We start from the raw sequence: 72,089 nt of genomic DNA on the forward strand, positions 1-72,089 counted from the left end.
CCCCTAAGCCGGAGGTTCCCGCGTCTAGACCTGTTCTCATAGTCCTCTAATTTTAGGAGGGCTGCATCCAGCTCCCTGCGGATGTCCTGCAAGTCCTGCTCATGGTGATCAATGACCGTTGCTGCAGCCTCCATTCTATCTTCCAGCGCATTTGTACAGTTACCCAGCTAACGGATTTCCTTTGTGAGATGTGTGGCCAGTTTGGAGGTGGCTGCTGACAGTTCCCCCTGCAGCATGGTTTTAAAGTGAGACAGCAGGTCTGCATCCCGCAATGAAGGCACTACATAGGGTTGCTGGACTCCTGGTATGCTTTCTGCATCTGAGCAGGCTTCGGGCTCACCAGTGAGCAACGGAGGGGTAAAGTCCATGTCTGAGGCCTGTGAGTTCAGCAGGCCGTCCGGTGGAAAGGCCTCAAGGCTAGCTCGCACAGCCTGTCTCTTTGTGGTGCTCCGCGCTGTGCCTGATTTGCGCCCCATAATGTCAGTCTCGATGCCGGGATATAGCGAGCCCAGATTAATGTGCAGGAGCGGTTATATCACAGCTGGTGTGGTCGGTGGTGGAGAAGCGCCATTAGCTTGCGGCCATCCTGGCTCTTAGCTCACAAGCGCCCTTGGTATATAGTAATTTCCGATAAAGCCAAGTAATTACATTCTCCCCTCACACCAGCAGGCTGTAGTAAGAAGAGTTTTTTTGGGTGTTGGGTGTAGCAAGATGGCCGCCGTCATCCAGTGTAGGCCGGAGCCAGGGCCTTTCCTGGGAAGAAGGGCTGCAGCAGGCTGGTATTGGTGTAAATTCAGGGGCAGTTAACAGGGCCACCTCTAGCCTCGGCCTCCTCACTGCCCAGGGAGACAGCACCCACCCAATAGGGAGAGAGTAGCAGGGAAGGCTAAGAGTAACCTCCCAGGGGATTCACCAGGCCAAGGGAAGTCTGTTTCTGATGGCCGAGAGGCAGCTCCGGTCTGGGAGGTTCAACGAGTAGAGGGACCTCTCCCGATGGCCGTCCGCCGCCGATGCAGTGGTTCCCGGCCGTCCCGGCAGGCGAGCAAGGTGGTTCTGGAGGCCAAGTAGGCCGCAAGATGGCGGCCGGCGGCCCACCGATGGGATCTGCAGCGGGCCGGATCGCGCCGTCCGCGGGCTATGGAAGGCGGCCAAAGTCGTTCCGAGCTGTAGAGGAGAGCCCCGCAGAGCGGATGGGTGATTTCTGCGGCCGTGTAAGCAATCCACAGCTGAGGATGGCTGTGGATTGTCGGGAGGCCTCAGGTCTTCAAGATGGCGGCGGCCGTGGGTGTCTGAAGGCTGCACCACTATACGTTTTTAATTAACTACACTGGTCTTGGTCTACACATTTTGAGAAATTATCGACCCCCGAAATAAAATGTGCTAATTCTTACATTATTTGATTAGATGAATTAGAAAACAGGTGATAAAGGTTCTGGTTGGCTAAAGTTTTCACGATATTTCACAATAATGATTTATACACATGGGGAGTATATTTGCCTACAAGGGAGGGGGGTGTCTGATAACCATGATGTCTCGTAACTTCTCCACAAAGTACGGTAGATCAATGGAAATGGCACCACAGGGAATTATATAAATGTATCTTCACTTTGAGACCAAATATTATTACCTAACTAATTTATTATTTTTTTTATTGCAAGGTGCATTTGTTTTGGTCAGATCTACGCATCATACAGTTACTTCTGGTGGCTTGTTGTGTGATGTTTTTTCTCAGAAGTCACAATGCCTCAAAACTGCGTTAACAACGCAGATAACTTCCACTACATTTGTGGTGATGTTACATTAGCATCTCAAAAATGCAGTATGATGGCAGTGAAAAATAGGGGATCAGGACAAGAGTTGGGCCCCTCATTATTGTTGCATTACATATCTTATCTGTGTCATTGGCTAAATAAGAAGAAAAAGTCCATGCCTTTCACAGTCCCAATGGTGAGGAGGGAACATGAAAATGTTATGTAGCGGGGTCTCTTTAAGAACTATAAAACTACTGTTCCCAGAACCCCGCTGGTTCCCAGGATGCTTTGAGTTATGCCCCAGGGACTTATGGGGGAGGAAATATAAGGAGGGGGAGAGGCCTAGTTCGCTCTCTTTGGACACCCCCCTCTCTCCTAGCAAGAGGAGGTCTGTGCTGAACTGCTGAAAGCACAAGGCCTGAAGCCTGGGCCTTGTGCTCTTTTCCAAAGAGCTCTCTGCCAGCTTAGTTGCACCTGAGAGACATTTTCTCATCTTTGCTGCAGTACACCAGAAGGATTGAAGACTGGGAGGTCGGTGGATTCCTGTTCCTAGACGAAAAGGCAGAGAAACCGGACTTGGACTTGTCCGAGTGGTGAGAGCTGTTTAAAGACAGATGCTTTATCTTTATTATTCGTTTGGATTACAAAGTTGTTCTTCAAGTGCACCACCGAAAGATTGCTAGCGAATATTGTTTTACTGGACTTCCATTTAGATCAGTCAGGCCTGACTGCATAGGTAGATAGTGCTGTATGTTAGTTTACCCATGCGGGGAAGTAGCTGAAAAAGGGCAGCGTTAGAGTTGCATAGCAATACTTTATTATGCTGATTACTCTGTTCTTCTTTATTACTGGTTACTGCAGGGACCTGCTTATGTGTTGCAATCCAAATGTTTGATTCATGTTATTCCTTTTATAAAACACACCAAGTAAAGTCAGTTATATACTTTCAAAGATTGTCTATGAGCTTGAGTTATCCACCCACGCACACACACATATTTAGAGTATAAGTGATTTAATGTGTATTGCTAGTTACTAACTGTGCCAAAGTGGGTAGTGCAGATTGCCGGGGGGTTGGCGGAGCTGTGCTCAGGACCCAAACCAAACTTGCGGCCCTCTTAAGTGAGGGTATCGCTATAGTTACATAAAAAAAACAATAAATTAATGGAAAGTTATGTTATTGGCATAAAAAAAAAACATTTATAATGATTGGTGTGGCACCTTTCTCATTGCTACTGCATATATATATATATATATATATATATATATATATATATATATATATATATATATATATATATATATATATATATATATAAAATGTTTTCTTTTTTTCTTAAAAAAATGTTTTTAAATACTTTTTATTATTAGCCAACAAAATCCTAATTAACAAGAATTCAACTACAGGAGAGCTGAATTATTAATTAAACAGGTGTCAAGTAGGGATGAGCCAAACACCCCCCGGTTCGGTTTGCACCAGAGCCTGTGAACGGACAGAAAATTTGCGAAAATTTTAGAACCCCGTTAAAGTCTATGGGACTCGAACGTTCAAAATCAAAAGTGCTAATTTTAAAGGCTAATATGCAAGTTATTGTCCTAAAAAAGGGTTTGGGGACCCGGCTCCTGCCCCAGGGGACATGTATCAATGCAAAAAAAAGTTTTAAAAACGGCTGTTTTTCCGGGAGCAGTGATTAAAATGATGCTTAAAGTGACAAAAAAGTGAAATATTCCTTTAAATATCATGCCTGGGGGTGTCTATAGTATGCCTGTGAAATGCCACGTGTTTCCCATGTTTCCCATGTCCCATGCCCGGATTTTAATGTAATGTCTGGTCCCGGCAATATGGATGAAAATCATTTAGAAAAATGCCATGGGTACCCCCCCCCCCCAGCCCATTACCAGCCCCTTTGGGTCTTGTGCGGATATTAAGGGGAACCCCATACCCAAATTTAAAAAAGGAAAGGCGTGGGGCCCCCAGGCCCTATATGCTCAGAACAGCAGCCTACAGGCGGTACAAACAAGACAGGGACTGTGTAGGTTTGTTGTTAAGAAGAATCTTTTTGTAATTTTGAACTGGTACATTTTTAAAGTGTAGCTCCAGTCAAAAAATCTATTTTTAAGCTTTTTGGAAAACATGGAGAAGGCTTAACACCCCTGTAACATTTGTTTTGCTGTCTGTGCACCTCTTCAGAAGATTTCACCTCACTTTCTGTCGCAATGACAAATGTTTTTTGAAAATGTGGGTTTTTTAGTAAAACAAAGATTGGGATAAAGCATCAGTGGAGAGGAGACACGTTTTTCCCATATCAACTCTTAGCACCTGTACACGCGGTCGGAAATTCCGACAGAAAAGGTCCTCTCACTTCCTGTTGTCTCCTTGCGTTTGCAAGTAGGAGATGTTTGTAAGTTGGATGTTTGAAAGTAGGGGCCTGCCCTATATGCTCTGCAGAAATTTGGGCCTAAGGTGTTGGTGTTGCCACAACAAGGTAAGCCCTCAAATTGACTCTTAGTGAGCGCTGGAACGCCCTGCTGTGAACTATATATATTATAACAAGAATTGCAATTACATTCCATTGTTGAAGAACGATAGAAAAATTGGGCTTTTGGTGGTGGTGCAGGTGCCATAACACGGTAAGTCCTCACAGTTACTCTTGGTGGGCACTTGAACGGGCCCTCCTGTGAAATATTATATCAAGAATTGTAATTACATGCACCTGTTGAACAGGGGCATAAAAATTGGGCCTTAGGCACTGGTGCCACAACACTGCAACACCTCAAACAAACTCTAGTTGGAAAGCAGGAATGAGCCCTGCTGCAAAGTATTGGATCAAAAATTGTAATTAAATGCCCCTGTTTAACAGGGGCTGAAAAATCGGGCCTTAGGCACTGGTGCTGGTTCCACAACACTGCAACCACTCACAAATATTGTAGTTGAGTGCAGCAACGAACCCTCCTGCAAAATATTGCATTACAAATTGTAATTACACAACCCTGTTAAAAAGGGGTTGAAAAATTGGGTCTTAGGCACTGGTGCTGGTGCCATGACACTGCAACCCTCACAGATACTCTAGTTGGAGAGCAGGAATGAGCCCTGCTGCAAAGTATTGCATCAAAAATTGTAATTACATGCCCCTGTTAAATAGGGGCTGAAAAATTGGGCCTTAGGCACTGGTGCTGGTGCCACAACACTGCAACCACTCACAAATATTATAGTTGAGCGCAGCAACAAACCCTCCTGCAAAATATTGCATCAAAAATATTAATTACACGCCCGTGTTAAACAGGGACTGAAAAATTGGGCCTTAGCCACTGGTGGCGGCTCCCAGAACCAAAAATGTTCTTACAAGCTATCAGCATGATCATTGAGGAGGAAGAGGATAGTCACTCAGCATAACAGGATAGTCACTCAGCATCAGCATAGGCAGTCTTGAAGGGATCTGACATTTCAAAAAAAATTATTCGGTTACATCAGCATCAGGTGCTTGGTAGCTGGTGGTGATCCAAGACTGATTCATTTTTGTGAAGGTCAGTCGATCAACCGAGTTGGTGGACAGGCGCACCCTGTGGTTACAAAGCCTCCAGCAACATTGAATGTGCGCTCCGAAAGAACGCTGGATGCAGGAGAGGCCAGTAGCTCAATTGCATACTGTGCAAGCTCTGGCCAGTGATCCATCCTCAAGACCCAGTAACCCAGAGGATTTTCGGTGGGAAAGGTGTCCAAGTCTGATCTTGTCCTTAGGTACTCCTGCACCATGTAAATCAGACGCTGGCGATGGTTGCTGGAACCTATCATACCTTGAGGCTGCGGACCAAAAAATTGTCTGAACGCATCGGCCAGACAGACACCTTCGCCACCGCTCCTTCTGTGACTGACTGAAGCCTCAGCAACATGTTGTCCAGGACCAGGAATTTGTAACCTCCCAGTCTCTGGAAACGCGTTGGACAGACCTTTCTGCATAGCCTCCCGAAGAGGTCTTTGCTCCCTCTGCTATGGCAAGATAAGGTTACCCTTGTAACGTGGATCAAGGAGAGTTGCCAGCCAGTAATGATCCCTCTCCTTGATCCGATGAATACAAGGATCCTTCTGCAGGCTTTGGAGGATCAGGGAGGCCATGCAGCGTAGGTTAGCTGAGGCATTCGGTCCGGAGTCCTTTGGGTCACTAAGGACAACATGATCCGCAGCCACCTCCTCCCATCCACGTACAAGTCCACGGGTTTCTTGGGACTGTAAATCATCCCTAAAAGACTGCTGCTGATGCTGAGTGTCAGGCTCCACCTCCATGCTGACACAATCCTCCTCCTCCGCCTCTTCCTGTGTGATTGGCGGGACAGCAGGAACACTGTCTGGCTTAAATGGGCCTTGAGAGGCAAGGAAGTCCTCCTCCTCTGTTCTGCCTCAAGTGCCCTGTCCATTATTCCATGCAGCGCGGGCTCCAACAGGTGGACAAGAGGGACAGTGTCACTGATGCATGCACTGTCACTGCTCACCATCCTCGTGGTCTCAAATGGTAACAGGATCGTGCATGCATCCCTGATCTTGTCCCACTGGCGTGGGGAAAAAAAACAAGCTCCCCTGACCCTGTCCTGGTGCCGTGGTTGCACAGGGACTCATTGATGGCCCGCTGCTTTGTGTGCAGCCTCTGCAGCATGGCCAATGTTCAGTTCCACCTGGTGGGCATGTCACAGATCAGTCGGTTCTTGGGCAGATTCAATTCCATTTGGAGGGCAGCCAGCCAAGCACTGGCATTATATGACCGTTGGAAATGCACACAGACTTTCCTGGCCTGCCTCAGGACACCCTGTAATCCCGGGTACCTGCCCAAGAACCATTGCACCACTAAGTTAAGGACGTGAGCCAGACAGGGCACATGGGTCAGTTGTCCCTGTCAGAGGGCGGAGAGGAGGTTGGTGCCATTGTCGAAAACCACCATTCCTGACTTAAGCTGGCATGGCGTCAACCACATCTCAACCTGCCCCTGCAGAGCTGACAGAATCTCTGCCCCAGTGTGGCTCCTGTCCCCCAAGCACCCCAGCGCAAGCACGGCATGGCATATTTTTGCCTGCATACTTGCATAGCCCCTTAAACATCTACGGAGCACCTCTGGTTCTGAGGACAAAGCACAGGAAGAGGCCATGGTGGAAGAAGAAGAGGGGTAGAGGACAGAGGTGTGTCAGAATCACCAGTAGTAGCATTTTGGAGGCGTGGTGGTGGAACAACCTCCAACACTACTGCACCTTGTCCTGCATCCTTCCCAGCTGCCAGCAGAGTCACCCAATGCGCTGTGAAAGATAGGTAACGTCCCTGTCCATGCCTGCTGGACCATGAGTCAGCGGTAATATGCACCTTACCGCTGACTGCCCTGTCCATCGATGCCAAGACATTGCCTTCCCCATGCTGGTAGAGAGCCGAAAAACGCCTTCCGTGAGAAAAAGTGGTGGTGGGAACCTGCCACTGAGGAACTGCACATTCCACAAACTCACGGAAAGGGGGCAGAGTCTACCAACTGAAAAGGCAGCAGTTGAAGGGCTATCAATTTAGCCAAGCTAGCATTCAACCGCTGGGCATGTGGATGGCTGGGAGTGAACTTCTTTCGGGGCAGGGAAATTTGCTTGGTACAATCGGACATCGGTGTACCGATAGCACTTGGCTGTGACACACCTAATTCTACACCTTCATTCCTCTCAGTGCAGGTTTCAGAGGGGACTGAAGGTATAGAGGGGTTGGAAATCCCAGCTAATGAGGAGCAAGGAGAGGTCCGCATTGTTCTTTGGTGTGGGTCTTTTAGGTACGCTTGCCAATGAACTGCATGGCAGGTCGGCATATGTCTGGTCAAGCATGTGGTGCCAAAGAGGCTGATGTTTTGGCCACGCGAGATACGCTTGAGACATATGTTGCAAATAGCAGCAGTGCGATCTAATATACTCGTCTCAAAAAAGGCCCACCTCCTCCTCCTCCTCTCTCCTATCAGGCACCCACATGGAGTGCGTGACCTCATCATCCCCTCCCTCCTTATCACTGGAGCAAACCTGGCAGTATGCTGCAGCTGGGGGAACATGACTGCCAGATTGCTGTCCTTGGGCCTCCCCTCTCTCGGGGGCTCACGTTACTGCCTTCCTCTAGTTGGCTATCATCATCGGAGCCTTCAAAACGCTGGGCATCCTCCTGGAGCATGTACCCAATGCTGTGCTCAAACAGTTCGGGGGACTCCTCAGGAGGACATGGTGGGGCTAGGGAAGGAGTGACTGATGCCATTGAGACAAGGAAAGAGGCCGTGTTTGTAGCTGCTTTGCCAGTAAACTGAGCTTGGGTTAGAGAGGATGAGGAGGGCTTCGTCATCCACTCTACCAAGTCTTCGGCATGTTGTGGCTCAACACATCCAGCTGCTGAAAATAAAAATAAAATGTCCCATGGCCACGTGCTGATGAGGATGCACCGTGTCCACGACCAACATTGTTGCCTCAAGACACAGAGTCTGCTTGCCCTCTTTTATTGGCTTGTGACTGTCTGCCTCTCCTTGTTGGCCTTCCAGACATACTAATGGCCTGCAAGGAGATGTAGCTGCACAAAGCTGGGATGTATATACTGATTCTACTGCAGCTAGCAGAATCAACTGTCTGTCTGTAGTATTATTACTATGAGAACACCAGCAATTGGGGTAGCTTTGGGCATACACTGTGCAGATGGCACAATACACCGACTGTAATTGCTGAAGCTGCCTGCGGATAGGATCAGCAGAACACCAGCAGTTGGGGTAGCTTTAAGTGCACACTGTGCAGATGACACAGTACACTGACTGTAATTGCTGCAGCTGCCTGCCTGCGGTATAAAATCAGCAGAACACCAGCAATTGGGGTATCTTTGGGTGCACACTGTGCAGATGGCACAATACACTGACTGTAATTACTGCAGTTGCCTGCCTGTGGAATAGGATCAGCAAAACACCAGCAATTGGGGTATCTTTAGGTGCACACTGTGCAGATTACACAATACACCGACTGTAATTAATGCAGCTTCCTGCGGTATAGGATCAGCAGAACACCAGCAAATTGGGGTAGCTTTAACCACTTGCCTACTGGTCACTTAAACACCCCTCCTGCCCAGACCAATTTTCAGCTTTCGGTGCTCTCACACAATGGTGCAATTGAATGACAATTACTCAGTCATGCAACACTGTACCCAAATACATTTTTTGTCCTTTTTTTCCCCAGCTTTCTTTTGGTGGTATTTGATCACCTTTGGGTTTTTGATTTTTTGCGCTATAAATGAAAAAATAACGAAAATTTTGAAAAAAAACACATTTTTCTTTGTTTCTATGACAAAATTATGCAAATTATTAATTTTTCTTCATAAATTTTGGCCACAATTTATACTGCTACATATCTTTGGTAAAAATAACCCAAATTAGTGGATATTATTTGGTCTTTGTGAAAGTTAGAGAGTCTACAAGCTGTGGTGCGAATCGCACAAAATTGATCACATCTGATGTACTGGTGGCCTATCTCATTTCTTGTGACCCAAACAAGCCAGGAAAGTACAAATACCCCCCAATGACCCCTTTTTTGACAGTAGACATTCCAAGGTATTTAGTAAGAGGAATGGTGAGCTTTTTGATGTTGTCATTTTTTGCCACAATTCTTTGCAAAATGAAGATTTTTTATTTTATTTTAATTTTTTCCACAAAATTATCATTGTAATAGGTTATTTCTCTCACGTGGCATGTGTATACCACAAATAATGCCCCAAAATAAATTCTGCTACTCCTCCTGAGTGGGACTTTTCCACAGCCTGGCCACATAGAGAGGCGCAACATGCAGGGAGCGCCATCAGGTGTTCTAGGAGCATAAATTACACATCTAACTTCTTGACTACCTATTACACTTTTGAAGGCTTTGGAGTGAATTATGGTCCATGACGCGCCACTCGGATTTGGCGGGAACGGCCCATAGTGCTTGGAATTCACCAAACGGGCGAACAGACAATGTTCGAAACATGAAGCTCATCCCTACTCCCGAATCCCAAGTCCCAGCGGGTCTCCTTCACTTCAGTTTATTCCATTGTCGGCACTCACTGCAGGGCGGAAGCCAGGAGGTGGGGCACCAGGGGGGCAGAGCAGGGAGGAGAAAGTTACATCCTCCTCCTCTACCAGGGACGGTCCTGGCAACCAATGGTTTTCTCTGTGGCAGGCAAAGGGCAGTGGTGGGCTGCGGAAGCCCTGCGGTGGCGGCGGCAGGACTTGATGACAAAATCAGTGTGGTTATTCCAGCCCTGATGTTACTTCTATAGTTCCGGCTACAGCATCCCTGAAAGCAGGCAGCGGAGTGATATTCAGCTGTCAGGGATGCTGTAGCCGGAACTATAGAAGTAGCAGCGGAAAATGCGACCACTTGCCTACTCAATCCACGATCAGTGGCTGCACTCACATGAGTTACACAGCCAACTAAATATTAGTCCCACTAATAGCAGAGTAGCAGTACTGCCATTGTTCATTACCAGAGGCGCCAAAATAGAGATCCTGCACATTCTGCTGGCAAAAAAGTCCTGGGGTGTGTTGGATGTGCCTGTGCATTAGGGTGTGCCCAAGCACACCCAGCACACCCTGTGCGCACACCTATGGTAACACACAAAGTACAGGACTCAGGACTTCATAGCACACAGGGCTCAGGAGTGTGTATTGTGCAGTTGTGAGCTGTACATATCACACAGAGCACAAAAAATAAATAAATCAGCAAACAAGATAGTCCTTCCATTTAATGCAAAGCGTCCCTTGTTCTCAGAAATATGGAGCATAAAGCCCTGTGTACAGAGTGCAGGGGTCGGGAATATGTAACTTAGAGCCCAGCACACAGAGAGCAGTGGTAAAGTGTATGTAATATGCAGCATACAGAGTGCAGGGCTCAGGAGTATGTAATGCAAAACCCACTGTGCAGAGTACAGCATTAATGAGGAGTACCATCCAGAGGCCTTTAATATGTAACATGCAGCACAGAGTATAGCAGTTCTGAGTATGTAATGTACAAGGTGTTACAAAATTCCCACCACTGGACCCCGCACACTGCGCCATACCTTACGTACTCTTGGTGACTAACTCTGTATCCTTTACTGTCCCCCCAGCAAATTTCCCCCTCAAGTATCCCCTCAAAAGTAACCACCAAATCCTCACTTCTGCTTATCTCTTTGTTTACCTCTGTGGCCCCCATCCATACCTGACCTCTGCAACCCTCATTCACAGCTCACCTCTTTCCCCTGTCCACAGCTCACCTCTTTCCCCTGTCCACAGCTCACCTCTTTCCCCTGTCCACAACTCACCTCTTCTATCCCCTATCCACAACTCACATTTTGCCCTCCCCCCATCAACATCTCACCTCTGCACCTCTCTAGCTACAGAATACACCCCCAGTCCACACCTCACCTCTGCAACCCTCATCTACAGCTCACCTCTTCTTTCCCCTGTCCACAGCTCCACTCTGCACCCCTAACCACAACTCACCTTTTGCCCCCCCATCAACATCTCACCTCTGCACCTCTCTAGCTACAGAATACACCCCCAGTCTTCACCTCACCTCTGCACCCCCCTCCAAATTATCTCTGCTACCCTTCTGCACACCCATCAAAAGCTCAGCCTAATCCACAGCTCTCAGCTTTGCCACCCCTCCGCCCATGTTTCACCTCTACATCCCCAACTTCCCCTACAGCTCTCACCTCTGCCCCCCCCCCACCCCAAACAGCTCTCACTTTGCATAACTTGCCTTTTGCCAGGGGTCAAGTCCTGGGGAAAAAAGTGTGGGAACTCCCACCCAAAATCCCCTCCCCCACCAAAAAAAATAAAAATGATACGTTCATATGCAGGAACGCTTCAAAAGTGGTATTTTTCATCCAATTTTTGTATTGTGTGTATGCAGATTAGCTGTTAGTACATAAAAAAAAATCCTCAATAAAGATAAATACGGTAATTCTCTGAATAATCTGTTAATAATAAATGTTCTGATCTTTATTGGGGAATGTTATTTTGTATATAGAGTGTTTATGTGGTGAGTTTACACTTTTCATTGAACAGAGTTTGGATAACACAGGGTTAAACGGAAAGGTCATAAATTAACTGCACATTATCTGGACAGAATGTTGGGGAGATAGTGATGTGTTCCTGCTTAGGAGATGTATGTTACCTTGGGGGGGGCTGCAAACTCTGCAGGGGCTCCAACACACACTCGCTGCTATTCCAACCCTTCACATATTTCCACATAAACTTCCCTCCTGGCATTAAACTTTGCCAGGTATTGTGCCCAGCTTACCACCCCAAACTGATGTTCCCCCCTCAGCTCACCTCTCTCCCTGCATGTCCTGTGAGCAGAATAGCTGTGCTCCTCCTCTGGGGTCTCTCATCATATGGCACTGAAGATAGAGAAGGGGGGGATTCAGCGGGACACTGAGTTCCTGTTGTGGAAAAAGTACTCCGTTCCCATGCGTTCCCGTAGGACTTGAGCCCTGCCTTCTGCCCTCTGCAGCTCTTACCTCTGTACAAAGCTCCCCCCTTCCCAGTTCTCCTCTCTCGATAAATTGTGTCAGTAGGGCAGAGGATGGTGTCAGTAGAGCAGTGGACGGTGTCAGTAGGGCAGAGGACAGTGTCAGTAGGGCAGAGAACGGTGTCAGTAGGGCAGAGGAGGGTGTCAGTAGAGAAGAATATGGTGTAACGTAACATTAGGGCAGTGGACGTGACAGCAGGGCAGAGAATGGTGTCAGTAGAGCAGTGGATGGTGTCAGTAGAGCAGTGGACAGTGTCAGTAGAGCAGTGGACGGTGTCAGTAGAGCAGTGAATGTGACAATAGGGCAGTGAATGGTGCCAGTAGAGCAGTGAATGCGACAATAGGGCAGTGGAAGGTGCCAGTAGAGCAGTGGACATGACAGTAGGGCAGTGGATCGGCATCAGTTGGACAGTGGATGGTGCCAGTAGGGCAGTGGATGGTGTCAGTAGGGCAGTGGGTGGTGTCAGTAGGGCAGTGGGTGGTGCCAGTAGAGCAGTGGACATGACAGTAGGGCAGTGGATCAGCATCAGTTGGACAGTGGATGGTGTCAGTAGTGCAGTGGATGGTGTCAGTAGAGCAGTGGATGGTGTCAGTATGGCAGTGGGTGGTGTCAGTAGGGCAGTGGACGGTGTCAGTAGAGCAGTGGGCGGTGTCAGTAGAGCAGTGGATGGTGTCAGTAGGGCAGAGGACAGTGTCAGTAGGGCAGAGGAGGGTGTCAGTAGGGCAGTGGATGGTGTCAGTAGAGCAGTGGATGGTGTCAGTAGGGCAGTGGATGGTGTCAGTAGGGCAGTGGACAGTGTCAGTAGGGCAGAGGAGGGTGTCAGTAGGGCAGTGGATGGTGTCAGTAGAGCAGTGGATGGTGTCAGTAGGGCAGTGGATGGTGTCAGTAGGGCAGTGGACGGTGTCAGTAGGGCAGAGGAGGGTGTCAGTAGGGCAGTGGATGGTGTCAGTAGAGCAGAGGAGGGTGTCAGTAGGGCAGTGGACGGTGTCAGTAGGGCAGAGGAGGGTGTCAGTAGGGCAGAGGAGGGTGTCAGTAGAGCAGAGGAGGGTGTCAGTAGGGCAGTGGATGGTGTCAGTAGGGCAGAGGAGGGTGTCAGTAGGGCAGTGGATGGTGCCAGTAGAGCAGAGGAGGGTGTCAGTAAAGCAGTATACCTCCATCCAAAAACCTGAATCAGCTCTACTGAACCCAACCCCATCCACACTGTTCACAAAGCCGCATTGTGCATTCTACAACACTTTCAAGCTCCTTTTAATTACCAAAAAAGGTTCCTGTGAATTGCTTTGATAAGAATAATAAGAAGATAAGAAATCTCTAATAAGAAGATAAGAAAATATCAGATAAAGGTTACTGAGTGAGCACAGGACAATATAGTAAATATGCCAGGATGGGACTGCAGAGGGTACAAGACTGCGATCTTCAATGTCCCTGGAAAGACCAGCATGACAAGTCCCACACCGGAAAACTTGTGGACTGTGAACTTGAGGAAAGTAAAGCAATGCCGAGGAAATGAAGGACCCTCAGCTCTGCACCCACCCAGCGGTCGTGTCCCTTGGCTCTGTCTGTGCAAACCGCACTCCGGACAGGCCACATACTCCATAGATCCCAACTGTCCCTGATTTAGAGGGACTGTGCTGGATTTTTAGCAATATCCCTCTGTCCCTTTTTCCCCCTCATTTGTCCCTCATGTTGGTCTGATCCATATAGTTGTATATAAAATGCACTTTTTATCTTTCAAAAAGTGTTTCCCAGAGCTAAACCTTTCATCCAAATTCTAAATTTGCAGCATTTGTAAATTTTAAAAGCCAATATAAAGGAATAGTGGTGGTAAAAATAAGCCCTTGTGGATTGGAGTAACCTTTTTTGGGGCACCCACTAATTCAGGGGACTTTGTCACAGTAAGTGGGCTTAGCACTATATGACCGTATAGTGTGACCAAACCCCTGTATTTTATTTTATATGTTCAGGTGTTTGTAACCACTTCCCGACCGGCGCACACACATTTACGTCGGCAGAATGGCACGGACAGGGAAATGGGCGTACAGGTACATCCCTTTAAATTTGCTGCCGTGCCATCATGTGCGCGCCGGCCGGGACATCTGTGAGTCCGATCGTCGGTCCCATGGACTCGATCGCCGCAGGGATACCCGCGATTGTCTCACGGGGAGGAAGAACGGGGAGATGCTAAAGTAAACAAGCATCTCCTCGTTCTGCCTAGCAACAGTGACATTGATCTCTGCTCCCTGTGATTGGCGCAGAGATCAGTGATGTGTACAACACAGCCACACCCCCCCGCAGATAGCAACATGCCCCAAAGACACACATAACCCCTACACTGCCACCTAGTGGTTAACCCCTTCACTGCCAGTGTCATTTACACAGGAATCGCTGCATTTGTATAGCACTGATTGCTGTATAAATGACAAAGGTCCCAAAAATGTGTCAAAAGTGTCCGATGTGTCCGCCATAATGTCACAGTCACAATAAATATTGCTGATCGCCGCCATTACTAGTAAATAAAAAAAAAAATATTAATAAAAATGCTATAAAACGATCCCCTATTTTGTAAACGTTATAACTTTTGTGAAAACCAATCAATAATCGCTTATTGTGATTTTTTTTCCAAAAATATGTAGAAGAATACATATCGGCCTAAACTGAGGGAAAAACATTTTTTTTATAATAAGGATGGAAGAACCGCGCTAATCACCACCAGGAGTAGGAAAACCCAAGCCTTAGCCGGATAAGTATAAATCCTCTACGTGTCTAGTAAACCTGTATAACTCTATATAGGCTGCTGCCCCCCGAAGAAAAGGAACCCCCTGAGAGTTTCTTACAAAAATAAAAATAATAAAATATATAGCAACCGGGGTCAATTGGCGCTACCTAAAAACAGGTTCTTAATCCATCTGGACTCATAAAGGATAGATGTAGGTGAAAGCCAGGGTTTTTAACCAACGAACCCAATCGCCTCCCTGTACCCTATATTAATGAACCCAGGAATAAATGCAAAAACCACAGCTACACCCAAAAAATGTTACATCAAACAATATATATAATAAGTCTCCAGACCAGCAAAGGTACTAATTTCAAAAACTAAAATTCTAATAACAGGGACTACTAATCAAACAATATATATATAATGTGTCTCCAATCCAACGGAGATTCTGATATAAAAAAACTGATAATGCTAACTGTGATAAATCACAGAAACATATCAATGCTGAAATAGGCCAAAAAACTCCCCACTGAGTATAAAGCGGCAGCCTCAATCCCAAAAAACTCCAAAATTTAATCAAAAAATTAAAAGATCCCACGTGTAAAAAATCAATGTATGACCCACTGCGATTATAACTCGAGTCGCATATATGCAAATATATATATAAAATGTGTCATTCAATAGTAAGCCTAATACCTAAAATCCCATAAGTGCACTATGCCAGTATTTAATGATAAAAATATATATGTAATGTATCAATCAATGAAAAAACTTATCAACCTAAAATCACATAAGTACACTATATATGTGTTTAGTGACAAAAACATATATAACCAATAAATAAATGTGAAAAAAATGTGTGCAGACACTCAGATATCAAAAAAACATGAGAATACCAAATAAAAAATGTGTATGTCTATACACACAGGGGGTAATATGAGACCTAATAATATAGCACAACCCCTAGTGATGAAAACCCAAAGAAATAACTTTAAAACAAAAAAGACTTAAAAATAAGTGAAAAATACAAAAAACAAGTAGAAAAAAATGAAAAATAAAAATAAAAAATATAAGTAAAAAATAATGAAGTACAAAAAGAAATTTTTTTAAAATATATGATAAATGGCAAGAAAAAAAAAATATATATATATTAAATAAGTCCCAAATAAATGTTCATTAGTGCAGATCCAGAATTTTTTTTGAAAAAGGTGACTTTAGTGCTTCCTGTGCAATCTTCACCGTGACTTCTGTGCTCCCCCACCAGGAACCCCACTCACCAGAAATAAGTACCCCTGCAGGGGTTGTTTGCCTTTAAGATCAATCTCCGAATATCCGGTTCTTTACTTCGTAATTGGTGACTAAACGTATCCCAGCATAGATTCCATATATCCTCATAAGAAAAAAATGGGAGCCTCCATAGTGTAATCCATATAAGATATGATTTATTTGCACAAAAAAGTAAAAATGTATAAAAACAACCGTAATAAAACAAACCAAAAAATAAAATAAAAATACTGAATGTAACCACAGCTCTCGTATAGTGAGATACACTGTGGAAACACAGTCCACCGGGGGGATTGATGTGGTGATCACCCCAAGTGTTCCAGATTAACTCCAGAGAATGCCATAAAAAATATATATATAAACTTAGTACCAGAACAATCGCTGTTGTAAACTCTACCTCAGGGAAACCATGAAAAACTCCTCCTAGGGGAATGGAAAAAAGAGCACCCCTTAATAGGGTGCTTAAGCCGGAATTTACCCTGTAGGAGTGGTGAAACCGTTGCTGTATTCCCCCCTGGGATAGAGTCCTTAGCGCGTAATGTTCAAAAGATCTCCTCGGAAGCCGTACGGTGGATACGCGGTTTGCGCTCCACCTGCGTTCCAACCACCGACGGCAACCCGGAAGTGACGTAATCAGCGTAGCTCCGTCGAACGCGTTTCGTCATTGACGTCTTCAGTGGCCAATTTTTGGGGGATATTTATTATAGCAAAATGTAAAAAAAAATGCATTTTTTTCAAAATTTACGTTCTTTTTTTGTTTATAGCGCAAAAAATAAAAGCCGCAGGGGTGATCAAATACCACCAAAAGAAAGCTCTATTTGTGGGAAAAAAAAGAATGTCAAGTTTGTTTGGGAGCCACGTCGCACGACCACACAATTGTCAGTTAAAACGACGCAGTGCCGCGGATGGAGTGCTGTCCGTGAGTGAGGGGAGGGACCCGATGACGGCGCCAGCGTGAGCAGATGGGGGCGGTCCTAACGATCAGCTGGAGCGGCGCGAGGGGAAAGGTCGCCGAGCTCCATGCATGAAGCCGCCCGGGCCGTTCCACCTCATCCCTACCGCATCCCGAAGCACACGGCGGGCATGAGCAGAGGATCTCAGCCACGGACCGACAGGAAACCGCCGATTTCCCCCTCCTCTTCCCCGTAAAGCGTGCGCTGCACACACATGAAGAGGAAAAGAGATTTGCCATGCCCCAGGACCAGATGGTAAAGTAAATTAAACCTAAGCCTCAAGTTTACCCTGAAGCGGCGGAAGACAGCGGAGCCCCGAGTGGACACATGCGGCGTGTCTCCTTTTGGACAAGATCCCCCTGTCTCCCCAGGTATTTACTTTTCGGATTTCTACCCAGTATGATTTTTAGTTGCTGAATACTTGCTGAACTTTACCTGATCCTGCTCCTGATAGTTTTAAATCTGCTGAATGCCTGCGGTACTTGGGCTGGTGAGACTCTGGGGAATGAGGAGAGGATCAGCAGGGGTGCAGTGAACTGAGGCCAGAGGAGCACATATTAAAGAGCAAAATGTAAAACAGGATCAAACGGAATGTAATTACAAATGATGTGCAAGAGGTAATTTACCTAAAAATTGACGTGACTGTTTTGAGCACATAGTACAGTGGCTAATTGCCGGAAGGCTAAGCGGGATATTGTGTGGCACTTGCCGTGGAATTGCACCGCAATTTTTATCTTGAGAGCGGGTGAAATCGCAGCAAAAGCTACATAGGAGAGCTCTCCCCGCCTAAATTCACTGAGCAGGTGAAAGCGGAATCGAGGTTGGAGCCTTTTGCACAGGATAGGCGCTACAACTAAGGAGAGACTATACAAAGAATTGTGGCTTACCTGTTTTTGTGAGTTGGTCTCTCTGCCCTTATAAACCTGGGGAGGCAAAAGACAAAGGGGGTAAACATGAGGGGAAGGAATCAAAAGGCGAACGATCCAAAAGAGAACCTGAATACAAGCACGATTCAGAAATACCTGAAGGAAACCAGTTCAAAAAGCCCCGGTATAGAAAAAAAACAGCAGGGGGTAAAGGAGAAAAAGAGAGAAGGATCCAAGACAGCAGGGGCCCCGGGAGTTAATTCAGGGGAAGACTCGGATCTGGAAACAGATGGTAATTTGCGGGGACAGGGGGATATCGCCCAAATCCCCACTAAAAGTGAAATGTTGGAAATGTTCGCTAAACTTGAAAATTCCATCAAAGTTGAAATCTCAAATGTCAGGATGGACATGGGCCATTTGCTGAGGAGAGTGGAAGAGGCAGAGGAATTAACAGGAAAACAGGCCCACGAAATATTAGAATTGCAAACGCAAGTAAAGAAATTGCAAACAGATCAGCGGGATACCCTATACAAATTGGATGAACAAGAAAATCAGAACAGACGGCAAAACCTGAGGGTCAGAGCATTGCCTGAACAACAAGGGGAGGATCTAGAGGCTAAGATGGGAAAAAATTTTAACCCCATTTTGGGAAAAGCAATAGGAGAGGTCTTAAAGATCGATCGGGTTCATAGGGTGAGGAAACCCCCAGGACTGAGGGAAGAGGTCCCGAGAGACGTAATCATCAAATTCAGTCACTATGATGACAAAGTTAAGATATGGAGCAGGCTCAAGGGGTTGCCCCCGTTAATATACGAAGGGGTCCCTATACAGATTTTCTCTGACCTGTCGGCGGGTACACTGGCCCGGAGGAGACTTCTAAAACCGTTATTAGAACTATTGAGAGCGGCAAATATTAGATACAGCTGGGGATTTCCTACGGCCCTATTGGTTCAAAGAGATGGACGAACATTTAGATTAAAATTTCTTGATGAGTTGGAGGTTTTCTGTAATAACCTAGGGATCCCTGTCCCAACGAATATCAAAGTTCCCTAGAGGACTTACATGGGGGTCTTTGACGGGGGAGTATGACTTTTGGATGGTTATTCTTTTGTGGGGTGGAAGGGGGAGGGGGGTGAGAGGGGTGGGAGGTGAGGGTGGTGGAAGGATCATGTGGGACCCCGGGATATCATAACCCACCTGCGGGGGGACCCCCTGCCCCCTTAGGGGAAGGAGGCAGGGGGGACCCAGACACGGGGGGCCTTAGTCGGAGTCACACCCTAGCGGGAGAAGTCTGCAGAATGGAGGAGATCCACAGCTGCAGAAAAGAAGCCAGAAATTGGCCAGGGGATGGGAGGGGAGGAGGTTGGGAGGGAGGGATGAGGGAAGGTAGGGATGGGGGGAGGCTAGGGGGGGGGGGGGAGGTGTCTTGCAAGGGTCAACCAAGGTGTTATAGATCATGACTCTCTCTTTTCTCATCTTATCTGGAAAACTTTAAATGGCGGATGTAAATTTTTTGTCGTATAACGTAAAGGGTCTGAATTCTGCGGGTAAGAGGCACAAATTGTTAAAGGAACTACAGCTGTACAGAGCAGAGGTGGTATTTTTACAGGAGACTCACCTGTCGCAAGATACAAACATTAAACTATACTCGGCTAACTATCCAAATTGGTTATATGGGGACTCACCGATAAAAAGGGCTAAGGGAGTGGCAATCGGGTTCGAGAAAGGCATAAAGTTTGCAGTGATTGACAGGAAGACAGACCCCGATGGCCGTTATATGTTTGTAAAGGGAAAATTAGGGGACAAGATTCTTACCCTAGCAAATGTATATTGCCCCAACAAAAACCCTATAAGATATCTGAAGATAGTGCTGGGGAAGTTAGAGGAATTTAAGATGGGGGATGTGGTCCTTGCAGGAGACTTCAACTTTTGTATGGATCCATCTTGGGATAGTACGTCCTGTGCTAGGGGGTTAAACATGAAGGCTCGGAAGATGATTAAACTCTGCCTGAAACAACACCAAATGATGGATGTATGGAGGTTGCAACACGAAAAAAAAAAAGATTACACCTTTTTTTCCCACGTACACGGGACGTACTCCCGGTTGGACCACATACTAGTCGACCACAGATTGATGGATCTTGTAATAGAATCCAAAATTGGAATAGTTACACTGTCAGATCATGCTCCGGTGTCAGTGAGGATGAGGATACTCGATATGCAGAGGCTTCCGTTCACGTGGCGCTTGAACGAGAGCCTTTTGCAGGACGAGAAAATTGCGGAGGCAGTACTAAGGGAAATTGAATTTTATTTCTCTGTTAATGATACAGAAGAAATATCGGGTGCCTCTCTATGGGAGGCACACAAAGTATATATTAGGGGTATCCTCATCTCCATGGGCACAAGAAAAAAAAAAGAAAGACTAGAAAAAATCGAAAGTCTAAAAGAAGAGGTCTACAATCTAGAACAGGCCCATAAAAAAACAGGGGGGCAACAGCAGAAATATTTCCATCCCCTGGTGACTAAACGAGAGGAACTTAAAGATATGATGGAACAGGACTCAAAAAGGACATTGGATAGGAGAATCAGAGAGAGGTACTATCAGGGAAATAAAATAAGTAGATATCTAGCTAGGCAGTTGAATAGGAAGAGTGGGAATAATTTTATAGATAAAATTCAAGATAAGGACGGTAAGATGACCCACACATCCAGGGAGATATCGGAAGTGTTTAAGCAATACTACGATGCTCTGTACAATATAAGCCAGAAAGGGGCAAAAGATGTAGGGAAAAAAGATAAAACCAAGGAATTTTTGAACAAAGTGAAATTACCGACTTTAGACGAGAATGATAGAAGTAACCTAGACAGACCCATTACAGAAGAAGAGATTTACAAGGCGTTGAAAGATACTGCCACTGGGAAAAGCCCGGGACCAGATGGTTTCACGATTTCTTATCTGAAAAAATACAAAGAGACGCTGGTCCCTAAGCTTTGTAATTACATGAATGGTATAGGTAAAGATTTTGCGTTGGGAGGTGAGGCCCTGCGGGCTTCAATCACGGTACTGTTAAAGGAGGGTAAGGACAGTACATTGTGTTCTAGTTATAGGCCAATAGCCTTACTAAACGCTGACACCAAATTATTCGCCAAAGTTTTAGCATCGAGGCTGAAGGATAAGATGCCCGACCTGGTGCACCCGGACCAGGTCGGATTTATCCCTGAGAGGGAAGGTCGGGACAACGGAATACGCTCGCTGCTCCTGCTACAGGCCTTAAAAACGAATGGGTCCCCAGGACTACTCCTGTCGATAGATGCTGAAAAAGCATTCGACAGGGTAGACTGGGGATTCATGTTTGAAACTCTAAGAGTGTTGGGCCTGGGCCCAAGGCTGATCCAATGGATCAAGGCGCTATATAATCACCCTCAGGCTTCAGTGAAAGTGAATGGGCTGTCTTCCTCCCTTTTTCAAATGGAGAATGGCACCAGACAGGGGTGTCCGTTGTCCCCTCTTTTATTTGTCCTGTCTATGGAACCATTACTGGCCTCTATCCGAGAGAACCCAGACATAAAAGGGGTCACGGTTGGGGAGGAAGAGCACAAACTCGCAGCTTATGCGGACGATGTGCTGTTCTATGTCTCCAACCCAAGGATCACGATTCCGAACCTGTTGAGGCTACTGGAAAAATATGGGGAAGTTTCGAATTTAAAAATAAACCTCAACAAGTCCGAAGTCCTAAGTATCAATATTGAAGGACAGGAAAAGATTAGACTCCAGGAGGAATTTAGATTTCCATGGCGAAAGGAGATTAAATATCTAGGAGTCTACCTCTCCAATACTATTAAGAAAATATATGTTAATAACTATATACCCCTATTAGAGGAAATGAAGAGAGAATTAAAAAAAATCACAATTAGCCACCTCTCCTGGTTAGGGCGGATCAATGCGGTCAAAATGGTCTTGACCCCAAAGATTCTATATAAATTTCAAATGCTGCCTATATCGCTCCCCCCAGCTTTCTTCAGGACCTTAAAGGGACTGATTTCAAGGTATATTTGGCAACATAAAAAACCAAGGATAGCCTTCGCGGTATTGAGTAGAGAAAAAAAAAAGGGGGGCCTGGCCGTCCCGGATTTCAAAAAATACTACAACGCGGTAGTACTTACTCGAGTGGTAGAATGGGGAAAAGAGGTAAACAATAAAAGGTGGGTAAAAGTAGAAAAGGCAATGAGTCAAGCACAGTTAGGACGAATTATTTGGAACCCCCCTCAATATAGGTCAATAGGGCCAAATACACACGTAATAACACGGATTGCTCTTAGATTATGGGACAGGACACATGCACAAAATAAATGGAGTTATAATTCACCTTTGATTTTTTTAAAAAACAATGATTTTTTTATGCCGGGGAAACAGGAGGTGGGGGGAAACTGGATAATAAACAACAATGCACAAGTAAAAGATATTATTTATAGAGGTAAAATAAACACGTTTCCAGCACTAAGAATGAACACGGAACTTATGAGTATAGACACTTGGAGGTATCTTCAATTAAGACACTTTATATTAAAATTGCCCCATCCAATTAGAAGCGAGGAAGACTATAGACCTCTCGAGCGGCTTTGCCGTAGAGAGAAATCAAAAAATAACATAGGTCAAATATACAAAATCTTATCTGCGGGGGTAGAACGGGAGGGCCCGCCTTACATTAAAAAATGGGAAAGAGAACTGGGGACTCGATGTGGCACTCAGACATTGGAGAAAATAATGAAACTAACACATAGTGCGACGGTTAACCACAAGCTGATCGAATTAAACTATAAGTGCCTCGCAAGGTGGTATGCGACCCCAGACAAACTAGGTAAATTTGTAACCGCGCAATCCTCAGAGTGTTGGCGAGGGTGTAAGACAATAGGGACCATGGCTCACATCTGGTGGGACTGCCCGAAAATTAAAAAGTATTGGAAGGAGGTGTTAGAGCTAATAAAAGTTGTGACAAATAAAGAACTAGTAGAAGACCCCTGGACGGTACTGTTTCACGGGACCGAAAGCTCTGTGAGACAGTATACGTCTTCTTTAATTCCCATACTGCTCAGTTCCGCAAAAAGTTTAATCCCTAAAGAATGGGGGGAGACGGACAGTCCCAAAATACGGGACTGGATACTTAAGGTAAATGAAATACAGAACATAGAATGTACAGAGGGAGAGGAGGAAGATTGGGTAGTTGGGGAGGGGCGTAAGGATAAATGGGTAGCATGGATAAAGTTTAAAAAATCCTGGAGGTATGTGGTAGAAATGGTAAAATAAGTCTGGGTAAGATAAATATAGGGTTGACGAGGCAGGATATTAATTTCTCCAAACCCTCTGCAAGACAGGGGGGGGGGGGGGGGGGGGTGGGAGTGGGTAAGGAATTGTTTATTTTTGTATGTATAAGATTTTAAGAAAAGAATGAGATATAGATTGAATGTATTTTCACTGTACCCTATGTCTTATTCTATGTGTAAAGGGAAACAAAAAAAAAAGAAAACTAAATAAAGAATTAAAAAAAAAAAAAAAAAAAAAAACGACGCAGTGCCGAACCACAAAAAGTGCCCTGGCCTTAAGCCAGCAAAATGGTCCGGGTCTGAAAGTGGTTAACTAGCCTTGCAGGATAAATGTCATTCTTGAATGTGTGCGCTATAATCTGTTTTGTACCGTTTGTTGGTCTTGTAGCACCATCTTGAATATAAACACATTTTAGGGTGTGCCCCTGCCCCAACTATGTTTTTGTATTTTGTGTTTTGGGGTTAATTCTCCTTTAAAGGGGTGTAGCAGTGGGGGTGTGTCCTATGCCTACATACGTTTGGTAGTAGGTGTCCCTCATTCCCATCTCAAAATGTTGGGAGGTATGCATAGTCGGCTCGCAGAGGGGAAGAGGCCGGGGCTGTGTGTCTGCAGACTCTACACTGAGCAGACACTGGTGCGCTTCGCCACCCCCATCCCCGCCTCACAACACACTGTGTGCTTTACACAACACCGCACCGCAAAACTCACACAGTGCCGGGGACTCGGGCAGAGCGCTGAACAGCTCAGGCAGGGGAGGGAGACGCCTGCACTGGAAACCCCATTCAAAACCCGCACTGTCCGGGTGAAGAGGGTTTCCATAGGTGCCGGAATGGCAGACAAAAAGCCCTGAATTGATTAATTATCAGACAGATGAAGTAACTCTTGATGTCTTTACAGGTAAACAAGATGTTCAATGTCAGCAGTGAAATGGAACAAACCGCGGTTTACAGCCCTGTGCTCACGTTCCCCATCTTGGTTTTATCTCTCACTACTCTTGTGGGTCTCCCCGGCAATGCTCTGGTGCTTTGGGTTACTGGAGTGAAGATGGAGCGGACTGTGACCACTGTTTGGTTTGGGACCCTTGCTCTGGCCGATGTCATGTGCTGCTTGTGTCTTCCATTATTTGTAGTGCAGTCCTTCTACTCCTCATGGCTGTATGGACCTGTCATCTGCAAGATGTTATTTTTCATCCTCATCCTTAACATGCACACCAGTGTCTTCACCCTGGTGGCCATCAGCATTGACCGATGGATTCTGGTTGTCCATCCCGTGTGGGCCCGAAATCACCGAAGAATCAAAATGGCGTGGATGATATGCTTGGCTATTTGGATGTTGTCCTTCATGATGTGTCTGCCTGTCGCCATCAACAATACATATGTCACCTTTCTTAACATCACCGTCTGCTATTCAGAACCTCACATAATAAAGCCCTTCTATCTCACACGTGCAACGTTTGGATTTCTGATCCCTCTTATTATCATTTGTATCTGTTACATTCATCTGGCTTTTGCAGTAAAAAATATCAGATTTTCTGAAGTAGGTAGAAAAACCATCAAGATGTCAATAAGTGTTATTGTCGTGTTTTTCATCACCTGGACCCCCTACCACATCATCGGAGTAATCCTGCTATACACTCACAATGAGGTAGTGTACATCCTGGCCGTTCTCTCACTGTCTCTGGCCACCTTCAATAGTTGCATCAACCCAATACTCTACGTCTTCATGGGGAGAGATATGAAGCAGAAGCTGAGACAGTCTATTGGCGAGATCATACAAAATATATTTGGGGAGAACTTATTATCCCCACCAGGCAATGAGGACCAGCGCACCCCAGAAGAAGAAGAAGGACACCCGATATAATGTATGGAATGGATTTGTAGATGTTTTAGCGCATTTTTAGCTTTATTAGTGATTGTAATGAACTGCCTTCTCAAAATCTTATCATTGCGTGTTAGGGCGGCCATACTGTATGTCATGAATAAGTCACATGGCATCAGGGCTTAGTGCTTATTGGACATTCGGGGTGATAGGTGTTATCAGTATATGTGCACCCCCCCCTCCCCCCTCCAAGTTGTCCAATCTGTCCACCAATCACTAAGCCGGAACAAGTCTGCTTATCTGTAGAAAGTCAGAAATCTTTATCTCTTTACTTGTTCAGGGCATGGGACACATAGTAGTGAAGGAAGAGGATAAAGATGACAGCCAGGAAACTGGCTTCTGCAGATGTAAAATAACAATGACATATACAGTGTATATATACATTTATACTACCTACCAAAATAATAATAATAAATAGGGCTTTTTTTAAGCAGGAACGTGGAGGAACAAAGTTCCGGCACCTCCTGCACTAAATGTATGTAATGACAACGGGCGCTGGGGTGTCCTAAAGGGCTATTAAAGCTGGCTGCTTAGGGATCTATTGTTATTGGGGGCATCAATTGTTGGGACGGGGGGATATATATATATATATATACATGTATACTACCCACCAAAATAATAATAATAATAAATAATAATAATAACAATAACAATAAATAGGGAATTAGATTAGATTTTTCCCTCCTATATATATTTTTTTAGGTCTATTGGCCGGGATTGGTCCGCGGCTTTGTTTGGCCCTATTGAACCACACTTGACTGTTTTTTTCTTTCAGCGCTGTTTCATATAGTTAGATGCACTACTAATATAAAAGTAAAGCATCAATACCCTCATTGATTCAACCAAACTTATTTTCAAAAAGGTAACTTTTTAACCCTTTAAGCACTTCGCGCCCGCCCTATAGCTGAAAGACGGCTACAGAGCGGACGCTAACTGCCGGGAGGCCGTCCCTGGACGTCCTCCTGTTTACCTTCCCTTCTGCGTGCCGCTGTGCGCGCACATCGGGGAAGTTCTCTGCTGGCCGTGTCCCCCGGACACAGCCAGTCACAGATCGCTGTAAACGGCCAATCACAGCGGCCGTTTACAGCGTGATCGGCGTGCCTAATGAGAGATGATCTCATATGTAAACATATGAGATCATCTCTCATCGCCACTCTCCCTCCTCACACAGACAGCGTGTGAGGAGGGAGAGATGAACCGCTGTGAGATCTCACAGCGGTTAGTGTAAAAAAATAAATAAATAAATAAAGGAAAATAAAGAGCCCATCTGTCCCCACTGCCACCTGTCCCCACTGCCCCCACTGTCATCTGCCCCCACTGCCACCTGTCATCAGTACCATCTGTCATCAGTGCCACCTGTCAGTGCCATCTGTCCCCACTGCCACCTGTCATCAGTGCCATCTGTCATCAGTGCCACCTGTCCCCAGTGCCACGTATAAGTTCCACCTGTCATCAGTGCCACCTGTCATCAGTGCCACATAGTGCCATCTGTCATCAGTGCCATATCAGTGTCACGTGTCATCAGTGCCACATATTAGTGCCATCTGTCATCAGTGCCACATATCAGTGCCATCTGTCATCAGTGCCACCTGTCAGTGTCACGTGCCATCTGTTATCAGTGTCATGTGTCATCAATGCCAGGTATCAGTGCCATCTGTCATCAGTGCCACGTATTAATGCCATCAGTCATCAGTGCCACGTATTAGTGCCACGTGTCAGTGCCACGTATAAGTGCCATCTGTCATCAATGCCACATATTAGTGCCATCTGTCAGTGTCACGTGTCATCAGTGCCAGGTATTAGTGGCATCTGTCATCAGTGCCATGTATCAGTGCCACGTATCAGTGCCATCTGTCATCAGTGTCACGTGTCATTGTCCTGGTGCTCCAGGGCTTTCAAAAGTGTAATAGGTAGTCAACAAGTTAGATGTGTAATTTATGCTCCTAGAACACATGATGGCGCTCCCTGCATGTTGGGCCTCTCTAAGTGGCCAGACTGTGGAAAAGTCCCACACACGTGGTACTGTAATACTCAGGAGGAGTAGCAAAATTTATTTTGGGGCATTATTTGTGGTATACACATGCCACCTGAGAGAAATAACCTATTACATTGACAGTTTTGTGGGAAAAATTAAAATAAAATAAAAAATCTTAATTTTGCAAATAATTGTGGGAAAAAATGACAACATCAAAAAGCTCACTATGCCTCTTACTAAATACCTTGGAATGTCTACTTTCAAAAAAAGGGGTCATTTGGGGGGTATTTGTACTTTCCTGGCTTGTTTGGGTCACAAGAAATGATATAGACCACCAGTACATCAGATGTGATCAATTTTGTGCGATTCGCACCACAGCTTGTAGACTCTCTAACTTTCACAAAGACCAAATAATATCCACTAATTTGGGTTATTTTTACCAAAGATATGTAGCAGTATAAATTGTGGCCAAAATTTACGAAGAAAAATTAATAATTTGAAAAATGTTGTCACAGAAACAAAGAAAAATGTGTTTTTATTCGAAATTTTTGTTCTTTTTTCATTTATAGCGCAAAAAATAAAAAAAACACAGAGGTGACCAAATACCACCAAAAGAAAGCTCTAATTGTGGGAAAAAAAGGACAAAAATGTAATTTGGGTACAGTGTTACATGACTGAGTAATTGTCATTTAAAGTGTGAGCGGAAAATTGGTCTGGGCAGGAGGGGTGTTTAACCACTTCCCGACCAGCGCACGACGATGTACGTCGACAGAATGGCACGGGCAGGCATATTGGCGTACATGTACGTCCAATATTCAATTCTGCCCTGCCATCGGGAGTGCGCCGCCGCCGGCGAGCTCCCGCGCTGGTCGGGACCCCCGTGAGTCCGGTCGCGGGACCCGCGGACTCGATCGCCGCGGGCATCCCCGCGATAGTCTCACGGAGCGGCCGAATGGAGGAAATGCCATTGTAAACAGCATTTCTCCATTCTGCCTAGCAACTAGTGACGCTGATCTCTGCTCCATGTGATTGGAGCAGAGATCAGTAATGTCGCAGTCACAATAAAAATCGCTGATCGCCGCCATTACTAGTAAAAAAAAAATAATAATAAAAAATTATTAATAAAAATGCTATAAAACTATCCCTATTTTGTAAACGCTATAACTTGCGCAAACCAATCAATAATCGCTTATTGCGATTTTTTTTACCAAAAATATGTAGAAGAATACGTATCAGCCTAAACTGAGGGGAAAAAATGTTTTTTTTATATATATTTTTATAACAAAAATTAAAAAATAACGCTCTATTTTTGTTTATAGCGCAAAAAAAAAAAAAAACGGAGGGGTGATCAAATACCACCAAAAGAAAGCTCTATTTGTGGGAAAAAAAGGACGTCAATTTTGTTTGGGAGCCACGTCGCACGACCACGCAATTGTCAGTTAAAGCGACGCAGTGCTGAATCGCAAAAAGTGGTCTGGTCTTTGACCAGCAAAATGGTCCGGTCTGAAAGTGGTTAAGTGCCCAGTAGGCAAGTGGTTAATATGATACATTAAATTATTGTTGGTATTAAATAGATCTATTATCAGCATTTATTTTTCTTGTTTTTTTTTTCTTATAATAAAAAACTCCTTGATTAAATTTCTTGTCTTTTCTGCATTCCAAAAACGGGGTTCAGTGCACATATGAAATTAGTACCGGTATTTGTCCACATCTACTTATTATCTACGTTATTCACTTGTAGCTGTATTGGTAAGGTTCCCCTTTTTGTGCTTAGCAATTTCATGGTTTCCTGATTGATACTAAGAAAAATATTTTTCTTCTATGTCCTATTTATGATTTAATTATGATAATCATCTGTCGATATTTTGAAACATATTTTTGTGATGTTATGTATCTATTCATAATATTAATTGAATTATTTTTTTGTTGCTCAACAGTCGCCACATAACATATCTCCTGAAGAAGCTCTGCTGAGCGAAACATGTTGAGAAAGTGGTAGTATCTGTGCGCAAACATTTTCAAGTGCAATTGTCAGGGTTTCTCCCGCACGAAACGGGCAGATGCACAGGTGCGCGTACGCGATCGCGACGTTCGCGATGTGCGCGTACGCGATCGCGACACTCGCGATGTGCGCGTACGCGATCGCGAAGTTCGCGTGCACGCGCGTGCGCGGTTTGGCGCCAGTGGGCCTATTTAAAGAAGGCTGCTGCATTTATTCGGTGCTGTTTGTCTGCAGCTCTGTACCCGAACTACCTGCTATCTGCCTGCTGTTGTGATATCTGACCCGGCTACTGTCTGACCTCGCTGACCTCTCCTGCTCTGACCCCGGCCTGCCTGACCTTGCTTTGGACTGTACCTTTGTTGCCGAACCTCTGCCTGCCTGCACTTCTCTTCTGCCTGCTGTACTTACCTGCCTGCTTATCCGTTGTGACCCGGCCCGCCTGACTATTCTTCTGCTGTACAAGTGTGCTGCACCCAGTCCTTGCTGCCACTGTCTTGCCTGCTGATCGCTGCCTGCCTGTCTACCAACTCCTCCGCAGTTCCAGCATCCAGAAGAACCAGCCACTGCTTCCGGTCAGACACTCCTACCCCGCTGCGCTCACGGGGCCACTGTCTCCATTCCAGTGGTCCCTGAACCAGAGCTGTAAGAGAAGTCTTCTTCCATCAAGTCGGGCTCATCACCAGGAAACCTAACAGTACAAACAGCCCATGACTGAGCCTGCGGGAGAAGCTTCTGCCATGAAGGAGATCTGCACCCACTTAGCGGCCCTTACACAGGCTGTGAAGTCGCTCCAAGAGGGATATACCAGACTGGAAGAGCAAGTTCAACACCTTTCCGGTACCAGTCCTTCCACCTCAGCATCACCTCCTCTTCATACTCAGCCTGCTACCCAGCCTGCAGTGCTGATGCTCCCTCCTGAACCGAGAGTACCTGTTCCAGAAAGGTTCTCAGGAGACCGATCCAAGTTCCGGGCCTTTCGTAATGCCTGTCAGCTATACTTCGCCCTCCAACCCAGGACTTTTTCACTTGAAGCTACCAAGGTGGGGTTTGTGATATCGCTATCGAACCCCAGACGTGGGCCCACCGTCTCCTGGAGGGTGACAGTGCTATTACCCATTCCCTTTCTTCATTCTTTGAGGCTATGGCACAGCTTTATGAAGATCCTCAGCGAACTGCCACAGCCGAATCTGCTCTGTCTGCGCTCCAGCAGGGCCGCCGTGCGGCCGAGGACTATGTTACTGACTTTCGGCGCTGGAGCGCAGACACCCAATGGAATGACTCTGCTCTAAAACATCAGTTCCGCATGGGCCTCTCTGAGGGACTGAAAGATGAACTGGCCCGTGTCGGCATCCCAGACTCTTTGGAGGAGTTGATCACCTTGGCCATACAAATTGACCGTCGACTTCGGGAACGGCGGGCCGAGCGCTCAACTCAGTCTCAGCGTTTGAATTGGATGACTGCAAGGGTTCCTATTCCCGCCTTCTGTCCTCAGCCTGCTCTGCAAAGGGACCCTGCCAGTCCTGCTCCTGACACTCCTGAGCCAATGCAGCTGGGATTGATGCGTCCCACCTTGTCTCCAGAGGAACGTGCCCGTCGTCGCCAGCTGAATTTGTGCCTTTACTGCGGGGGGTCCGGACATTATGTTAACAACTGCCCTGTTAAGACACGTAAGTGCCTTTCCTCTGTGTCTCCTGTTCCTGTTTCCCTGCCAGCCAGCACAACCCACCTTGCTCTCCCTCTCTCATTGCAGTTCCAGGGAAGGACGGTCTCCACCAGCGGCATCATTGATTCTGGGGCTTGCAGTTGTTTTGTCGATGCCACCTTTGCCAGTTTGCAAGCCCTGCCCCTTCAGAAGAAAACCCACGGACTGTCTGTGTTCTTGGCTGATGGATCCCGCATCAAATCGGGGCAAGTAACCCAAGAGACGCTACCCTTGATGGCTTGTACCCCTTCCCAGCACAAGGAGCTCCTCACCCTTGATGTGATTTCTTTTCCTCTATTTCCTGTGATCCTGGGCATCCCCTGGCTTCAGGCCCATAATCCCTGCATCAACTGGGCTACAGGGGAGATCAAGTTCCAGTCCAGCTACTGCCAAGAGCACTGTCTTTGTGTGAATTCTGTTGTGCCCTCTACCCTTCTTTGCCTTGATTCTGATCAGGACTTATGCCAGCTGGTGCCTGAACCATACCATGAATTTTTAGATGTTTTCAGCAAGCGAGGAGCAGACACACTTCCACCTCACCGCCCCTATGACTGCCCTATTGAACTTCTTCCAGGAGCTGAGATTCCGTTTGGGCGTATCTTCCCCCTGTCTGAAAAGGAGCAGGAGGCCTTAAAGGTTTATATTACAGAAAACTTGGAGAAGGGGTTCATTCGTCATTCCACCTCCCCAGCAGGCGCTGGAATATTTTTTGTGACCAAGAAAGACCAGTCGCTCCGGCCCTGCGTGGACTATCGTGAGCTTAATAAGATCACGGTCAAGAACCGTTACCCTCTTACTCTGATGCCGGAGCTCTTTCAGAAACTGAGATCAGCCACGATTTTCTCCAAGTTGGACTTAAGGGGGGCTTACAACCTGGTTTGCATTCGGGCTGGGGACGAGTGGAAGACAGCATTCAGGACCCGTTTCGGGCATTACGAATACCTGGTCATGCCCTTTGGCCTTTGTAATGCTCCTGCCACCTTCCAGCATCTTATTAATGATGTGTTCAAGGACTTCCTGGACATTTTTGTGATCGTCTACTTGGACGACATTTTGATTTTTTCGGGGTCTCTCGAACAGCATCGGGGTCACGTGGGCAGGGTGCTACTCCGGCTCCGTCAGCATGGACTGTATGCTAAGGCTGAGAAGTGTAGCTTTGAGCAACGGAACATCCAATTCCTTGGGCTTGAGATCTCCCCGGCTGGCATCAAGATGGATCCTCAGAAGGTTTCCGCTGTTCTGGACTGGCCTGCACCTACGGATAAAAAGGGGGTACAATGTTTTGTGGGCTTTGCAAATTTTTACAGAAAATTTATTAAGGGATTTTCCGCCATAATTGCCCCCATTACCCAGTTGACAAAACAGTGTGTACGCTTCCACTGGGGGTCGGAAGCCCAGGAGGCCTTTGAGAGACTCAAAAGACTGTTCACCTCTGCCCCCATCCTCAGCCATCCAGATCCTTCCCTACCATATATTCTTGAAGTGGACGCTTCCGAAGTAGCTGTGGGGGCAGTTGTGTCCCAGAGGCAAGGCGGCAACGATTTGATGCACCCCGTAGGGTTCTTCTCCCGAAAGCTTTCCCCTGCCGAGAAGAATTATGATGTCGGTGACCGTGAATTACTCGCAATCAAATCTGCCTTGGAGGAATGGAGGTACTTGTTGGAAGGTGCAGTTCATCCAGTGCTGATCTACACCGACCAGAAGAACCTCGAATACCTGAGGACTGCCAAGCGTCTGAAGCCCCGACAGGCCCGTTGGGCCCTGTTTTTCTCACGTTTCTGTTTCCACATTACTTATCGTCCCGGATCTAAAAATGTGAAACCAGACGCGCTCTCGCGTATGTACGATTGCCCCAAAGACCTTGCTGCTCCGGACACCATACTACCTGTGAGTAACTTTCTACTTGTGCAACCAGACTTGCTGGCGCAGATCAGGGAGGCATCCACTAATTCACCTGCACCACCAGAGGTCACACTGATTTCCAGAGGGGGTCTTCTATGGAAGGAGAGCCAAGTTTTTGTGCCTGAAAGCATCCGGATTAAAGTTCTAGCCCTCCTCCATGATCACCCGTTAGCAGGACACTTTGGGCCTCGTAAGACCTTGGAATTGGTACAGCGTACCTTCTGGTGGCCCGGTCTGAAGGATTTCTGTAAGAAGTATGTCGACTCCTGTCCTGTGTGCATCCGGAGCAAGGCAACAAGGAATCGGGCCTGGGGACTTCTGAAGCCTCTTCCTGCACCTGATCGGCCTTGGAGGATGATCACGATGGACTTTATTGTCGAGCTTCCCTGCTCTGAAGGTTGCACGGCCATTTTTGTGGTTGCAGATAGGCTGACTAAGATGGCCCATTTCCTGCCCTTGAAAGGGACTCCATCTGCTCCAGAGACGGCCCGTGTCTTCATTAAGGAAATAGTCAGACTGCATGGAGTACCTGCTAACATCGTGTCTGACAGGGGGGTCCAATTCACCTCCTGGTTCTGGAGGGCCCTGTGTGAGTGTTTGAAGATCGAGCTGGCTCTGTCATCTGCCTACCACCCCCAGACCAATGGACAGACTGAGCGTACCAACCAGACTCTGGAGCAGTACATTAGATGTTTCACATCCTTTGTCCAGGATGATTGGGTATCTCTGCTGCCCCTTGCGGAGTTTGCCTACAACAACGCTAGTCACTCAGCCACAGGGCAGTCCCCGTTTTTTGCTAATTACGGGTTTCACTTAACCTTTCTGCCTGACTTTCTTCCAGAGTCACCAGTTCCAGCGGTTCAGGACACAGTGACCTTCCTCAGTCATAACAATCGGGTGTTACAAGAGGCGGTATCCAAAGCTCAAGCTGACAGCAAGAAGGCCTTTGATCGTAAGAGAAGAGGGGAATTGAACCTGCAGGTCGGAGATCAGGTATGGCTTTCCACGAACAATCTTAAATTAGCCTGTCCTTCTAAGAAACTTGCGCCCAAATTTTTGGGACCCTTTCCTGTAAAGAGAAGGATTAATGAGGTGTCGTATGAGTTGGTCTTGCCTGATTCAATGAAAATCCACCCGGTCTTTCATGTGTCCTTGCTGAAGCCCTCGGTGCCCGATCCCTTCCCGGGTAGAAGTTCCAGACCACCTCAACCCATTTTTATCGATGGTAGCGAAGAGTATGAGGTAGAGGCCATCCTCGATTGTAGAAGGAGACAAGGTCAGAGACAGTTTTTGGTTAAGTGGAAGGGGTACGGTCCAGAAAGTAATTCGTGGGAACCCGATGGTAATTTGCATGCCAACAGACTGGTCCGTGCCTTTTTCTCTGCTCATCCGGAAAAGAGGCACCTTGTGGGCACCCAGAGGTTGCCCCTTGTGGGGGGGGAATGTCAGGGTTTCTCCCGCACGAAACGGGCAGATGCACAGGTGCGCGTACGCGATCGCGACGTTCGCGATGTGCGCGTACGCGATCGCGACACTCGCGATGTGCGCGTACGCGATCGCGATGTTCGCGTGCACGCGTGTGCGCGACGTGCGCGTACGAGTGCGCGTTAGCGCGGTTTGGCGCCAGTGGGCCTATTTAAAGAAGGCTGCTGCATCTATTCGGTGCTGTTTGTCTGCAGCTCTGTACCCGAACTACCTGCTATCTGCCTGCTGTTGTGATATCTGACCCGGCTACTGTCTGACCTCGCTGACCTCTCCTGCTCTGACCCGGCCTGCCTGACCTTGCTTTGGACTGTACCTTTGTTGCCGAACCTCTGCCTGCCTGCACTTCTCTTCTGCCTGCTATACTTACCTGCCTGCTTATCCGTTGTGACCTGGCCCGCCTGACTATTCTTCTGCTGTACAAGTGTGCTGCACCCAGTCCTTGCTGCCACTGTCTTGCCTGCTGATCGCTGCCTGCCTGTCTACCAACTCCTCCGCAGTTCCAGCATCCAGAAGAACCAGCCACTGCTTCCGGTCAGACACTCCTACCCCGCTGCGCTCACGGGGCCACTGTCTCCATTCCAGTGGTCCCTGAACCAGAGCTGTAAGAGAAGTCTTCTTCCATCAAGTCGGGCTCATCACCAGGAAACCTAACAGCAATAACAGATTCTTGAAATACAATGCTTTGTTTATGTATTCATGTTCTTTTAATCTTCTTGTATAAATAAAAAAAATGTGTGTATTTTTTATAAAATATGCTATTATTGTATTAATACCTATATTTCCAACACAAGACACCTTTAAAGTCCAGAGGTTTGTGACCTCTAGCCCTTTCCTTTTTTGAATAATAAATAGGGCTTTTTGTCAGCAGGAACGTGGGGGAATGAGCACCCCTTGTAATGACAAGGGGTGCTGGGGTGTCCGAAAGGGCTATTAAAGGTGGCTGCTTGGGGATCTATGGTTGTTGGGGCATCTATTGTTGCGGGGGGGGGGGGTGGGTCTATTGTTGCTCGGGAAGTCTATGGTCGCTGGGGGTCTTTTTTTCATTGTTTGTAGTTTCAAGGTTGCTAAGAGGGATTGAAAATTTAGGAAGGGGTCTACTGTTGCTGGCTGCTAAAAGATTTATTCATACTGGCTGATAGGAGATCTATTGTTGCCAGTGGGGGTTTATAGTTGCTGGAGTTGATCTGTTTTTTGCTGGTGGGCTATATTGTTGTGGGGAATCTATTGTTGCTGGAGGGTCTATTGTTGCCGAGGAAGTGTACTGTAGGTGTTGGTAGATCTATTGTTGCGGTTGGTGGGTTCTATTTTTTGCTGAAATGGATCTATTGTTGCTTGGGAATTTATTGTTGCTGAAGGTTTCTATTGTTGCTGGCAGAGGGGGTCTATTGTTGCTGGTTGCAGGGGATCCATTTTACTGGTTTTCTTGTTATTATTAGCACATTCCATATAAATTACTTAGCATCACAAATAGACCACTTACAGAGCACCCCCCATCGTTTTATGTCACTACTTTGAAGAGGAATATCGTTGTTATGGCAGCTACCATAACCCCGGTATCCTCTTCTTCAGTGGACGGTCCTCTTTCAGATAAAAGTGGCAGTGGCGGAGGCAATCAGATCCTTCTTCCAGTTAGGCATGGAGACAAGTGAGGGGAAGATGCCCCCCCCCACCCTCCTCCATACCACTGCAGGGCGGAAGTGACGTCAAAATGTTACGCCCATAACTCTTAAATAGACATTTTTTTTTTCTCAAAAGACATTTTATTTTTTTATTTTTTTGCATTTTAGTGTAAATATGAGATCTGAGGTCATTTTGACCCCCCAGATCTCATATTTAAGAGGTCCTGTCATGTTTTTTCTATTACATTCCTTGTAATAGGAATAAAAGTGACACATTTTTTTTTTTAATAGTGTAAAAAATAAAAATAAAAGGTCAAATAAATAAGAAAAAAATAAAATAAAAATGTAAACGCGCCCCATCCCGCCAAACTCACGTGCAGGAGCGAACGCATACATGAGTAGCATGCGCATATGAAAACAGCGTTTAAACCACACAGGGTGAGGTATCGCCGCAATCGTTAGAGCGAGAGCAATAATTCTAACCCTAGACCTCCTCTGTAACTCAAAACATGCAACCTTGTAGAATTTTTTAAATGTCGCTTATGGAGATTTTTAAGGGTAAAAGTTTATCGCCATTCCACGAGCGGAGCGCAATTTTGAAGCGTGAAATGTTGGGTATCAATTTACTCGGCGTAATATCATCTTTCACAATATAAAAAAAAAAATTGGCTAACTTTACTGTTGTCTTATTTTTTTATAAAAAAAAACCTGTATTTTTCCCCAAAAAAGTGCGCTTGCAAGACCGCTGTGCAAATACGGTGTGACATAAAGTATTGCAACGACCGCCATTTTATTCTCTAGGGTGTTAGAAAAAATATATATATAACATTTGGGGGTTCTAAGTAATTTTCTAGAAAATAAAATGTTTTTAACTTGTAAACACCAAATCTCAGAAAGAGGATCGGTCCTTCAGTGGTTAATACTTGGTTGCATATTCTCCAAAAGGGGCGGTACTGAGAGGCGGGTAGCGGGTGGAGCTAAGGGACATTGCTCGGAGGTGGGTAGGGGGCGGAGACAAGAGGTGACTCAGAAGTTGGGAGTACCTGCACCTATTCTGTGAGCAAAATTCCCTGATAATAATAATATAATAATAATAATATAATAATAATATAATAATAATAATCTATTTCAGTCACTCGGGTTAAAAACAGAGGATTTTGTTGCTACGTTTGTAAATACTGTACATGTAGAAGCCGCACTGCCGCATGAAGGCACCTCTGGTAAGTGTGGTCTCATACCCTGGACTATCTGAGTTCCCAACTATGGGACATATATAGCAATTCACAAACAGAGAGCAGGCTCACCTAGAGGAAGCAACACCCCAGAAGTCCAGACATCTCCTTTAAAAGACACCTGAAGACTCCCGGTGATGTGTCTGCACCGAATCCCCCAAAAAAAAAAAAATGGCGGCAGCCTCGATCTGCGGGTACATGTGAGCACCCCAATACACAACACAATAAAAGAGAGTCCCCAGCACATTTTTAACCCCTTCAATACCGGGCACTTTCACCCCCGTCCTGCCCAGGCCAATGTTCAGCTCTGTCACATTTTGAATGACAATTGCTCGGTCATGTAACACTGTACATATATGATATTTTTATCCTTTTTCTTTCTTCACACAAATAGAGCTTTCTTTTGGTGATATTTAATCACTGCTGAGGTTTTTATTTTTTGCTAAATAAATAAAAAGACTGAAAATTTTGAAAAAAACATTGTGATTTTTTTTTGTTTCTGTTTTAAAATTTTGCAAATAAATAATCTTTCTTCATAAATGTATTTCCTTATATAATATGTATTGTATTCTGCTACATTTCTTAGGTAAAAATAACCCAAATCAGTGTATATTATTTAATCTGTTATGTATTTATACATGGAGATCATATCCCCCCTTATGTATTTAGGCTGCTTTCACACTGGGGCGGTATTCAGGCGTTACAGCGCTATAAATAGCGCCTGTGTAACGCCTGAAAAAAACCGGCCCCTTTAACTCCAATGTGAAAGCCGGAGGGCTTTCACACTGGAGCGATGCGCTGGCAGGACGGTGAAAAAAGTCCTGCCAGCCGCATCTTTGCAGCGGTGAAGGAGCGGTGTATTCACCGCTCCTATACCGCTGCTACCCATTGAAATCAATGGGACACCGCGGCAATACCGCCGGCAAAGCGCCGCTGCAGCGGCGCTTTGCAGGCGGGTTTAACCCCTTTTCGGCCGCTAGCGGGGGTTAAAACCACCCCGCTAGCGCCCGCACACCGCCGCTAAAACGACGGTAAAGCGCCGCTAAAAATAGCGGCGCTTTACCGCCGACGCTGCTCTCGCCCCAGTGTGAAAGCAGCCTTATAGATGGTGATCATATCCCCCCTTATGTATTTATATATAGAGATCATATCCCCCTTATGTATTTATACATGGAGATCATACCCCCCCCCTTATGTATTTATACATGGAGACCATATCCCCCCTTATGTATTTATACATGGTGATCATATCCCCCCTTATGTATTTATACATGGTGATCATACCCCCCCCCCCTTATGTATTTTTATGTGTTGTTCATATCCCCTTCAATCTCCTGTTCTCAAGAGAGAATACATTCAGTTCCTCTAATCTTTCCTCAAAGCCGAGCTCCTCCATGCCTCTTATCAGTTTGGTTGCCCTTCTCTGCACTTTCTCCAGTTTCCTGATATCCTTTTTGTGAACTGGAGCCCAAAACTGAACTGCATATTCCAGATGCAGTATAGACGTAGATTCCCTCTACACAAATATTAGACAAGATGATGTCTTGGAGGCCGTGGAATGGGTCCTAAAAGGATCATCAGAACTAGAAGGTCCACAAGAGAAATTTATTATCAAAGCCTTAGAACTGGCCATGAAGAGCAATTACTTTTGGCAAGATAAATCGTACTTTCGTCAACATAAAGGCATATCAATGGGTGCAAAGCATGCACCTAGTGTGGCAAACATTTTCTGAAGTAAGTGGGAACAAGAATAGATCTATGACAAATTTAGGCCAGCATAGCATTATATAAAAGGTATATCGATGATGTAATTATCCTGTGGAGGGGATCAGAGGAAGTCTTGAAAGGGTTCTTAGAGGAGATCAACCATAATCAATATCATATCTCCTTTTCCGGAGGATGGAATTCTGAGCAAGCCCACTTCCTGGATTTAGTGGTATATAGACAAGCAGACCAACCTACACGCACCTTTTTTATAGATACAGAACACAATGGGTATATCCCCACATATAGTTGCCACCATCCCAGATGGCTAAGGGGTATACCCAAGGGCCAACTCATGCGGATTTGCAGAAATTGTCAGGATACAAAGGAGTACACAAAACAGACAGAGGTGTTGACAGAGAGATTTGTGGCAAAAGGATATAAAGAAAATATAGTGAGAGAAGTAGGAAAGCAATTGGAAGCAAAGGACAGGATGGAGATTTTGAAGGATAAACCAAAGCAAGAGAATGAATTTAGTATGGAAATATAATATTAAAAAAATGGCCTACACTCTGACCAAGCTCCTACCAGCCAGGCCAGGGTTTGTCTACTAAAGATCTCCCAATCTGAGGGATAGATTGGAGAAAAATGTACCTGACCCTCCAAAAAGTTTGGGAACTTTTCTGGACCACAAAGGGTTCTACACATGTGGAAGACGCAAAATATGAAGCACAATCAGAGAAAGACCCAGAAAGACTACCACATTCACATCCTTTGTTATCAAAAAATAATATAAGATAAATAAACTGATAACATGCCAAAGTACATGCGTCACACATCTGCTGGCTTGTCCATGTGGCCTACAATATGTGGGCAGGACAACCAGGCAACTATGTGTAAGGATTAGGGATGAACTTCGAGTTTGAGTCGAACATGAGTTGGACTCGAACATCAGCTGTTCGATCGTTCGCTGAAGAGCAAACATTATGGGGTGTTCACGCCAAATTCAAGTGGTGCGTCACACCCCATAATGCACTGCGTCATCAGCCAAGCAAGCACTATGACCCACATGCTTTGGCCAATCACAGCGCCGTCGGCAAAGGGAGCCATGATTGGCCAAAGGCAGGGTGGCTCAGGGGGTTACGTGCACGCCCCACACTATATAAGGCCGCCTGCAGGTCAGCCTTGTGTACTTTATTGCTGGCTGAGAGAGAGAGATGGAGAGAGAGAGAGTAATTTCATTTACTTTGAGCAGGCAGTTTATTCAGTAAGCTAGATCTCACTGCAGACCGTTCACGCTGTACTGTATGTATACTATATATATGTACACACATCCCAGATATATATATATATATATATATATATATATATATATATATATATATATATATATGTACATACAGTCTCTAACATATATATATTCACTGCATTCCAGTTTAGCCAAGCCTATATCTGACTGTAGGCCATTGCTTATGTACGTTTTCAAATACGTTTTCAAATACACTTTCAGGCAGGCAAGTGATTCAGTGATCTGCAGTGCATAAAATATATATACTGTCTCCTACATATGTATCCACTGCATTCTAGTCTAGCCAAGTCTATACCTGACTATAGGCCATTCCTGGTGTTCCTGGTGTACGTATTCAAAGACACTTTCAGGCAGGCAGGCCAGGCAGGTGATTCAGTGATCTGCAGTGCATAAAGATATATATACATTCTCCTACATATCTATCCCCTGCATTGTAGTCTAGCCAAGCCTATAACTTACTACAGGCCATTCCTGGTGTACGTTTTCAATGACATTTTCAGGCAGGCGATTCAGTGATCTGCAGTGCATAAAGATATGTATATACACAGTCTCCTACATATATATCAACTGCATTCTAGTCTAGCCAAGCCTATACGTGACTGCAGGCCATTCCTGGTGACATTTTTCTAGTAAACTTCAGGCAGTGTTTTGATTATCTAATTTTACAGCATGTATGCAAGGCCAACAAATAAAGGCAGATGCTCTCAGGCCACTAAAAGAGGGCAAGCAGACTCTGTGTCTAAAGCCAACAGTGCTGGTCGTGGACACGGTGCATCCTCAGCACGTGGCTGTGTGGCACGCTTGTCCCTTTTTTCTACAGCTGGCCGTGTTGAGCTACAACATGCAGAAGAGTTGGTAGAGTGGATCACAAAGCCGTCCTCATCCTCCTCATCCTCTGTCACCCAGGCTAAGACAAGTTGGGTTGCCAATGCAGCTGCTAAAGTGGCCTATTCCATCTTCTCAATAGCATCTGTCTCTCCTTCCCTAGCCCCACCATCATGTCCTGAGGAGTTCCCTGAAATGTTCGACCACAGTGTCAGGTACATTCTGCAGGAGGATGCACAGCATTTTGAAGGCCCTGAGGATGGTACCCAGGTAGATGATGAAGGCAGTAACATGTGCCCAGAGAGAGGGGTGCCCAAGAAGGACAAGAAAGATGCCCTCCAGGGGCCAGCTTAAGGACAGCCAACTGACTGCAACCGCAGAGCTCCGCATGTGGGCCTTTTTTGAGATGTATGCATCAGATCACACCATTTCTGTTTGCAACATATGTCTGAAGCATATCAAGCATGGCCAAAACAGCAGCTGCTTGGGCACCACATGCTTGACCAGACATATGTCGAGCTCCCATGCAGTCTGTTGGCAACAGTACTTAAAAGACCCACACCAAAGAACAAGGCAGACCTCTCCTTGCTTCTCATCAGCTGGGATCTCCAACCACACTACACCTTTAGTCCTCTCAGAGACCTGCACTAAGAGGAATGAAGGTGTAGAATTAGGTGTCCAAAGCACTTGCGGGAAATCTGCTAGCGGTACACCAACATTCGATTGTAGCAGGCAAATTTCCCTACCCCAGTTGCTAAACCATTGAAAGAAATTCGGTCCCCGCCATCCACAAGTTCAGCGGCTGAATGCTAGTTTGGCTAAATTGCTAGCACGCCAAATGCTGCTTTTTCAGCTGGTACACTATGCCCCTTTTCGAGAATCTGTGGAATGTGCAATACCTCAGTGGCAGGTTCCTAAATGCCATTTTTTTCGGAAGGCCATTCCGGCTCTCTACCAGCATGTGAAAGGCAATGTCTTGGCCTCGTTGGACAGGGCGGTCAGCGGCAAGGTGCATATTACCGCTGACTCATGGTCCAGCAGGCATGGACAGGGATGTTACCTTTCTTTCACAGCGCACTGGGTAACTCTGCTGGCAGCTGGGAAAGATACAGGACAGGTTGCAGTAATGTTGGGGATTGTTCCACCACCGCTCATCCAAAATGCTGATAGTGGTGATTCTGCCACACCTCTCTCCTCCACCCCCTCCTCTTCTTCTTCCTCTATGGCCTCTTGCAGATTTGACCTCGGAACCAGCGGGGCTCAGTAGGCATTCTAGGGGCTACGCAAGCACTCACAGGAGCCACACTGGGGCAGAGATTCTGGCAGTTCTGCAGGGGCAGGTTCAGAGGTGGTTAACGCCATGCCAGCTTCAGGCAGGAATGGTGGCTTGCGACAATGGCACCAACCTCCTCTCCTCCCTCCGACAGGGACACTTGACCCATGTTCCCCGTTTAGCTCAGGTCCTTAATTTGGTGGTGCAGTGGTTCTTGTGCAGGTACATGGCTTACAGATCTCCAGAGGCAGGCCAGGAATGTCTGTGGGCATTTCTGCCGGTCATATAATGCCAGTGCTCTGCTGGCTGACCTTCAAAAGGAATGCAACCTGCCCAAGAACCGCCTCATCTGTGACATGCCTACCAGGTGAAACTCAATGTTGGCAATACTGTAGTGGCTGCACAAGCAGCAGAGGGTCATCAATGAGTACATGTGTACGGCACAAGGACAGGGTGAGGGAAGCTTGGCTTTTTTTTGCCATGCCAGTGGCTAATGATCAAGGATGCATGCACTGTCCTGTCACCATTTGAGGAGGCCATGAGGATGGTGAGCAGTGACAGTGCATGCATGAGTGATACTGTCCCTCTTGTCTTCCTGTTGGAGCACATGCTGCGTGGAATAATGGACAGGGCACTTGAGGCAGAACAGAGAACAGAGGGAGGAAGAGGAGGACTTCCATACCTCTCAAGGCCCCCTTTATCCAGACAATATTCCTGCAGGCCCGCCTATCACACAGAAAGAGGAGGTGGAGGCGGAGGAGGAGGAGGATTGTGTCAGAATGGAGGTGGAGCCTGGCACTCATCATCATCAGCAGTCTTCAAGAGATCGTTTTCAGTCCCCAGAAACCCATGGACTTGTACGTGGCTGGGAGGAGGTGGCTGCTGATCATGACGTCCTTAGTGACCCAGAGGACTCCGGACCAAATGCCTCAGCAAATCTATGCTGCATGGCCTCCCTGATCCTCCAAAGCCTGCAAAAGGACCCTCGGATTTGTAGTATCAAGTAGAGGGATCAGTACTGGCTGGCAACCCTTCTTGATCCACGTTACAAGGGTAATGTTGTGACGCTTATCCAGCCTTTGCAGAGGGAACAGAGGATGAAACATCTTCGGGAGGCCTTGCAGAAAGGTTTGTGCAATGCATTTCCAGAGCCCGGGAGGTTGCAATTTCCTGGTTCTCCTGGAGAACGTGTTGCTGAGGCTTCGGTCAGTAACAGAAGGAGCGGTGGAGAAGGTGGCCGTCTGACTGATGCGTTCAGACAATTTTTTAGTCTGCTGCCCCAAGGTATGATCAGTTCCAGCAACCATCGCCAGCATCTGATTTACATGGCGTAGGAATACCTTGGGGCAAGATCAGACTTGGAGACCTTTCCAACCAAAAATCCACTGGGTTACCGGGTCTTGAGGATGGATCACTGGCCAGAGCTTGCACAGTATGAGCTACTGGCCTGTCCTGCATCCAGCGTTCTATCTGAACGCACATTCAGTGCTGCTGGAGGCTTTGTAACCGATCACAGAGTGCGCCTGTCCACAGACTCGGTTGATCGGCTCACCTTCATAAAAATGAATCAGTCATGGATCACCAGCTACCAAGCACCTGATGCTGATGTAAATGATTCATTTTTTTATGAATGTGAGATCCTTTGAAGACTGCCTATGCTGATGCTTGAGTGACTATCCTGTTATGCTGAGTGACTATCCTATTCCTCCTCAATGTTCATGTTGATAGCTTCTAAGAACATTTTTGGCACCACCACCACCAGCGCCTAAAACCCAATTTTTCTGCCCTTGTTTAACAGGGGCGTGTAATTACAATTTTTGCTGTAATATTTCACAGCAGGGCACGTTCCTGTGCTCAACTAGAGCATCTGTAAGGGGTTGCAGTGTTGTGAGACCAGCACCAGTGCCCAAAGCTCACCTTTTCTGCCCATGTTTAACAGGGACATGTAATTCAAATTTTTGCTGTACTATTTCGCAGCAGAGCCCATTCCTGCGCTCAACAAGAGCATCTGCAAGGCTTTTGCAGTGTTGTGTCACCACCACCACCATCGCTGCCGCCTAAGGCCCAATCTTTCTGCCCCTGTTTAACAGGGGCGTGTAATTAAACATTTCTATCTAATATTTCACAGCAGGGCTCGTTTCTGCACTCAACAACAGAATCTGTGAGGGGTTACAGTGTTGTGGCACCACCACCAGTGCCTAAGACCCAATTTGTCTGCCCCTGTTCAACAGTGGTGTGTAATTACAATTTTTGATATAATATTTCACAGCAGGGCCCGTTCTTGCGCCCACCAAGTGTAACTGTGAGGGCTTACAGTGTTGTTGCAACACCACCACACCACCACCAAAGGCCCAATTTTTCTGACCCTGGTAAACAGGGCATGTAATTACAATTCTTAATAGTTCACAGTAGGGCGTTCCAGCGCTCACCAAGAGTCACTTCGAGGGCTTACAGTGTTGTGGCAACACCAATACCGTAGGCTCAAATTTCCTACTTTCAAACATCCAACTTACAAACGTCTCCTACTTCAAAACGGAAGGAGACAACAGAAAGTGAGATGAAATCTACCCCTAGGAAGGGAAATTCTTCCTGTAAGCCCCTATACACACGGTCAGACATTCTGACAACAAACTCCGTCAGATTTTTTCCAACGGATTTTATCCTAAACTGGTGTTGCATACACAGGGTCGGACAAAGTTGTCGGAAAATCCGATCGTTCGGAACATTATGACGTTCGTTCGTTGCCACGGTACTACATTGCGACTAGTAGCCAATAGCTTTGGTCTCGTAATTTGATCTGAGCATGCGTGGCACTTTGTCCGATCAGAATTCTCTAAAAACGATCAGACAAAGTCCCATCGGATCATGTTGTCAGAAAATTTTATCTCCAGCTCTCAAACTTTGTTGGTCGGACATTCCGATGGAAAAAGTCCGATGTAGCCCAAACACGGTCGGATTTTCCGACAACTTGGTTAGATCATTTAATTTTAATTTAATCATTTCAATCACATTAGATCTATCCTTGAATAGGAAATTTCCCTTGTTATGTTTAGGTACTGTATCGTGGGAAGGGTGAGTACTGTTTTATGCATGTTCATATAAGTTTTCTAAGGTATTCTTTGAAGAGACAATGGTATAGTATATGAATAATATGACTTCTCCCCTTTGCTAGTATGTTAGCTATAGAGCTCTGGAATGATAGGTGCTTGATTCTGCTTGAGAAGTGCATAATTTGTTGAACATGTTTAACATGTGTTTTGGTAACTATTGGAAGGGTATCGGAATGGTATTTTTATATATGTATGTGTTATTTGGAAGGGGGTTGATTTTGACAGGAGGGTATTTTGGAAGAATGCCCAGGAGTGATGAGATTTAAGTAAGTGAGTAAGATATTAATTAAGAATATCCTACATTTTTTGAGGGCAAACTAAGTGAAGTAAGAAGGGAAAGGAGAGATTTGAGTTATTTATTAAAGGAAGGTGTGCATTTTGCAAGGTTTTTCAATGCATTGTTCTTTTTATATACAAGCCGGGTTTCAAAGCCATTTTAGAACTGACATAGAAGAAAGAAAAAAAAAGTGAAGGAAAGTTACATTTAAAAACGGGAAGTTAGCAGAGCTTGTTTTGAGAGTTAAAGGGGACATTCTATTTGCGTTGAGGAAATGATTTTAAAGGACAGCCGGGATGGGAGGTTTTGGGCAGATAAGGAAATTAACACAGAGAGAGTTTTGTTTAAAATAAGGATTTTTAAAGTGTCACAGCTAGTTTTATTTGGATTATCAGATAAAAGGTGTTGTTAAACTGGGGATGTTTTAGTGTAGACTTACCTTGTTTGTTTATTTGTGTGTCTGTTTGTTGATTATTTGTTTATGGTTGTTTGCTGAAGTTATAATGAGTCGGTACAGGTGGGTTGGTGGGATTTGCAGATCAGTGCAGATCCCTGTTTGGCAACGGGCACGGGAAAAAGGTTCAACCAAGGGTAAAAAGAGAGAGAGATGGTGGGGAGGCTAGAAACCTTGTTGAAAGCACCCCACCTCGTGAAATGAGCAGCCCTGGTGCTGGGGTCTCGTGAGACTTTTGCGGGATTATGGTACCAGAGATTCATAGAGACATCAAGATGTTGGTTTATTGGGCAGTGATTAAAATTGCTGCTGGATGCACTGACAGGGGGACATGGTTACTGTTTTGGGGGGTCTGAGTTAGGTAGAGGGAGAATATGAATCTTCCTGCTTCCCCCTCGGATTTCCCCCAGATTCTCTCATCGCTCTCCGATTCTCCACCTCTGAGCTGGTGGGTTTGGGGGTGTGAATTCTGACATGGATCTCCGGTGAGGCGCTAGGGTCGCAGCTTCATGGACTGTTTGTGGACTGTGGTTCTCTCAAAAGCCTCGAAGTATCATAAAAACAAAAATAGAAGTGCGCCAAATCATGTGATAAAGTTTGAACAAGTAGATTTTTATTCAACCGAATAATTTTAAGCGCTAAAAAATTACTCCACCGAGCCATACAAAAGTAAATGTATCGTTAAAAAAGAACAATTTGCTAGCAAAAAAAATAAATATAATGAACGAATGCTAAAGCACAAGGTACCCCTGATGACGTCAGACCTTTGACGAAACGATCGTTGGGTAGCTACGCTCACCCTTTGTGCTTTAGCATTCGTTCATTATATTTATTTTTTTTGCTAGCAAATTGTTCTTTTTTAACGATACATTTACTTTTGTATGGCTCGGTGGAGTAATTTTTTAGCGCTTAAAATTATTCGGTTGAATAAAAATCTACTTGTTCAAACTTTATCACACGATTTGGCGCACTTCTATTTTTGTTTTTATGGTGATATGATACTTCGAGGCTTTTGAGAGAAACAGAACGGACTTGGTGACTACGAGACATTCGAAGGTGTAGGTTGTCTTCCGGCTTCCTGTATCGAAACTCCTACGTATTCGCAGCCGCGCAGACCGGCTGACGAGAGGATCCGAGCTGATTCGGTGATTGTGCGATATCTGAAGGACTGGGTCGTTTTCCGGCTTTCCGCATCGAATCGTCTAGGTCTCCTTATCTGCGTATACCAACTGGTGATCTGGTAAGCCTCCATTTATTACTGATTTACAGCCGTGAAGGGTCCACGTGGTCAAGCACTATTTTTGTTTGAACAAACAAGATCAACTACACTTTTGTTGTTTATTGACATAGGACATTATTTACACTGTGTAGCACTACTATACACCTTTTGAATTTTTTTCACCTTTTCTTAAATGTATTGGACATTTGAGTTACAGATAATTGTTTTTTATCTGATAATTGATTTTTTTCACTAATGATTTTCACTTCATTTGGTTTCACGAATATTTCTGTTCGTGTACTCAAGCTGAAACGAACTTGGGTTCTGCAGCAGGACTGTCAGGAAAGGTTCCCTCCACTGGTAATATCAATCATTTGGCATGCAGTACTGCGATCCACCAGCAGGTGTCTCCTGCTGGAATTATGTCATCTTTGGTCCGCAGTACTGGTGTCCACCAGCGGAGGGATCCTGGCAGTATGGAGCAGGTATTGCCCTCTGCAGTCAGGCGTCACATGACTGACAGCAGCCATTATAAATACCCGGCAAGTTCATATACACTTCGCCTTGGTATTGTCCTTAAGCCCTGACCTGCAGCTTGTTTGATACCTGATACCTGATACCTGATACCTGATACCTGATACCTGATACCTGATACCTGATACCTGTTACCTGATACCTGATACCTGTTACCTGATCCCCGATCCCTGTTTCCTGCATCCTGCCTCTTGTACCTGTTCCCTCTCTCCTTGTCCCCCTATTCTGCTTACCTCCTATTTATGACCCCGGCCTGGCTTGACTATGATTCTGGTTCTCCCTTTTGTTACATTATACTGGTTTACTTGCTTATCTGCACTGTTTGGTTGTTAGTTTGTTCACTTAGTTTGTATTGGTGGTGTGTTCACATTTATATGCGTTTGCTTAATAAATTTACCTTCACCTATTTGTGTCTGGTTCACTTGTCGCAGTCACACAGTTCTGGTCACATCTGGTTCATGACAGAATACCAAGGCCATTCCTGACCAGAAGTGGCTGCACAGGGGAACCATTTGCTTCAGTTTGGTTGCAAACATGAATGCTGATGAGATCATTTATTTTTCTCTGCTGGCATCTGAGAGTGGTGATTATTGCCGCCAGGTTTTGAAAGAATGGTCTTGTGACCAGTTGTTTGCAGCTATGCGTTTGGCTCACTCCCTGGTCGATCAGGGTTATATATTGTTTAAGGAGGTGCAGCCTTTGATAAAGATCTGTACTGAGCTAGCCCTGCCCTGTATCCCAGATGGCCGTGATGATTTCACTCCTCCTTTTGATATGAATCAGGTTGTATCTTTAGTATGGCTTTTTGAAGATGATCCTTCTGATTTTTGTGAACACTACTCAGCCTGTTCCCCACAGGTGATTGCTGAGTGCATTGTATCTGCTCAGTCTTTTGTTAGACAGGGAGGCTTAAAACTTCAGTTTGTACAACCCATACTTTCAGCATGGTCTGACATGGTGCAATCATCCCCAGCCAAACAATCCACCTCTGCCATCAGGTATGAGCCTACCCAAAAGTATGTTTCCCCATCAGCCATGTCAGCCTCAGTTGCACCCCAGTACACGCTGCTCCCAACCAAATACTCCTATCCAGTCTCTACTCCCTGTACTTATCCTGCATTCAACCCACCTGCTTCCTCTCCGCTGTCTACAAACCCACAAGTTCTTTCCCCAGCTACTGGTACCTCTTCTCCCATATCACAATCCTCCTTTCCAGTCTGCTGCACCCCTTATTTACAGTCCTGTAGTCACCTACAGAGCTTCAGTGGCTAAGCCAAAGAAAAAACGAAAGTTTTTCCCAACCAAAATGGTCTTACCATTAACCCAACCTGCCTCCACACCTACCAATCTGTCCCAGCCCGGAGTGCCAGAGCCAGAGCTCCAGCCCGGAGTGCCAGAGCCAGAGCTCCAGCCCGGAGTGCCAGAGCCAGAGCTCCAGCCCGGAGTGCCAGAGCCAGAGCTCCAGCCCGGAGTGCCAGAGCCAGAGCTCCAGCCCGGAGTGCCAGAGCCAGAGTTCCAGCCTGACGCCTTCCAGGCTGATGTCCCGGCCTTCCAGCCTGACGCCTTCCAGCCTGATGTCCCGGCCTTCCAGCCTGACGCCTTCCAGCCTGATGTCCCGGCCTTCCAGCCAGACGCCTTCCAGCCTGATGTCCCGGCCTTCCAGCCAGACACCTTCCAGCCTGATGTCCCGGCCTTCCAGCCAGACGCCTTCCAGCCTGATGTCCCGGCCTTCCAGCCAGACGCCTTCCAGCCTGATGTCCCAGCCTTCCAGCCAGACGCCTTCCAGCCTGATGTCCCGGCCTTCCAGCCTGATGTCCCGGCCTTCCAGCCTGACGCCTTCCAGCCTGATGTCCCGGCCTTCCAGCCTGACGCCTTCCAGCCTGATGTCCCGGCCTTCCAGCCAGACGCCTTCCAGCCTGATGTCCCGGCCTTCCAGCCAGACGCCTTCCAGCCTGATGTCCCGGCCTTCCAGCCAGACGCCTTCCAGCCTGATGTCCCGGCCTTCCAGCCAGACGCCTTCCAGCCTGATGTCCCGGCCTTCCAGCCAGACGCCTTCCAGCCTGATGTCCTGGCCTTCCAGCCAGACGCCTTCCAGCCTGATGTCCCGGCCTTCCAGCCAGACGCCTTCCAGCCTGATGTCCCGGCCTTCCAGCCAGACGCCTTCCAGCCTGATGTCCCGGCCTTCCAGCCAGACGCCTTCCAGCCTGATGTCCCGGCCTTCCAGCCAGACGCCTTCCAGCCTGACGTCTTGCAGTCTGATGTCCCGGCCTTCCAGTCTGACGTCTTGCAGTCTGATGTCTCGGCCTTCCAGTCTGACGTCTTGCAGTCTGATGTCTCGGCCTTCCAGTCTGGCGTCTTGCAGTCTGATGTCTCGGCCTTCCAGTCTGACGTCTTGCAGTCTGATGTCTCGGCCTTCCAGTCTGACGTCTTGCAGTCCGATGTCTCGGCCTTCCAGTCTGATGCCCCGGCCTTCCAGTCTGATGCTTTCCAGTCTGATGCCCCGGCCTTCCAGTCTGATGTCCCGGCCTTCCAGTCTGATGCCCTCTAGTCTGATGTCCCGGCCTTCCAGTCTGATGCCTTCCAGTCTGATGTCCCGGCCTTGCAGTCTGATGCCTTCCAGTCTGATGTTCCGGCCTTCCAGTCTGATGCCTTCCAGTCTGATGCTCCGGCCTTCCAGTCCGATGCCTTCCAGTCTGATGCCCCCGTCCCTTCCAGTCTGATGCCTTCCAGTCTGATGCCCCGGCCTTCCAGTCTGATGCCTTCCAGTCTGATGCCCCGGCCTTCCAGTCTGATGCCTTCCAGTCTGATGCCCCGGCCTTCCAGTCTGATGCCTTCCAGTCTGATGCCCCGGCCTTCCAGTCTGATGTCCCGGCCTTGCAGTCTGATGCCTTCCAGTCTGATGTCCCGGCCTTGCAGTCTGATGCCTTCCAGTCTGATGTCCCGGCCTTGCAGTCTGATGCCTTCCAGTCTGATGTTCCGGCCTTGCAGTCTGATGCCTTCCAGTCTGATGTTCCGGCCTTGCAGTCTGATGCCTTCCAGTCTGATGTTCCGGCCTTGCAGTCCGATGCCTTCCAGTCTGATGTCCCGGCCTCGCAGTCTGATTCTTTCCAGTCTGATGTCCCGGCCTCGCAGTCTGATTCCTTCCAGTCTGATGTCCCGGCCTCGCAGTCCGACGCCTTCCAGTCTGATGTCCCGGCCTCGCAGTCCGACGCCTTCCAGTCTGATGTCCTGGCCTTGCAGTCCGACGCCTTCCAGTCTGATGTCCCGGCCTTGCAGTCCGACGCCTTCCAGTCTGATGTGCCTGCTGTCCAGCCTGATGTGCCTGCCTTCCAGCCTGACGTGCCGCTGCCCGCCTTCCAGCCTGACGTGCCGCTGCCCGCCTTCCAGCCTGACGTGCCGCTACCCGCCTTCCAGCCTGACGTGCCGCTGCCCGCCTTCCAGCCTGACGTGCCAGCTTCCCGGCCCGATGTGGTTCTGTCTGCTGCCCTGCTTGAAGTGTCTGTTACCCAACCTAATGTGACTTTGCCCATAGCCCAGCTTGACGCAGTGGACTTTCCCCAGCAACTGCTAGTTGGAGCGTCCGGAGGTCGCTCCATTGAGGGGGGGTACTGTCAGGAAAGGTTCCCTCCGCTGGTAATATCAATCATTTGGCATGCAGTACTGCGATCCACCAGCAGGTGTCTCCTGCTGGAATTATGTCATCTTTGGTCCGCAGTACTGGTGTCCACCAGCGGAGGGATCCTGGCAGTATGGAGCAGGTATTGCCCTCTGCAGTCAGGCGTCACATGACTGACAGCAGCCATTATAAATACCCGGCAAGTTCATATACACTTCGCCTTAGTATTGTCCTTGAGCCCTGACCTGCAGCTTGTTTGATACCTGATACCTGATACCTGATACCTGATACCTGTTACCTGTTACCTGTTACCTGTTACCTGATCCCCGATCCCTGTTTCCTGCATCCTGCCTCTTGTACCTGTTCCCTCTCTCCTTGTCCCCCTATTCTGCTTACCTCCTATTTATGACCCCGGCCTGGCTTGACTACGATTCTGGTTCTCCCTTTTGTTACATTTTACTGGTTTACTTGCTTATCTGCACTGTTTGGTTGTTAGTTTGTTCACTTAGTTTGTATTGGTGGTGTGTTCACATTTATATGCCTTTGCTTAATAAATTTACCTTCACTTATTTGTGTCTGGTTCACTTGTCGCAGTCACACAGTTCTGGTCACATCTGGTTCATGACAAGGACAATGATCCTAAACACACCAGCAAGTCCACCACCGAATGGCTGAAGAAAAACAAAATGAAGACTTTGGAGTGGCCTAGCCAAAGTCCTGACCTGAATCCTATTGAGATGTTGTGGTATGACCTTAAAAAGGCCGTTCATGCTCGAAAACCCTCTAATGTAACTGAATTAGGACAATTCTGCAAAGATGAGTGGGCCAAAATTCCTCCAGGACGCTGTAAAAGCCTCATTGCACGTTATCGCAAACGCTTGGTTGCAGTTGTTGCTGCTAAGGGTGGCCCAACCAGTTATTAGGTTTAGGGGGCAATCACTTTTTCACACAGGGCCATGATGGTTTGGTTTTTTTCACCTTTAATAATAAACACCTTCATTTACAAATTGCATTTTGTGTTTACTTGTGTTGTCCTTGACTATTGTTTAAATTGGTTTGATGTTCCGAAACACTTAAGTGTGGCAAACATGCAAAGGAACAGGAAATGAGGAAGGGGGCAAACACTTTTTCACACCACTGTACTAAGCCCATATTCACTCCATAGTAAATTGGAAACATTAAAAGGGGAATGTGAAATGTCACTGATAAAATTACCAAATGTTTTTTAAAGGAATCTGATCAGATGTAAATTTTTAGAGTCTGACTTTAAGACTATTTTGGGTGTGGTTGCCTATCCTTACATTATTAGAGTTAAAGTGTGTTTTTTTTTCTGATAACAGCAAATGTGCTATATTTGTGCAAATTGTTTTGATAGTGTTTAACCAGTTGCCGACCGCCGCACGCCGATGTACGTCGGTACAATGGCACGGGCAGGCATAAGGACATACATGTACGTCCCTTGCCTCCCGCGGGTCGGGGGCCCGATCGGGCCCCCGCCCGGTGCCTGCGGCGGTCGGAATTCGTACGGGAGCGATCCCGGACGAGGGGACGGCCATTCATTCATGGCCACCCCCTCGCGATCGCTCCCGACGAATAGAAATCCCCGGTGACATCACTTCCTCTCCTGTAATGTAAACACAGGAGAGGAAGTGATGTATTCTCTCCTCCGTGTCGGTATTTTTCGTTCCGACACGGAGGAGAACGGATCAGTAAGTTGCACCAACACTCACACACACAGTAGAACATGCCAGGCACACTCACACCCCCCCTTTACCCCCCGATCACCCCCCCAATTACCCCTGCCCCCCAGTCACAGTGACACCAATGTCATTTTTTTTTTTTTTTTTTTTGCATTGGTGTCATTTGTGACTGTAATAACTGTTAGGGCAGTTAGAGTTAGCCCCCTTTAGTTCTAATGTACCCCCCTAACCCCCCCAATAAAGGTTTAACCCCGTGATCACCCCCCGTCGCCAGTGTCACTAAGGCTGGGTTCACATTGCAGCGGTTTATGAGAACGAATGTGATTCGCACCGCACTGCAGTGCAAATCACATCCGATCTCTGTGCGATTCGAGTTCAGCCATTCGCCGCACCCGCCGCACCCGCCACACCCGCCGCACCCGCCGCAAATTCGCACGAGACCCTTTTTTTGGCCCGCAGCAGAATCGGATCGCATGGGTGTTCACACCATGCGATCCGAGTTTGCAGATCGCACTGCGATATGCGAACTGATCTGGGGGTGTCAGTAACATTTCACTGACACTCCCAGCAGTTCGCATAGGGCAGTGTGAACTGCCGCCGGGAGGCATGCGATGCGGGAACCCGCCGCGGATTCGCGGCGTTTCCGCATCGCTCCAGTGTGAACCCAGCCTAATAAGCGATCATTTTTCTGATCGCCGTATTAGTGTCACAGGTGACGCTAGTTAGGCAGGTAGGTATTTAGGTTCGCCGCAGCTTTTTATAGCGCCAGGGACCCCCATATACTACCGCATAAAGCCCCCTGATTGCCCCCTAGTTAACCCTTTCACCAGTGATCACCATATAACTGTTACAGGTGACGCTGGTTGGTTAGTTATTTTTTTATAGTTTCAGGGCACCCGCCATTTATTACCTAATAAAGGTTTAACCCCCTGATCACCCGGCGGGTGTCATTTGTGACTAATAACTGTTAGGGCAGTTAGGGTTAGCCCCCTTTAGTTCTAATGTACCCCCCTAACCCCCCCAATAAAGGTTTAACCCCGTGATCACCCCCCGTCGCCAGTGTCACTAAGGCTGGGTTCACATTGCAGCGGTTTATGAGAACGGATGTGATTCGCACCGCACTGCAGTGCAAATCACATCCGATCTCTGTGCGATTCGAGTTCAGCCATTCGCCGCACCCGCCGCACCCGCCGCAAATTCGCACGGGACCCTTTTTTTGGCCCGCAGCAGAATCGGATCGCATGGGTGTACTGTTCACACCATGCGATCCGAGTTTGCAGATCGCACTGCGATATGCGAACTGATCTGGGGGTGTCAGTAACATTTCACTGACACTCCCAGCAGTTCGCATAGGGCAGTGTGAACTGCCGCCGGGAGGCATGTGATGCGGGAACCCGCCGCGCATTCGTGGCGTTCCCGCATCGCTCCAGTGTGAACCCAGCCTAATAAGCGATCGTTTTTCTGATCGCTGTATTAGTGTCACAGGTGACGCTAGTTAGGCAGGTAGGTATTTAGGTTCGCTGCAGCTTTTTATAGCGCCAGGGACCCCCATATACTACCGCATAAAGCCCCCTGATTGCCCCCTAGTTAACCCTTTCACCAGTGATCACCATATAACTTTTACAGGTGACGCTGGTTGGTTAGTTATTTTTTTATAGTTTCAGGGCACCCGCCATTTATTACCTAGTCTCACTAGTGTACCCCTAAATTTAGGGGTGTCTACTTTCCAAAATGGGGTCATTTGGGGGGGGTTTGTGCCATCTTGGCATTTTATGGCCTTCAAAACTGTAACGCCCTTAGAAAGCCTGAAGGCGGTGCTTGGTTTTCGGGGCCCCGTACGCGGCTAGGCTCCCAAAAAGTCCCACATATGTGGTATCCCCATACTCAGGAGAAGCAGCAGAATTTATTTTGGGGTGTCATTTCACATATGCCCATGGCATGCGTGAGCAATATATCATTTAGTGACAACTTTGTGAAAAAAAAAATAAAAAAAAAAAAGTTTGTAATTTTCCCGCAACTTGTGGCAAAATATAAAATATTCCATGGACTCAACATGCCTCTCAGCAAATAGCTTGGGGTGTCTACTTTCTAAAATGGGGTCATTTGTGGGGGTTTTGTGCCATCTTGGCATTTTATGGCCTTCAAAACTGTAATAGGTAGTGAGGAGTGAAATCAAAAAATTACGCCCTTAGAAAGCCTGAAGGCGGTGCTTGGTTTTCGGGGCCCCGTACGCGGCTAGGCTCCCAAAAAGTCCCACATATGTGGTATCCCCGTACTCAGGAGAAGCAGCAGAATTTATTTTGGGGTGTCATTTCACATATGCCCATGGCATGCATGAGCAATATATCATTTAGTGACAACTTTGTTAAAAAAAAAAAAAAAAAAAAAGTTTGTAATTTTCCCGCAACTTGTGGCAAAATATAAAATATTCCATGAACTCAACATGCCTCTCAGCAAATAGCTTGGGGTGTCTACTTTCTAAAATGGGGTCATTTGTGGGGGTTTTGTGCCATCTTGGCATTTTATGGCCTTCAAAACTGTAATAGGTAGTGAGAAGTGAACTCAAAAATTTACGCCCTTAGAAAGCCTGAAGGCGGTGCTTGGTTTTCGGGGCCCCGTACGCGGCTAGGCTCCCAAAAAGTCCCACATATGTGGTATCCCCATACTCAGGAGAAGCAGCAGAATTTATTTTGGGGTGTCATTTCACATACGCCCATAGCATGTGTGAGCAATATATCATTTAGTGACAACTTTGTGTAAAAAAAAAAAAAAATTTTTTTTTTGTCATTATTCAATCGCTTGAGGCAAAAAAATAAAATATTCAATGGGCTCAACATGCCTCTTATCAATTTCCTTAGGGGGTCTACTTTCCAAAATGGGGTCATTTGGGGGGGTTTTGTACTGCCCTGCCATTTTAGCACCTCAAGAAATGAGATAGGCAGTCGTAAACTAAAAGCTGCGTAAATTCCAGAAAACGTACCTTAGTTTGTAGATGTGACAACTTTTGCGCAAACCAATAAATATACAATTATTGACTTTTTTTTTACCAAAGACATGTGGCTGAATACATTTTGGCCTAAATGTATGACTAAAATTGAGTTTATTGGATTTTTCTAATAACAAAAAGTAGAAAATATCATTTTTTTTCAAAATTTGCGGTCTTTTTACGTTTATATCGCAAAAAATAAAAATCGCAGAGGCAATCAAATACCATCAAAAGAAAGCTCTATTTGTGGGAAGAAAAGGACGCAAATTTTGTTTGGGTACAACATTGCATGACCGCGCAATTACCAGTTAAAGCAGCGCAGTGCCAAAGTGTAAAAAGACCTCTGGTCATTTACCAGCAAAATGGTCCGGTCTGAAAGTGGTTAAGCTGTATTAACAATGATTTTGAAATATTGATTTTGACAGGGTTGAGAATATTATAATTAAAAAATCCAGAATTCGAAAGTAAATAAAAGGGAAGTTGTATATTCCAGGCGCTACGCCAGAGGAATTGTGGTTAGTAAAGAAAAAGAGAAGTGACTGCGTTGTGTAATTCTGGACACTAGAAAGAAAAATATTAAGGTTTGAAGGTGTTATGAATGAAATGAAGGATGAATGGAAATGGCCAGATGAATGTGGGATGAGAGAGAGTTGTTGTATGTGTGTCTGGAATGTGCACAACAGGGTGTCTCATATTGTGTTTAGGCCCATGTTATACTTTCCCTAAATTAAATTAAAAAGAATTGATAAAGGGATTTTGGTAAAGGAAGGGTGAAAATTTGAAAAAAGGTTTGAAGAAATTAAATTACTGTAATCAAGTTATATTGCTGCGTATGAATATAAATATTGACAGGGAAAAGGGGGAGTAGGGAAGAAAAATAAAAAAAAGGAATAAAAGAACCTTCACAAAAAAGACCTCAGAAGAAAAAATGTGGGTTCAGTTGGACTTTTTAGGCATAAAGAAAGTTGTGAACACAACCAGTATATTCAAAAACAATTATTTCTATTTATTTTTAAAAAAAAGAAAGACAATTTTTTTTAAAAAGAACAGGGAAAAGTTCAATTTCCTTTTTACACAAAAAAAGGAAAATGTTTCCTCCTTAAAACTACACATTTAAGACCTAATTGACATCCTATCAAACATAGTAAAATCCATTTCAAATTTCCAAAAGGGAAAGAGAAAAACAAAATATATATCTATACAAATGTGGGATCAAGGATATCAATCATACAGTCAACGATTACATATATTTTTGGTGCTCTACATGTTTCGCGTCTACGATGACACTTCTTCAGGAGCTGATAATAATGTTCTAAATTTTAAGGAGAGAATATAAATAAGTAAAAGAAGAAAAACATATATGTGTATAAAATACTAGAAAGGAAAAAAAAAAAACACACATCTATAAACATTCGTATAAATAAAATACATATATCCAAATATATAACATATTTCGTTATATCACCCATCAAGGTACTAAGGTGTTAAAAAAAAAAAAAATTACAAAAAAAAAAGGGGGGAGGGAAATTTCCTGAGACCACAATGTGGGGGCGGATATAACATTCCTATTTAATACCATATAGTATCAACCACTCGATACTTACATTCCTTCGTAAAGTGTGTCCCAAATAGGGAGATCACCGTTTCCAAAGGAGGAAGTTGGTACGATTGATTACACAAAACTTTTCTCCACAGAGGGAAACAAAAAAGGAAAAGAAAGAGGGGGAGAGGAAGAAAAAAGAAAAAATAATTGTTGAGCAAATATATAAACAAAAATTGAATAGAGAAATATATTTTTTGAGCTTAGTGGAATCACTATAAAGGTGTATTCACCTCATAAAGTTTAAATCTTCAGTGTTTTAGTAAAAATTCTTGAGGCGTAAGTGAACACAAGTAAATCTGTGATGGATACTATTTAGTATCCCCTGAGCTGTATAATTAGGAGATAAAGAAAAAAACATAATCAAAAGAAGTGAGGATTTTTAGAGTATATAGATAATATCCAAAAACATAAAGAAATATATCCATAAGCATAAGAAAAAATATATATGGACTCACTATATAGGTGAAACACCAATTATTTAAACAGCAAAGAAAGAAAGAGAGCCAACAAAGAAGAATTGTGCAGTGTATGCTAAAGCTAAGCTATTGATAGTGCCTACACCATAATGGATTTAAAAGAGATGAAAAAAATATATCAAATAAAAGCATATATAAAATTGTCTAGACCAATTACCTCAGGTTGCAAAAAACGGATCAAGTTCCCAATGGGTAAAGAAGGAAAGTAAAGGGGGAATCAAAGAGGCAGACTATTCGGCCCATTCACCCCTATCATTTTGTTTTTTGTGTGTAAAAGATGGCCGCCATTCATGGACACCAGCCACGTGTGTCCTTTTATATACATCCGTCCCGGTAGTGACGCCACTCCGCACTCGACGGAAGTGACGTTCACCTACCCGACCAACGTCTCCTACGATGCGTTCGGTTGATACCGACGCTACACACGAACGTGCAACGTCCTCGCATAGAGCACGTGTGTACGTTCGTAAGGCCAAAAAAACTTACGTCTGGCCACCATAACAAACACACGTGCACCAGATAGGGGAGGAGCACCTCAAAGGTTCCTCCCTGATCTGCGGAGGTAGAATAAGGGGCCTCGTTCCGATGCAGCGAATGGGGACAGTACCAGAAGGGACTGTGAGAACAACCCACAAGTCCCTATGGTGGAGCGCCAAACCCCATATCCCAAATGGGGTAGTTAGGGGTCGCGCTCGCGTGGTCGCACATTGTGGTCAAGGAAAAAAAGGGAAAAAAACACCTAAGCGTTGATGAAGTAATAATTACAGTGAACTCTAAATATACATAATTGTTTATAAGCAAATTAGACTGTTACAAAGAGGCAGATCAAATTTGGGTTGATCAGCCAGATCATTAATTATTAATTACATCCAAATGCGGTATGTATAAAATTCAAAACAAACAAAAAAACATCCATATATTCAAAAAGTATTTAAATTCCGCATTGGGTTATTGTGTATATAAGCGAGAGACGGGAAAGACAAAAAAAAAAAAAAAAGGGGGGGGGGGAAGGGAGGAAGAGGGACAAATGTACTCTACAAAAAAGACTTGTATGATTGAGTCTCATTTAGGCCAGGGGCTTGGGTAGCATTGAGTTTCTCAATCCAAATCGTTTCACGTTGTAAAATGCGTTTGTCCCAATTTCCTCCACGTGGATCCTTTGGAATAATCTCTAAAATACTGAAAAGGACACATGTTGCATCAAAAGCATGACATAAATCAATGTGTCTACTCACTGTTGTTAACATTTTCCCATTAGAGGATACATATACATGGTCCTTGATGCGTTGCCAAAGACATCTCATAGTCTTTCCGACATAGAAAGCTCCGCATGTGCATGTCATTAAATAAATGACACCCTGTGTTTTGCAGTCTGCCCTAGATTTTAAATAGACAAATTCACCATTAGGAAGTGCGACTTCTGCACCTTGCTTGACCCAGGGGCAGAAATCGCAGGTTCCACATTTGTACAAACTCCTGCCATTTTTGATATCTCGTCCTTTAGGTAAATAAAAACTTGATACCAAATGATCTCTCAGCGAGGTAGTGCGTCTAAATGTCAATTGGGGTCTTTTCCCTATGTATTTTTTGATTACCGAATCTTGGTGTAAAATATGCCAATGGTTTGTAAGAATATTACGGACCTCTTCATGTTGAGATGAAAAGCGTGTTATCAATCTTGTGTTGGTTTGTATTTCAGGGTTACATTCTTTCTTTGAGTATAATAAAATAATTTTTAAGAAACAAAACAAAATGTCAAAGGATAGGTTAGCGTTCCTAGAAGGGTTTGCATATAAATGGCAGACCTCCCAACAAATGAGAGGCCCTAGGCCGAATTCACGGTTTAGAAATGTTACTAATGATTTTGATTTTACAGAGGAAGATACTGAATCAGATTCATCCGCATCAACTACTCCATCACTACCTAATACGAAACGATCAACATCAACATATACTAACACCAACTCAGGACCACGTAAGCGGGGTCATGGTGGGGGACATCATACACCATATGCAAAACGGTCAATTAATGATGAGAATAAGCAGAGATTTCAAAATCATAATGTACCTCACAATGAAAGTCAGGAAGGGACGAAACCACATAATACCTATATGGGGGGATTGGCACAACAAGCAGTACAGATTATGAATAGTCAACCTACACCTCGAAGGACATCTCCATCTAGATCTGAAAAAGTATCCCCTGGAACTAATAAACAAGCTATGATAAATGGACGAACACGTTTTCCTCCTTCGACACCATTACCAACTGGGTTTCCTTCTATAAATCCGTCTCTGATTGGTGGTCAAAATGGACAATATGCCCCTTTGGGCCCTATGTACACCTCTACAAACATGACCCAAACGGGCACTAAACAAACAACGTTAGACCCCCATCTAACACAGGCAGGATCTATGGCATCAAATTTTCACTTGGCCGAACCAATGATACAACCGACTTAAAGCTGGATATAATGAATCTAACCCCCTATCAGTTCTCAAATATTGAATTGGAAGTTCTGGGTTTGGGCCTGGGCTTTTGCCCCTCCACCAATCTTGACAAATATGAGCTTATAAAAGATATTTATTTATTTGCACGAAGCCTTACCTATAGATACATCTATGACTCGGAAGTCATTAGGAACAGACAGGAACGTGACCTTGCTGAGAGTATAAAACATTACTCAATGGCTGAGTTTAGAGCCCTCCGGGATCTAATTTTTCTCCTGGAAGAGAATGAAGGAAAGGAAACTAATTTTAAAACTACACAAGCAATTCCTGAAAAACAATCATGCTCAATGGTAAATGGAGGAAGGGGCCCCCTCAGGCCTAGATCTCAAAACTTCCCTGACTTAACTACAAATGCGTTCATTTGGACCTTTCTAATTAGTGTAGTAAGCGATATCAAACAAATGCAAATCACACCACAGGGGTCCAATATAAACAACTCCCAAAAACGAGCTATAAAAAATTTGAAGAAACATCCTGATCCAGTCATTAAAGCATCAGACAAAGGAGGTAACATCGTCCTGTTGACGAAATTACAATATGAAAAAATGTGCTATGACATATTGACTAATGAGAATTGGTATAAAAAGATCCTACCTTCAAATATAACTCGCTACAAAATCCAATTTTTAAACATTCTCAATGGAGGATATGAACAAGGCCTGATAGATCAGGATACGTATAAATATCTTAATAGTGTACATCCACAAGAAGCAACTTTTTACGCTCTCCCAAAAGTACATAAAGGAGTCACACCCCCCCCCGGACGTCCCATCATCTCAGGGATTGGGTCTCTAACTGAAAACACCAGCAGACTCATAGATGCTACCTTAATGCCACACGTCATAAGTCTCTCCTCATACACTAGGGACACTCTTGATCTTCTGAAAAAATTGGAGGGTTTGGTGGTTCCTCCCGACGCCCTTCTCGTGACTCTTGATGTGGAAGCTCTATATTCCAGCATCCCTCACGAGAAGGGCGTCGAGACGATATGCACCTTCCTCCATGAGGAACCACACACCAATTGGAAATATAATGATTTCATCCTCACCCTTCTTGATTTTGTCTTGACGCACAATTGGTTTAGTTTCAATGGGTCCCACTACCTCCAGGTGCAGGGTGTCGCCATGGGTACGTGCTGTGCACCGTCCTATGCGAACCTGTACCTGGGGGGGTGGGAGCGGGAAATTTTCTCAAATGAATCTTTGTCAATATTTACCGATTGTGTGATGTCGTGGATGCGTTATATCGACGATATTTTTGTAATTTGGACGGGAACAACTAGAAGTCTGATAGACTTCATTGAATCCCTTAACATCAACACATACAATTTAAAATTTACCCTAAATATGGATCTTCAAAAAATAACGTTCCTAGACTTAACAATCTTTAAAGACAAAAACAACTGTCTAGCTACAAAATTATATCGCAAGGAAACTGCAGGAAATACTTTACTTCACGCAGCAAGTGCTCACCCCAGTTCATTGGTAAAAAATATTCCTTATGCACAATATGTCAGAATACGTAGAAATTGCACTCATGATAATGACTTTCATAAAGAAGCAGATCTCCTCCGTACACGGCTACTAGCTAGAGGGTATAGTAAATCTCAACTACGAAGGGCGTACAATCGTGCGTACAGAAAACCTAGGAACACTTTATTATACTCAAAGAAAGAATGTAACCCTGAAATACAAACCAACACAAGATTGATAACACGCTTTTCATCTCAACATGAAGAGGTCCGTAATATTCTTAAAAACCATTGGCATATTTTACACCAAGATTCGGTAATTAAAAAATACATAGGGAAAAGACCCCAATTGACATTTAGACGCATTACCTCGCTGAGAGATCATTTGGTATCAAGTTTTTATTTACCTAAAGGACGAGATATCAAAAATAGCAGGGGTTTGTACAAATGTGGAACCTGCGATTTCTGCCCCTGGGTCAAGCAAGGTGCAGAAGTCGCACTTCCTAATGGTGAATTTGTCTATTTAAAATCTAGGGCAGACTGCAAAACACAGGGTGTCATTTATTTAATGACATGCACATGCGGAGCTTTCTATATCGGAAAGACTATGAGATGTCTTTGGCAACGCATCAAGGACCATGTATATGTATCCTCTAATGGGAAAATGTTAACAACAGTGAGTAGACACATTGATTTATGTCATGCTTTTGATGCAACATGTGTCCTTTTCAATATTTTAGAGATTATTCCAAAGGATCCACGTGGAGGAAATTGGGACAAACGCATTTTACAAAGTGAAACGATTTGGATTGAGAAACTCAATGCTACCCAAGCCCCTGGCCTAAATGAGACTCAATCATACAAGTCTTTTTTGTAGAGTATATTTGTCCCTCCTCCTCCCTTCCCCCCTTTTTTTTTTTTTTTTTCTTTCTTTCTTTTTGTCTTTCCCGTCTCTCGCTTATATACACAATAACCCAATGCGGAATTTAAATACTTTTTGAATATATGGATGTCTTTTTTGTTTGTTTTGAATTTTATACATACCGCATTTGGATGTAATTAATAATTAATGATCTGGCTGATCAACCCAAACTTGATCTGCCTTTTTGTAACAGTTTAATTTGTTTATAAACAACTATGTATATTTAGAGTTCATTGTAATTATTACTTCATCAACGCTCAGGTGTTTTTTTGTTTTTTGTTTTTTTCCTCGACCACAATGTGCGACCACGCGAGCGCGACCCCTAACTAACCCATTTGGGATATGGGGTTTGGCGCTCCACCATAGGGACTTGTGGGTTGTTCTCACAGTCCCTTCTGGTACTGTCCCCATTCGTTGCATCGGAACGAGGCCCCTTATTCTACCTCCGCAGATCGGGGAGGAACCTTTGAGGTGCTCCTCCCCTATCTGGTGCACGTCTGTTTGTTATGGTGGCCAGGCGTATGTTTTTGGCCTTACGAACGTACACACGTGCTCTATGCGAGGACGCTGCACGTTCGTGTGTAGCGTCGTTATCAACCGAACGCATCGTAGGAGACGTTGGTCGGGTAGGTGAACGTCACTTCCGTCGAGTGCGGAGTGGCGTCACTACCGGGACGGATGTATATAAAAGGACACACGTGGCTGGTGTCCATGAATGGCGGCCATCTTTTACACACAAAAAACAACATGATAGGGGTGAATGGGCCGAATAGTCTGCCTCTTTCATTCCCCCTTTACTTTCCTTCTTTACCCAGTGGGAATTTGATCCGTTTTTTGCAACCTGAGGTAATTGGTCTACACAATTTTATATATGCTTTTATTCGATATATTTTTTTCATCTCTTTTAAATTCATTATGGTGTAGGCACTATCAATAGCTTAGCTTTAGCATACACTGCACAATTCTTCTTTGTTGGCTCTCTTTCTTTCTTTGCTGTTTAAATAATTGGTGTTTCACCTATATAGTGAGTCCATATATATTTTTTCTTATCCTTAAGGATATATTTCTTTATGTTTTTGGATATTATCTATATATCCAAAAAATCCTCACTTCTTTTGATTATGTTTTTTTCTTTATCTCCCAATTATACAGCTCAGGGGATACTAAACAGTATCCATCACGGATTTACTTGTGTTCACTTACGCCTCAAGAATTTTTACTAAACACTGAAGATTTAAACTTTATGAGGTGAATACACCTTTAAAGTGATTCCACTAAGCTCAAAAAAATATATTTTTCTATTTACTTTTTTATATATTTGCTCAACAACTATTTTTCCTTTTTTCTTCCTCTCCCCCTCTTTCTCTTCCTTTTTTGTTTCCCTCTGTGGAGAAAAGTTCTGTGTAATCAATCGTACCAACTTCCTCCTTTGGAAACGGTGATCTCCCTATTTGGGACACACTTTACGAAGGAATGTAAGTATCGAGTGTTTGATACTATATGGTATTAAATAGGAATGTTATATCCGCCCCCACATTGTGGTCTCAGGAAATTTCCCTCCCCCACTTTTCCCTTTTTTTTTTTTTTTTTTTTTTTAAACACCTCAGTACCTTGATGGGTGATATAACGAAATATGTTATATATATTTGGATATATGTATTTTATTTATATGAATTTTTATAGATGTGTTTTTATTAGTATTTTATACACATATATGTTTTTCTTCTTTTACTTATTTATATTCTCTCCTTAGAATTTATAACACTATTATCAGCTCCTGAAGAAGCGTCATCGTAGACGCGAAACATGTAGAGCACCAAAAATATATGTAATCGCTGACTGTATGATTGATATTCTTGATCCTATATTTGTATAGATATATATTTTGTTTCTTTCTTTCCTTTTTGGAAATTTGAAATGGATTTTACTATGTTTGATAGGATGTCAATTAGGTCCTAAATGTGTAGTTTTAAGGAGGAAACATTTCCCTTTTTTTTGTGTAAAAAGGAAATTGAACTTTTCCCTGTTTTTTTTTAAAAAATTGTCTTTCTTTTTTTAAAAATAAATAGAAATAATTCTTTTTGAATATACTGGTTGTGTTCACAGCTTTCTTTATGCCTAAAAAGTCCAACTGAACCCACATTTTTTCTTCTGAGGTCTTTTATGTGAAGGTTCTTTTATTCCTTTTTTTATTTTTCTTCCTTACTTCCCCTTTTCCCTGTCAATATTTACATTCACAAAGTGATAACTAGGACGTGGCATTTTGTTTATCAGTGTATCCACAGACACCACCCTGTGATAGATACACACTTGTTCAATTTTCAATATCAAGTACTGGGGGTGTACAAAAAAATTTCACTGGGCCACGTCCTTAATCATATAGTTGTCAATGGCTAGCGTTGAAGAAGACATGGGCATTTTAGACACCAAACTGGTTAAAATTGACATTTTATTAGACTACACAATACATATAGAAAAATGATTGGTATGAAAACAATATACTATAAAACCATGTATCAAAACATTAAGCTCAGGGATCGTTGTAGAACAAGAGCCAAGCAAAACCCCACCGTGATAGCGAAGTACTGGTGAGACACTTGGGAGAGATGAGGCCCAAATTTAGCTCGATATTACCCAAATAGACTTGATGTAGCTCTACATGTTTCACAGATAAAAGCTTCTTCAGGAGCTTAGGTATGCTTTCTAAATAAATAGAAATACAACAATAAATATACAAATATCCATGCAATCACATAGATCAAGGACAGAAAAAGTGTCAACTTACCAACGTTTAGACAAATAGATGGAAGGGCAGGGGCAACACAGGATGGTGCAATGTAAGACCAGAGACCAAACTGCAACCCCCCCCCCCCCCAATATATTTAACCACTTCAATACAGAGCAGTTTCCCCCTTTCCTGCTTTCAGCTTTCATCACTATCGCACTTTGAATGACAATTGCTCAGTCATGCAGCCCTGTACCCAAACTAAATTTTTATCATTTTGTTCCCACAAATAGAGCTTTCTTTTGGTGGTATTTTATCACCTCTGGGGGGGTTTTTTATGCTACAAATAAAAAACTAACATTTAGAAAAAAAAAGTTTTCTTTGTTTCTGTTACAAAACTTTGCAAATAAGTAAGTTTTCTCCTTCATTGATTGGCACTGACGAGGCAGCACTGATGGGCACTGATGAGGCAGCATTGATGGGCACTGATGATGAGGCACTTATATGCAACACTGATGGGCACTGATAGACGGCACTGATAGGTGGCACTGATGGCCATTCATGGGTGGCACTGATGGGCACTGATAGGTGGCACTGGTGGGCACTGATGGTCCCTGAGTGCCATCCCTATTGGGCATTGATTGGCATACCTGGTGGTCCTAGGTGGGCATCCCTGGTTATCCTGGGTGAGTATCCCTGGTGGTTCCGGGTGGTCATCCTCATGGGGGCTGCACTGATAATCAAGCAGTGCAGACTCCCCCCGTCAAGAGAGCAGCCGGTCGGCCCTCCTCTACTCGCGTCTGTCAGTGCGAGTGGAGGAAAAGCCGATAAATGGCTCTTCCTATTTGCACTGTGATCAGCTGTGATTGGATACAGCTGATCACATGGTAAAAAGTCTACGTATGAGGCTCTTTATCTGCTGAAATCCCCCCTCCCAGCAAAAGTTTTGCTTCCCATCCCCCAAAAAATCACCCCCAAGCACAAATCCTCTGCCCCCTATAATTTCCTCTCCTAGTACACATTTTTTTTCCCTTGCCCCAGCACATATAACCCCTCAACCCTCTCTCATAGCACACACCTTCTTCCCCCTATCCCCCCTCCCAACACACATTCCCCCTAAATCACCACTCCCAGCCCAAAATTTCCCCCTAATCTCCTTGCAACGCTCTCCCACCTCACATGATACCACAGTGCCCAGGGCAGCCTCCCTCCTGCCTACCCTTTGTCTCAGCTTTGCTAGGGACCATCTGCATCCATTGGAACACTTAAAATGACAGCCTCAGACTATACAAACCTCAAGCATGGTCCTTGGGGAAGACAGCTTCTCTTGTATCTCCAGGCCAACTGCCCCTGGATGTGATGTGAGGCAGATGGCGATGTGGTATAGGAGGTACATGAGTGCCGGAGGGGGTTCCTGGCAGAACTTCATACCAGAGATGCCAACTGGTTGGAATCAGCAGGATGTGCAGGCAGGAGTATCATATCAGCAGTTGGTGGGGCCATAGGATGATCCAGCAGAAGTTAAAGAGGAACTCCAGCCTGGCAGTCCCTTGGACCCCTATCCGGTTCTCCAGTGTGTGTGGGTAAGAAATTGAAATAAATAGAAGCACCCTACCATTACTGTTCAGTTTCTAGCTAAATAATTTCCCAGGGTCCATCGATATCCATATTGTCTCCTATGGCATTCCGCCATTGTTTGAAGGTCACAGTATCCCCCCATCATTTGAAGGTCAGAATAAAGGACAGTAAAGCTCCCCCCACCCCCCCCCATCTCACTGCTTGAGCATTGAGGGATTTCCAACCAATGGAGTGGTTTTAGGTACCCAGAAAATTCTAGTGAAGTGGGTTCCCAATGACACCACTGCCAATATTTGGTATTAGTCTGAAAATTAACAACCTGTTATTTTTGTCACAGGAAATTATCTAGCGCCAACAATTTACACAACTCTTTACATATTGTACATTCATATTGGTCCCTGCCCTCAAGGAGCTTACAATCTAAGGTTCCCATCTCTCATACACTCACATTCTAGGAAAAATTTAGACAGAGCCTGTTAACCTGCCCAGGGCCGTCTTTAAGGCAGGGCAAAAGGGACAGCTGCCCTGGGCCCTGTCATTGTTTTGGGGCCCAAAGCAGCTGCCTCATACTTGACAATTATCCTAGTTTCAATTCCCTTGTCCTTTGAAGTTTTAGTCATGTGCTGTGTCCCGATATCTCAGTGTGAAGTGCTGATACTAATGCTGCCTAGCTCTGCCTTATTGTTGTGTACAGATGGCTCACCTGCAGACCCTGTGTTTGCATGTAAATACCCGGCTTGCATATGTAAATAGCGACGGCATTCATAAGTAAATAGCTGCGGCCGACAGTACTTATATGTAAATAAAGGTGGCATTCATATGTGTATCATGCCCCCCTGCAGTGAGCAGATGATGTGCTGTAACCTCTAGCAACCAATCAGTGAGCAGTAATACTGTACAGTAATCTCTAGCAACCAATTAACAAGCAGAAATTATTTGCTGTAACCTCTAGCAACTAATCAGTGAGCCGTAATGTGTGCTGTAACCTCTAGCAACCAGTCAGTAAGCAGTAATGATATGCTGTAACCGCTGGCAACCAATCGCAATTTCTGCCTGATCTGATACAGTAAACTGATTTTAAGTCTAGCTGCTATTTATTGTATGTCTCAGAGCAATTGGAGAGTGAAATTGCATGGCGGGGGGGGGGGGGGGCCCAAGAAAAATTTTGCCCGGGGTCCAATCAATAATAAAGACGGCCCTGAACCTGCCAGCATGTCTTTGGACTCTTGGAGGATATGGGAGTACCTGGGGGAATCCCACACAATCAGAGGGAGAATGTGCAAACTCCATGCAGATAGTCTCCTGGTCGGAAGTTAAACCCAGGACCCCAGAGTTACAAGGCAAAAGTGCTAGAAATTATTATTATAGAGGATTTATATAGCGCCAACAGTTTACGTAGCGCTTTACAACTTGAGACATTTATTGCCTACTGTATATCTGGAATAATATCCAGTATGGGCAGTGATGTCACGGGGGAACCCCTTTTTCAGAATTCCCAAAATCTTGGGAAACAATAATAATAAATATACCCCAAAACGTTCTTCTCCTTGTGATCCTCACATCAGCAGATGGAAATAATAACTTGCGGTCTTTGCTGCTAAAGGCAGAAGAACCAATCGCCAGCTTTCCTACTTCTACAGCGAGGATAAAACACAAGAATATAGACAACTGGAAGGGACAAATACCCACTGATGGCATTTTAGTTTGGGGACGGCTTCTTACCTGATTAAAAAAATATTTTACAGAAAGTCTGCAGGAAGGAAGTCGGTTTGTTACCATAATAGTTGTGTAAATTATGGTAAGAATACATTTTAATCATCATTTGATACACTGAAATATTCCGAGGAGGAGGAAGGTTCTTCTCTCCATCTGCTGCAGACTAGTAGAGGTAAGACCGGCCATGGAGAAGTCCTCCCACCATGGATGGGAGATGGAAGAGTGAGAGGAAGAAAGTGAAATAGAAAGGGGAAAGAGGAGGAAGGAGAATGAGGAAAACAAAAGGAGAATAAATGGGGTTAGATATAAAGGTAGACAGGCAAAGAGAAGAAGAGGCAAGAGATATAAGAAGATGACATAAAAGTATGAAAGGTGAGAGGACCCTGGAGGGTATGACAATGGAGAGTATGTACAGGAGAGGAGTGTGGAGGGTATGACAAAGAGGGTGGGTGCAAAAGAGGAATTTGGGGCATGTAATGAAAAGTGGGTGTTGGAGAGGGCTGTGGTGGCTCTGACCATGGACATTGAGTTCAGGAAAGGAGTGTAGAAAGTATGACAGTGGGCAGTGGGTGCAGGAAAGACACAAAGATGTATATTGGGGACAGTATGTACAGGAGAGGAGTGTGGGGAGTATGACAGTGGGTGCAGGAGAGGGTGGTGGATGGTATGACCATGGACAGTGGGTGCAAGAAAGGATTGTGGAGGGTATGACAGAGGGCAGTATATAGAGGAGAGGAGTGTGGAGGGTATGACAGTGTGCAGTATGTACAGGAGAGGAGTGTGGAGGGTATGACAGTGGGCAGTATGTACAGGAGAGGAGTGTGGAGGGTATGACAGTGGGCAGTATGTACAGGAGAGGGGTGTGGATGGTATGACAGTGGACAGTATGTACAGGAGAGGAGTGTGGAGGGTATGACAGTGGGCAGTATGTACAGGAGAGGAGGGGGGGGGGGGTACAACATTGAGCTGTATATAAAGGAGAGGAGTGTGGAGAGTATGACAGTGGTCAGATCGTGCAGGAGAGGAGTATAGAGAATATGCCCATGGACAGTGGGTGCAGGAGAGAAGTGGGGGGGGGGGGGGTATGGCAGTGGACAGTTTGTACAGGAGGATAGTGTGGGGGGAGGGGGTATGACAGTGAGAAATACCTAAATGTGCTACACAAGCTTGGTGCACCCTCTGTATTTTCTTTTTTTTTTTAAGACATTTTTATTAGGTTTAAGACAAACCAACAGACCAACAAAAAACAATAAGCAAATGCCAAACAAAACTTGGGCAGTGATTGGCATACAGCATCGCATACAAATACTGAGCTCGTGCAGTTGAGAGACAGATGATAATATATTGATTAAGTATCAGTCACGTGGGTGCAGAATTCAATCAGATTATCAATTGTTCAGCAACAACAGAATTCCATATATAGAGTATTGGGGATTGTGGCACGACCTATAGGCAACCTGCAATGTATAGTTACTGTGGGGGGAGGGTCGGGGGCTGGCCAGCCACCTGTCCCAGATTTTGTGGAAGGTTTTACTCCGTTCCCGAAGTTCAAAAGTAAGTTTGTACATTGGTTTACCATCATTGATTAATTTCAACCATAAAGTTTTCAAAGAAGTCTGTGTTCCTTTCCATGACAACAATATCGCCTTTCTAACATAAAAATAGAGAATTGGAAGTAGTCTCTTGGCATGTGCCGATATCTGCAAGTCACCAACAAGGCCTAGCAGGCAATTCTTAGGGTGGACGATGTTGGGGAGGCCTAGAGCTGAGGAGATGAGAGAGCCCACCTCTGCCTAGAAGTCCTGAACCAATGGGCATGCCCAGAAGCAGTGTAGAAAGTCGGCATCCCGGCCGCAGCCGCGGAAGCATTCAGCCGTGGGCAACAAACCCATCTATTTCAACCTCGTTGGAGTGAGGTGAGATTGATGGAAAATTTTTACCTGTATAATGCTGTCCCTTGATGAAATAACTGATGTTTTGTACGTGTCACTAAACTCTATCCAGTCATCCTCTGTAAGGGAAATATTACATAGTTAGTAAGGCTGAATAAAGACACCAGTCCATCCAGTTCAACCTGATTCACATGGATCCCTACCCTCAAGGAGCCCACAATCCAAGGTCCCCATTCATATACTGGGGCCAATTTTTTTTTTGGACAGAAGCCAATTAACCTACCTGCATGTCTTTGGAGTGTGGGAGGAAACCGGAGTACCTGGAGGAAACCCACGCAGGCACAGGATGAACATTCAAACTCCAGGCAGGTAGATGTTGTGGTTGGGATTTGAACCAGCGACCCTTTTTACTGCTAGGTGAGAGTGCTGACCACTACACCACTGTGCTGCCCCACACCCCTGTGTTCATGGAGATCCATTTTTCCTGGGCCTTACTAAGCCTGGGGTTAAAATCAGTCATTAGGGCAGCGTATGAGGTAGATATAAGTTAAGTTGGGTCAGGTTGTCTCAGCAGTTTCTCTAGTGGAGGTAGGTTAGTAGGGTCATCTAGGGAGCCAAACTGTGTTCTAATAGCATGTCTGAGTTGATAGTAGTAGAACAGGTAGGAGCGTGGCAAGTCAAAGTCTGAGCTGATAGAAAGATTTAAAGCCTTGTGCAGTGTATAGGTGACAGAGATATTTAACCCCTTTGGAGTACCAACATTTAGGGTAGGGTAAAGAGTAGAGTTCCTGTAGGGTGGGGTTGAACCATAGAGGTTCATTTGGGGATACTGACCATGTATGCCGTGTTATTTTGGTTGTGATGTATCGGAACAATGACAGGGATGTAGCCAGCATAGAGGTGCCAAGGCGAGGTGGGACTTTGCCCCTATAAACAATATTGTGAAGGGTTTCCATGCAAGACGCAATAGCTCCCTCAGTG

The 72,089-nt window shown here is 45.2% G+C and overlaps 1 pseudogene; it reads left to right on the forward strand.

Annotated features, from left to right (window-relative positions):
- The first annotated feature begins 18,431 nt into the window (after positions 1-18,431).
- On the forward strand, positions 18,432-25,839 carry LOC143973668 (C3a anaphylatoxin chemotactic receptor pseudogene; annotated as a pseudogene).
- Positions 25,840-72,089: the final 46,250 nt, after the last annotated feature.

Source organism: Lithobates pipiens, unplaced genomic scaffold (genome assembly GCF_037356315.1).
Source record: "Lithobates pipiens isolate NorthernLeopardFrog02 unplaced genomic scaffold, aLitPip1_a1.2 Scaffold_91, whole genome shotgun sequence".
Taxonomy (NCBI): Eukaryota; Metazoa; Chordata; class Amphibia; order Anura; family Ranidae; genus Lithobates; species Lithobates pipiens.